General features: G+C 45.6%; 5 protein-coding genes across 7 annotated transcripts in view; 3 read left to right on the top strand and 2 right to left on the bottom strand.

Annotated features, from left to right (window-relative positions):
* LOC147966656 (uncharacterized) overlaps positions 1–3,553 on the bottom strand; it is a 12,070-nt gene extending 8,517 nt beyond the window's left edge. Inside the window, exon 1 of the mRNA XM_087530908.1 lies at positions 2,722–3,553. Within this exon, the coding sequence (XP_087387034.1) occupies positions 2,722–3,553 (832 nt within the window). The remainder of the gene's footprint in view (positions 1–2,721) is intronic.
* A 26,654-nt stretch (positions 3,554–30,207) lies between these two features.
* LOC125515435 (disease resistance protein Pik-2) lies at positions 30,208–35,241 on the top strand. The gene is made up of 3 exons (XM_048680903.2): positions 30,208–31,206; positions 32,713–34,779; positions 34,899–35,241. Exons 1-2 carry the CDS (start codon positions 30,386–30,388, stop codon positions 34,730–34,732), a joined length of 2,841 nt encoding a protein of 946 aa, XP_048536860.1. The 5' UTR covers positions 30,208–30,385; the 3' UTR covers positions 34,733–34,779; positions 34,899–35,241.
* Positions 35,242–35,792: 551 nt separating this feature from the next.
* On the bottom strand, positions 35,793–44,619 carry LOC125515434 (CLIP-associated protein). Of its 2 annotated transcripts, none has more exons than XM_048680901.2 (17): positions 44,244–44,619; positions 43,700–43,865; positions 42,889–43,050; positions 42,685–42,782; positions 42,384–42,458; positions 42,220–42,288; positions 42,052–42,137; positions 41,860–41,977; positions 39,873–39,971; positions 39,474–39,792; positions 37,823–39,387; positions 37,512–37,616; positions 37,316–37,390; positions 37,157–37,225; positions 36,966–37,034; positions 36,513–36,614; positions 35,793–36,194 (listed from the first exon to the last, which is right to left on the bottom strand). In XM_048680901.2, exons 1-17 carry the CDS (start codon positions 44,526–44,528, stop codon positions 36,054–36,056), a joined length of 3,603 nt encoding a protein of 1,200 aa, XP_048536858.1. In that variant the 5' UTR covers positions 44,529–44,619; the 3' UTR covers positions 35,793–36,053. The 2 variants fall into 2 exon arrangements, with proteins under 2 accessions (XP_048536858.1, XP_048536859.1); XM_048680902.2 differs by having other exon boundaries at positions 37,823–39,375.
* A 17,959-nt stretch (positions 44,620–62,578) lies between these two features.
* Positions 62,579–63,341, top strand: LOC125517023 (protein DMP10-like). The gene has a single exon (XM_048682253.2). It carries the CDS (start codon positions 62,612–62,614, stop codon positions 63,305–63,307), a length of 696 nt encoding a protein of 231 aa, XP_048538210.1. The 5' UTR covers positions 62,579–62,611; the 3' UTR covers positions 63,308–63,341.
* A 4,654-nt stretch (positions 63,342–67,995) lies between these two features.
* Positions 67,996–68,973, top strand: LOC125513006 (protein DMP10-like). 2 transcript variants are annotated; one of them, XM_087527341.1, is made up of 2 exons: positions 67,996–68,700; positions 68,792–68,973. In XM_087527341.1, exons 1-2 carry the CDS (start codon positions 68,032–68,034, stop codon positions 68,849–68,851), a joined length of 729 nt encoding a protein of 242 aa, XP_087383467.1. In that variant the 5' UTR covers positions 67,996–68,031; the 3' UTR covers positions 68,852–68,973. The 2 variants fall into 2 exon arrangements, with proteins under 2 accessions (XP_087383467.1, XP_048534011.1); XM_048678054.2 differs by having other exon boundaries at positions 67,996–68,973.
* Positions 68,974–71,173: the final 2,200 nt, after the last annotated feature.

Raw genomic sequence — 71,173 nt, 5'->3', positions numbered from 1 at the left:
ACTACTATGGCTAACGAGTTTAGCAATAAAGTAAAGTAATTTACATGGCGTTTCTCAATGACACGCAGGTCATACAAAAATAAAGACAACTCCTATGGCTCCTGCCGGTTGTCATACTCATCGACATGCAAGTCGCGATTCCTATTACAATAGCATGAACAACTCATACATCATATATATAGATCATTCATCATTCATCACAACTTTGGCCATATCATATCACAAAGCACTTGCTGCAAAAACAAGTTAGACGTCCTCTAATTGTTGTCGCAAGTTTTACATGGCTGAATTAGGGTTCTATCAAGAACGTTTTCTTACCTACGTGAAAGCCACAACGTGATTTGTCAACTTCTATTTACCCTTCATAAGGACCCTTTTCATCGAATCCGCTCCAACTAAAGTAGGAGAGACAGACACCCGCCAGCCACCTTATGCATCTAGTGCATGTTAGTCGGTGGAACCGGTCTCACGTAAGCATACGTGTAAGGTTGGTCCGGGCCGCTTCATCCCACAATACCGTTGAAGCAAGATAAGACTAGTAGCGGCAAGAAAGTTGACAACATCTACGCCCACAACAAATTGTGTTCTACTCGGGCAAGAGAACTACGCATAGACCTAGCTCTGAAACCACTGTTGGAAAACGTTGCAGAAAACAAAAAATTTCCTACGGTTTCACCAAGATCCATCTAGGAGTTCATCTAGCAACGAGTGATTAGATGCATCTACGTACCTTGTAGATCGCGAGCGGAAGCGTTCAAAGAACGTGGATGAGGGAGTCGTACTCGACGTGATTCGAATCACCGAAGATCTTAGCACCGAACGGACGGCACCTCCGCGTTCAACACACGTACGGAACAGCCACGTCTCCTCCTTCTTGATCCAGCAAGGACAGAGGAGAGGTTGAGGGAGATGGCACCAGCAGCAACACGACGGCGTGGTGTTGATGGAGCTGCAGTACTCCGGCAGGGCTTCGCCAAGCGCTATGGATGAGGAGGAGGTGTTGGAGAGGGAGAAGGAGGCAACCAAAGGCTTGGAATGAAAGCCCTCCTTCCCCCACTATATATAGGAGGGCCAAGGGGGGGCGCCGGCCCTAGGAGATCCAATCTCCTAGGGGGGTGTGGCCAAGGGGGAGGAATCCCTCCTCCCCAAGGCACCTAGGAGGTGCCTTCCCCTCCTAGGACTCTTCCTCCCTTGAAACCCTAGGCGCATGGGCCTCTTGGGGCTGGTGCCCTTGGCCCATGTAGGCCAAGGCGCACCCCCTACAGCCCATGTGGCCCCCCGGGACAGGTGGCCCCACCCGGTGGACCCCCGGGACCCTTCCGGTGGTCCCGGTACAATACCGATAACCCCGAAACTTGTCCCGATGCCCGAAACAGGACTTCCCATATATAAATCTTTACCTCCGGACCATTCCGGAACTCCTCGTGACGTCCGGGATCTCATCTGGGACTCCGAACAACATTCGGGTTACTGCATATACATATCCCTACAACCCTAGCGTCACCGAACCTTAAGTGTGTAGACCCTACGGGTTCGGGAGACATGTAGACATGACCGAGATCGCTCTCCGGTCAATAACCAACAGCGGGATCTGGATACCCATGTTGGCTCCCACATGCTCCACGATGATCTCATCGGATGAACCATGATGTCGAGGATTCAAGCAACCCCGTATACAATTCCCTTTGTCAATCGGTATGTTACTTGCCCGAGACTCGATCGTCGATATCCCAATACCTTGTTCAGTCTCGTTACCGGCAAGTCACTTTACTCGTACTGTAATGCATGATCCCGTGATCAACCACTTGGTCACCTTGAGCTCATAATGATGATGCATTACCGAGTGGGCCCAGTGATACCTCTCCGTTATATGGAGTGACAAATCCCAGCCTCGATCCGTGTCAACCCAATAGACACTTTCAGAAATACCTGTAGTGCACCTTTATAGTCACCCAGTTACGTTGTGACGTTTGATACACCCAAAGCACTCTTACGGTATCCGGGAGTTACACGATCTCATGGTCAAAGGAAAAGATACTTGACATTGGAAAAGCTCTAGCAAACGAACTACACGATCTTGTGCTATGCTTAGGATTAGGTCTTGTCCATCACATCATTCTCCTAATGATGTGATCCCGTTATCAATGACATCCAATGTCGATAGCCAGGAAACCATGACTATCTGTTGATCAACGAGCTAGTCAACTAGAGGCTTACTAGGGACATATTATGGTCTATGTATTCACACGTGTATTACGATTTCCGGATAATACAGTTATAGCATGAATAAAGACAATTATCATGAACAAAGAAATATAATAATAATACTTTTATTATTGCCTCTAGGGCATATTTCCAACAGTCTCCCACTTGCACTAGAGTCAATAATCTAGTTACATTGTGATGAATCGAACGCCCATGGAATTTTGGTGTTGATCATGTTTTTCCCTAGGGAGAGGTTTAGTCAACGGATCTGCTATATTCAGGTCCGTATGTACTTTACAAATATCTATGTCTCCATCTTGAACATTTTCACGAATGGAGTTGAAGCGACGCTTGATGTGCCTTGTCTTCTTGTGAAACCTGGGCTCCTGGGCTCCATTTTCTTAATGATATCCAAGTTTTTATCTAGCATGTCAATAGAACATCCTAAGTCAATCCCTACCAAAGAACTGATATGTAATAGAGAGGAATCTTCAAATTCTGATTCAAGGTTCTTACCATAATTGTCTCTTTCTTCTGCTCTGATTTTTGCCATCTCCTCCACTCTCTGATCCTCTCTTCCTTTGTTTCCGAGACTTCTTTTTAGTTCCACCTCTTTCCCTTCTCCATCCTTGTCTAGCCCCTCAACCCCATGAATATTAGCCAACTTTTCACCAAAAGTGCCTACTGATTCTTGACTAGCATTATAGTCAGTTGGTTCATAGTATTTTCCAGATCCAGTTTCCTCCCTTCTTGTTTGATTTTCCTTCTCAAATTCCTCCACATCCATATTAGTTAGCTCCATTTCATATTGTTCTCTGTTAGCTGCCTCTTGTACTACCTTCTGGATTTCTTCCTGTTGTTGGTCCACCAGTTCTTGCATTTTTTGATGTGTAGTTTCCAGCTCCTTAATTCTTTTCTCCGCTTTTGCCCATAATGTATTGTGTCTAGCTTTATCTTCTTCTAGTGCTTTGATCTTATTGAACATGATGTCACTTTCTTTCTGCCATTTCCTTCTCTCTGTGTTCATTTCATTCTGCCACTGCCCCATAGTCTCTTCTACTTGTGTTCTCATCTTATCAGTTCTTCCATCTATTTCCTCACTTTGTTTAAGAGACAAACACCCTAGTGCCATACCTCTGTTGTCCTTGTCCTCCATCTTTGTTCTTTTCCTTTTGTCATCCTCATCCTCTCTATCTTCTAAGTCATTGATCTCTTCATTTTTCCTTTTCTCCTGTTTGTACCACCCAATTTCCACCACTTTCTCAACCTCTGTCCCAATCCAGAACATGAGCAAATCAAGGGAAGTCTTTCCATTATTTCTATGATTCAAGTGTACAAAGTTGCACATTTGGGCATATATCTCGGTTTTCACAGCTCCCAGCCACGTGTAACTGCTGGTTTTCTAGGTGAGTTGCACATTGGGCATGTCTCAGTTGCACAGCTCACAACCATGGCTGCACAGGCGGCAGTGTTGAGTGTTGACTGTCGAATATGCAACTACAACAACGTAGAAAATAATAAACATACCTCAACACCCATAGGTTTCTGTGCATCTAGGTGTAGTTTCAACAAATGCCTTGTATATGTTCTTGCTAGTAAAAATATCTTACACTTCTGATCAGTAATAACTACAAGCAATTAACAGATCTCGAGTTCAGTATACTGTCGGGGGACTAATCCACGAACACCTATGGGACCGGCGGACCGAGTCCCTTTCGGTTCGGCGAGGGCGGAGGTCGTGCAAAGAGCGGATCGAGGCGAAGCACGCGAGCAGTTTACCCAGGTTCGGGCCGCACGGATGCGTAAAACCCTACTCCTGCTTTGTGGTTTGTATTGATTTCTTGCTCGGGAGCGCGAAGTGCTATAGTACACTTCAGCAGCTAACGAGACCGAGCGTGAGTGTTCGAACCAGCTAACCCCCCTCTATGTTACGCACGGGCCTCCTTTTATATGCTCAAGGGGTCACCAACAGGTGGCAACGTAGACAAGGGCAAAAAGGGAAAGGTGCTGCGGTGGGTACAGCCACCTGCTACAGTGTATCATACCTAACCCTGACGGCAGGGGACAAGGGCCTTAAATGCCCGTCTGCGTCGCCTAAACAGTGTAAAAGGGACCGTCAGGGACGCCACCGCTCGCCACGGCGGCAATCTTGTCAGCGCCGCTTGCCACCGCTCACCGCTGGCTGCACAGCCTCCCGCCACGTACGCTGGGAAGGGTCCCAGAGCGACACTTTGGTGGATGTGCTGGAGCGCGGGCACGGAGTGGTGGCTTGCCGCGGCAAGCGCCTTGCCGCGGTCGTTGTCTTGTCGCGTCCGGGAGCTTGTCGCTCACCGGGCCTTGCCGGGACGTGTGGCGCGCCGCGGCAAGTTCTTTAAGATGCCTTGGGCGGCCTTCCCGGCAAACTCCTCTTGCCGGGGTCTTGAGGTGCCTTAGTTGGCCTTCCCGGCAAGCTCCTCTTGCCGGGGTCTTGTCTCCTTAAATGGCTCTAGGGAAACCACGGAGGACCTTGGCGGTCACCCGGCAAGCCTTGCCACGGGATGCTGCGACTGCCCGTGCACAAGTTCGGGATACTAGGGTACCCCTATTCTAGTACACCGACAGGAGCCCCCGGGCCTGGGCCATACACGGTGCCGAGCGCTGTTGGGCCAGGCCCAAAACAGGGCACGGGCACGCGCGGCCTAGGTTACGCCGTATCTCACTCCGTATCCACCGCGCCCTCCCCGAACGGCACGCGTTGAATGCGGCGTCGTGGGAGAGATCGTGGGTGGTTATTTTATTCGGAAATGCGGAACGTCCGCCCCCTCCCTCTTTATAAGCAGGGGAAACAAGGGCAGTTCGCACATTCGCCCGTTGCTGCTTCCAATCTCAGAAATCTCCGCCGCTCCCTCGTCTTCCCAAAGCCGAAAGAGAGCAGCGCTCCGCCCCCCATCGCCACCAGCGCCACCAACGCCATCAATCTCCTCCACTACTTCCGCCATGGCTCCAAAAGCCGACAAGGGGAAGGTCGTGAAGTCGACCGAGGTGCAGCGGCTCGCGGCGCTGCAGAAGGAGCGCGCAGTTTTCGCCCCCAAGCTTGCCGCGAAGGAGCTGAGGGAGAACTACTACCTCTTCTGGTCGGCGGAGACGCGAGCGCATCCACGCACAAAGGTACTCCCCGCCGCCGCTTGGAAGAAGGCCCCAAATGGATACCCCTTCTTCGCTCTATTCTTCTACTGCGGGCTCTGCCCGCCTTTCTCTGAATTCTTCTGTGACATCATGAATACCTATGGATTCCACCTCCTTGACTTCACCCCCAATGTCGTTCTGACCATGGCAGTTTTCGCACATCTCTGCGAAAACTTTGTCGGAGTCCATCCCAACGTAGCCCTCTTTCGCCACTTCTTCATACCTAGAGTAGAGAGAGGAGAGCCTCTATCCGGCGGAATCGCCTGGATCTCGAGGGCCGGCAAGAAAGAAAGGAGGGAGAATTCCACGGCAAGTGGGAGGAGTGGAGGGCAAATTGGTGCTGGATTGACGAGGAGAATCTGCAGCCATTCACCACCCGACGCCAAACCCCAGTAGCACGCGGCAGCGATTGGAGTGACGTGGCCCCGGAAGACGACAGGCTGAAGATTGCCGTCACCAGGATCCTGCGCCTCAGGCTTGCCGGACTCACCGTAGGCGCTGTTGGCGCGGACTTTCTTCACCGCCGCATCGCCCCCCTGCAGGAACGGGGGAGACCCACTTGGGAGTTCAAGAACGCGGCGGACATCATGAGGCTGCGGCCGGGCCTCAACTACAACTTCACAGTTCTGGAGCTCAACGCGATGCTGCAGGAGCTCTTCAAGTATGACCCCCAACATCCCGAAGTTTTTAGGTTGCCGGGGGGCGTCGTTCCGTTGTGCAACAATTCCTCGCTCGACCGCATCCGTGCAATGATGCCGGAGTGTGACTCGCATGGAATTGTGCCAACTTGGCAGGAGCCTGCAGACAACGTCGTGCAACAATTCTTTGATGACTTGGTAGAAGTGGCGATCCGCGCCGACGAGAAGGACGGCCTCACCCGCGACACCACCGATGCGGAGATGGCACTTATTGCCACTAGGCTGGAGGAGGCGGCGGCAGCCGCGGCCGCGGGCGAGTTTGGATTCACCATGAAGGAGGCAGATGCAGCAGAGGCGGGAAGCCGTGCCGAGCGACAAGAGCCTGCCGGCGAGAAAGAGCTTGCCGGGCAGAACGTAGAGTCGAGCGAGCCCGCCAAGGATACGAGCGGCTCGCTGGAGATCAACTCATCTTCTACTTCGTCTTCGGGTAGCTCGCCGCAAGCAGAGCCTCCATCCCCGCCAAGAAGGCGTCTCCGCAAGGCCGGTGATGTAGCGGAGCGGCAAGCGGGTCAACAGTCGCCGCGCCGCGTGACACGCTCCACCGCGGCAAACACCGTTGCCGCGGGAGCGCCTCATGCTGCGACGACAACTGGAGCGGGACCCTCCCGGACCACCGCTTCTGCTCCTGCCGCTTCTCACGCCGCGACGACAGCTGGAGCTTGGTCGTCTCAGACCGCCGCCGCTGCTCCCGCCAAGCGGCCAAGGGAAGCTTCTCCTCCGCCTCCTCGCGCCGGGCACGCGCCGGACTTCGACTTCTCCGCGTTCAGCTCTGACGAGGAAGAAGAAGAAGAGTAAGCTTCTCTTGCTGTACTTGCTGTTCTTCAATCCTTGCTGCTTGTCTTGTATCTCACTTGCTTTACTCTGAACTTGTTGCTTTTCAGGACTCTGGCCCAGAGAGCAGCGAAGAGGGCCAAGGCCCCGGTGATTATCATCGAGGATGAACCCACGGCGACAGCGGGGGGCGCACCCGAGACAATCTTGCCGGACCCGGCAACTTTTCTCCAGAGCAGCCCCCAGCGTAAGTATCTGATTTGCTTTCCGCTGTGAGGTGCGCATGGATACTCTGTCTTTGCTGATATTTGATTGCTGACTTGTGTAGGAGCAGAGCAGCCTCACCAGGAGCCAAGGGAGAATTCCCCGACAAGAGAGAATTCTCCGGCAAGGGAGGGCTTCCTGGTAAGGGAGAGGTCTCCGGCAAGGGAGAGCGCCAGCGGCCCCCCGACGGTGGTGACCGCGACTGCAGAACCCAGCACAGGTAATCCTTTTGCTTCAAAACTTCCCTTGGGTTCTTCTTCTTTTGATCTTCTTTTTGTTGGATTTTTGCTTGACTCTTCCCCCCTTCCCGGCTGTCAGACCCATCAGCTACAGAGCCGATGGAGACCGAGGTTGCCGCCGAAGAAGCAGCCGGTGCTGGTGATCCCGCCGACGCAGAGGCCGCCAAGGCTGCCGCTGCAGCATCTGGCGAGGGGTCCGGCGATCGCACTGACGGCCTTGAGGCCGCAGGAGCGCCAGGCGCTACACCGACCGCCGACCCGTCCGCCGCTGCCGCAGCACCAGGCTCCGGAGAGCCCCAGCCAGGCGTCTGCCTGAAGGCCGGCGAAGGTATCTTCATCAACCTCCCGTGGGCGTCGAGCTCCAGGGCGCCGGTCGAGGGAGAGATCTTCGACGGGGAAGTGCTCGCCTCCGCCGGGCTGACGCTGGTTGACGCGCCAAGCAGCAGCAGCAACGAGCCCGAAGAAGAGCGGCTGCTGCGGAAGTTGATGTCGCTCTACCGCGCGCGGCAAGCCAAGCTGGAATCCCGCGAGGCGCTCGTCGCGAAGGCGGGAGCAGATATCGAGAAGCGCGCGGAAGAGCTCGGGGGTCTCCACCGGGAAGCCCTCCGATCCTTGGCGGAGGAGCGGGAGCAACTTGCCGAAGCGCAGAAGGCCTTCCTCCTCGGGAAGGCTGAAGTCGAAGAGCAACAGCGGCTTGCCACTGTGAAGCTATCCGCGGAGGAGGGCGAGCTGGCGCAGTGGAAGGTCAACCTTGACGCCCACGAGGAGGAGCTTGCCGCGCGCGAGGAGAAACTCGGCGGAGCCCTCAAGCAAGCAGAGGACGCTGCCGCCGCCGCCGAGGCCGCCAAGAAGGAGTTGGAGACGAAGGTGGCGCAGCTGGAGGTCAATCTTGCCGAGAAGGGCAAAGAGCTCAGCGCCGCCAAGGACTCCAATGCAGGTCTTGAGTCAAAGTTGACTGCTTTGACCAAGACGCTGGACGGCGCCAAGAAGCAGGAGGTGGCCTTGAAGGAGGAGATCAAGACCGACAAGGCGCTGCTAGAGAGTGTTGCCGCCACCCAAAACGCCTTCAGGGAGACTGTGGAGCATTGGACGGAGAGTCTTGTGGTTGCCGCCACAGACATTGACAAGGAGTTGGCGCAGCTGGGGATGGAGGATCTCGGATATCCCTCCAACGAGAACCTCCAACCCAGCGCCAAACTCGTCTTGTTCTTCAAGCGCGTGGCGACGGCCCTCCAGCGACTCCGGGAGAGGATTCCGAAGCAGCTGGCCGACGAGTCGGGCAACATCTGCGCGGGAGCTCTTCAGAAAGTGTTGGTGAAGGTGGCCTTCCGCAATCTGGGCCTCAACTTCACCAACGTCCTCAAGACCCTGTCGCCGGATGCCGATCTGGAGGCGCTCAATGCCCTTGTCGCACCCATTGTGCACAAGGTGAGCGGGATCAAGAGGATCGAGGGCGATCGCGTAGATTAGGCCGCCCATTTCCTATTTCCTTGTCGCTGTTTGTCATGTTATGAAAACAATCTATTAGAGCTGCGACAAGCTATCTTTGTAATATAACTTTATTCTGGGTAGTGATTGCAATGTTATTCCCTTTACTTGATTCCTCCCTTTGTATGTCTTTTTACCCTACGCTTTTAGGGAACTTACCGGTGCAGGCACCTGAGCCGCGAGCGCTGAGTGCGGGACGTCAGCAGCCTGCTGGCGGTGCCGCTACCGACAAGAAACCTTGTCACAACTAGTTGCAGCTCACTTAAGTTGTTGAGCGGACTCGAAACAAAGTAAGGGCGCAACCAGCTACGAGTTGGTTCCTCCGCGCACAGGTTTTCCATACAAAGTGCGGTCGTTCAAGGGAGATAACTTAAAAATTTAAAAAATCTGATTGCTCAAACTTTGGCAACTTAGCTTTTCTGTTGTTTGCTTCCCGGCAAGGCGAAACTTTCTTGAACGACGCCTGGTCCATACCATTATCTTCTCCTTTCCCCCCCGGTAAACTTGTGGGCGAGGGAACCTTCCTTTCCTTGGAAAAAAGAAAGAAGAGAAAATAAAGATATGGAGCCTTGCGGCTCGTTACTGCTTACCGGGGAGTAGGTGCTGCACAAAATGCCAGATAACACATGCAAAAAATAGAAAGCATGAAATTGACAAGATGTGCGAAGCACATGAGCTTTACTTATGCACGGGGTCTGCGCCCGGCTTTGTACAAATGATTACATGCAACAGCGGCAAGACTTGTACAAAAAGTGGTTGCCGGAACAGGTTCCGGCAACCGCGCCTTACGTGTAAAACTTACGAAGATGCTCAATATTCCAGGAGTTGCTCACCGGAAAGCCATTTTCGGTCTCAAGGCGGACAGCGCCAGGCCTAGTGACTCGTTTCACCCGGTAAGGGCCTTCCCACTTCGGCGTCAACTTGTTGGAATTCTTGGCGGACTGAACACGCCGAAGAACAAGGTCGCCTTCCTCGAAACTTCTGGCATTAACTTTGCGGCTATGGTAGCAGTGCAAAGCTTGCTGGTATCGAGCAGCTCGCACAGCAGCCTGAAGACGGTCTTCCTCAAGGAGCAGCGCGTCATCTTGTCGCAGCTGCTCTTGCTCAAGCTCATCATAAGCGAGCACTCGAGGTGACCCGTATATGAGTTCCGTGGGGAGAACTGCCTCTGCTCCATAGACTAGAGCGAAAGGTGTCTGGCCAGTGGCTCGATTTGGCGTCGTTCTGATCGACCAAAGAACCACCGGCAGCTCCTCGATCCAGTTTTTCCCGCACTTGTGCAGCCTGTCGAAAGTTCTGGTCTTGAGCCCGCGCAGCACTTCAGCATTTGCCCTCTCCGCTTGACCGTTGCTTCTCGGGTGAGCAACAGAAGCGAAGCAGACCTTGGCGCCAAGATCTTGGACGTATTGCATGAAGGTGCGGCTCGTGAATTGCGTACCGTTGTCGGTGATTATCCTGTTAGGGGTCCCGAAGCGGCAAACAACCGACCTGAAGAACTTGACTGCTGACTGTGCTGTCACCTTCCTCACTGGCTCCACTTCCGGCCACTTTGTGAACTTGTCGATTGCAACGTACAAGTACTCAAAGCCCCCTATTGCTCAGGGAAAGGGGCCGAGAATGTCGAGCCCCCAGACCGAAAATGGCCAGGATAAAGGGATCGTCTGGAGAGCTTGAGCTAGTTGGTGTATCTGCTTGAAATGGAACTGGCACGCTTCACACTTGGTTACTTGTGCAGTTGCATCCTGGAGGGCTGTCGGCCAAAAGAAACCTTGCCGGAACGCTTTGCCGACAAGTGCTCTTGCGCCAATGTGGTGACCACATATGCCTCCATGTATCTCTGCCAACAGTTTTTGTCCGTCTTCCCGATGAATACACTTCAATTTCACACCGTTGAGTCTTCTTCTGTACAATGTCTTGTCAACAAACTAGTACATACTTGACTGCCGGGCTACTCTTTCCACTTCTTCTTGTTCTTCGGGAAGTTCTCCTGTCTGAAGGAAATGGACAATGTGCTGCGCCCATGCTGGAGCTTGTGGCTCGACAACAAGGACTAAAGGCAAATCTGCTGCTGCGGGAACATCCGCTTCTACGGCAAGAACCTGCGGCTCTGCCGGAGCTTGACATTCCCCGACAAGCTTGCCGGAGCAAAACTTGTTGGGAGCTTCTGCTTCAACGGAACAAACCCTAGGGCTTGCCGGAGCATCTTGCTCCTCAGCGCTCTTGGTGTTGGTCTCAGCTGCTGCGGGAACATCCGCTTCTACGGCGAGAAGCTGCGTCTCTGCCGGAGCTTGACGTTCCCCGACAAGCTTGCCGGAGCAAAACTTATCGGGAGCTTCTGCTTCAACGGAACAAACCCTAGGGCTTGCCGGAGCAGACTGCTCCTCAGCGCCTTCGGCGTTGATCTTAGGGACCTTCTTGGCGGCGGCTTCGGGAAGCTCTGCCGGCAAGTAGTCACCAGAAATCAACTTCCTCTTCTTGCTCTGTCCAGTTGATGGCGTTACAGACGGTTGAGTCAGCTTGAGCACAAAGATCCCTGGTTCCACAGGTAATTTAAGTGCGGCGCACTTTGACAGGCCATCAGCAATGGCGTTCTGAGCCCTTGGAACATGCTCCATTTGTAGGCCGTCAAAGTGCTCTTCTAGCTTTCTCACTTCGTCGACGTAAGCTTCCATCAACGGACTCTGATAACTCTTGTTTACTTGGCGGACGACAAGCTGTGAGTCACCCCCGACAATGAGCTTCTTGATCCCAAGGTCTACCGCGATCCTGAGACCGGCAAGCAATCCTTCATACTCTGCAGTATTGTTTGTTGCTTGCTCCTTGGGAAAGTGCATCTGGACTACGTACTTGAGGTGCTCTCCGGTGGGTGCGACAAGCAGCACACCAGCGCCGGCGCCTTGCAGCGAAAAGGCACCATCAAAGTACATCAGCCATTCTTTGCTTGCTTCCTTGACGGGGATGCTCATTTCTGGAATTTCTTCATCTGGTGTTGGCGTCCATTCTGCTATAAATTCTGCCAATGCTCTGCTTTGGATAGTTGAAGTACTCTCAAACTTGAGGCCAAAGCTTGACAGTTCCAGTGCCCACTCAACAATCCTGCCTGTCGCTTCTGGATTCTGTAGTATCCTCTTCAGCGGAAAGCGAGTGACAACTGTGATCTCATGTGCTTGGAAGTAATGGCGCAGCTTTCTCGAGGCCATGAGAAGGCCAAAAAGCAATTTCTGCACACCAGAGTACCTTGACCTAGCCCCCTGCAGAAGGGAACTGACAAAGTAAACTGGGCGCTGCACCATTTTCTTCTGTGTCTCCTCGTGCATCTGCGCAGATCCATCTTTGTCGGGACCAGAGCTTGCCGGGGAAGCCCCTTGCTTGTCGCTGGATGCGCTTGCCGTGGTTTCTGGCTCGTCATCTGCCTCCCTCTCTGCTACTAACGCAGCACTAACCACTTGATTGGTTGCCGCTATGTACAGCAGCAACTTCTCTTGTGGCTTAGGTGCGACAAGTATTGGAGGGGAGGACAGGTATCTCTTCAAGTCTTGCAGCGCAGCCTCCGCTTCCAGAGTCCATTTCATTGGACCTGCCTTTTTCAATAATTTGAAAAACGGCAGGGCGCGCTCAGCAGACCTAGAGATAAACCTGCTGAGAGCAGCCACACAACCGGCAAGTCTTTGTACATCCTTGACGCGCTTTGGTGCTTCAATCTGCTCAATGGCCTTGATCTTGTCGGGATTGGCTTCAATTCCCCGTTGAGACACAAAGAACCCGAGAAGCTTGCCGGAAGGGACTCCAAACACACACTTCTCGGGGTTGAGCTTGAGGCTGATCTTGCGCAGATTTGCAAAGGTCTCGTCTAAATCTTGGATCAGAGTTGCTTTGTCTTTGCTCTTGACCACTATGTCATCCATGTAGGCTTCCACATTTCTGTGTATTTGTAGCTCCAAAGCGACATGGACTACTCTTGCAAATGTTGAACCAGCATTTTTTAAACCAAAAGGCATCCGTACGAAACAGTACGTGCCACATGGAGTAATAAATGCGGTCTTCTCCTCATCCTCTTCTGCCATGAAGGTATCCTGAGTATGCGTCAAGAAATGAAAGCAAATCACATCCGGCTGTGGAGTCAACAATCTGGTCAATGCGCGGCAAAGGAAATGGGTCTTTGGGACAAGCTTTGTTAACATCGGTAAAATCGATACAAAGTCTCCATTTCCCGCTTGCTTTGCGCACGACTACAGGATTGGCCAACCACGTAGGATGGAGCACTCCTCTGACAAGGCCTGCTGCTTCCAACTTCTTGATCTCTTCTGCAATAAACTCTTGGCGCTCCACTGCTTGCTTCCTGACCTTCTGCTTGACGGGCCGCGCATGAGGACAAATGGCAAGCTGGTGCTCAATTACTTTCCTGGGAACACCGGGGATGTCAGACGGTTGCCACGCAAACACGTCGACATTCGCCCGCAGGAAAGCAATGAGCGCGCTTTCCTATTTAGGGTTGAGACTGGCACTGATGGTGAAGGTACCACCAGTGCCGTCCTCCTTGGCGGACACCTTCTTCGTCTCTGGTGGGGCTGCCATTGTCTTCTTACACTTGCCGGTGGAGCTCGATGGTGCGTCCTCGACGGCAGGACCGGCGGACCGAGTCCCTTTCGGTTCGGCGGGGGCGGAGGTCATGCAAAGAGCGGATCGAGGCGAAGCACGCGAGCAGTTTACCCAGGTTCGAGCCGCACGGATGCGTAAAACCCTACTCCTGCTTTGTGGTTTGTATTGATTTCTTGCTCTGGAGCGCGAAGTGCTACAGTACACTTCAGCAGCTAACGAGACCGAGCGTGAGTGTTCGAACCAGCTAACCCCCCTCTATGTTGCGCACGGGCCTCCTTTTTTATGCTCAAGGGGTCACCGACAGGTGGCAACGTAGACAAGGGCAAAAAGGGAAATGTGTTGCGGTGGGTACAGCCACCTGCTACAGTGTATCATACCTAACCCTGACGGCAGGGGACAAGGGCCTTAAATGCCCGTCTGCGTCGCCTAAATAGTGTAAAAGGGACCGTCAGGGACGCCACCGCTCGCCACGGCGGCAATCTTGTCAGCGCCGCTTGCCACCGCTCACCGCTGGCTGCACAGCCTCCCGCCACGTATGCTGGGAAGGGTCCCAGAGCGACACGTTGGTGGATGTGCTGGAGCGCGGGCACGAAGTGGTGGCTTGCCGCGGCAAGCGCCTTGCCGCGGTCGTTGTCTTGTCGCGTCCGGGAGCTTGTCGCTCACCGGGCCTTGCCGGGACGTGTGGCGCGCCGCGACAAGTTCTTTAAGATGCCTTGGGCGGCCTTTCCGGCAAACTCCTCTTGCCGGGGTCTTGAGGTGCCTTAGTTGGCCTTCCCGGCAAGCTCCTCTTGCCGGGGTCTTGTCTCCTTAAATGGCTCCAGGGAAACCACGGAGGACCTTGGCGGTCACCCGGCAAGCCTTGCCGCGGGATGCTGCGACTGCCCGTGCATAAGTTCGGGATACTAGGGTACCCCTATTCTGGTACACCGACATATACGGGTTACTCCGAAGCATCATTTGGGTGTATGCCATGGCCGTGTCATGCGGAATGTTCACCTATTTTTTTTTCTCATAGGGACCAAGTTATAATATAATTTGTTATTTGCATTTTATTCACATGTGAAATGCCTTGTCGTTGTTGTACTTACAGCGTACTCGTCATGTGCAATGTGCTGAGGAGGATCTGCTATAATGCTGTTGTCATCTGCACGGAGAGAGAAATAAATCTCTGTAAGGCCAGTTTACAAAACAAAATTAAAATTCTGTTAATAGATGCTGAACTAAGGTGCATGGGGTGTGTTTTGACATGCTTGAGTGTGTAAGGAAATTGTGTCCCAGCATGATCTTGATTTTGCAAGTCAACGTAGGGTTGTTACTGAAACTTACCTTGGTGAGTACTTGTTCCTCCATAAAATCCAATCTGCTAATAGATTTTGTATGTCATGTGAAAACCATACAGTTCAGGCATTTTTTTTGTCTCCTTAGAGAAAATGATTGACTTGTACAGTTGCACTATGACAATTAGTCAAGCAGCAGCCAAAATGTTTTACTTTTCTTGATATACGGGGTTGTAAAAACCTATGCTGATAGTGGCAATGCCCATTCCAGCTGCCGCAAATTGACTGGCACCTCGAAGTAGCTACCTGTGTATTAAAATGTGAATTGCTGATATTCTTTTCTCATTAACTTTGTCCCGATCTAATAGCCTCCATACAAATCCAGAATTCCTTCACAAGACATCAGACGAAACTCAAAACACTAAGTGGAATCAGCTTAGCTCTTAGCAACAGAAAGCGAACTGTCCTGCCTTTTGCTTGTGTCTGAACATATTCCCTAGGACATCTTGTTATTTTTGCAGGCATATAAAAAAGCTGGATCAAAGGAGCATACAACAACAAATACAGGAGCGGGTGGGGGATATGAGAGATATGCTAACCTTGGTGAGTACTTGTTCCTCCATCCATTTTATATATATGCTTGATTTCTTGCAAAATTCCTAAATTTAATATATGCGAGGTTTTAGGGAGGGGTGAAGCAATTCTCCTGTGAAGGGTAAGAGGGAGAGGGAGAAGGCAGGAAAAGTGGGGAGGAGTGTTTAATAGGGGAAAGAGGCGGGGTTTTGGATTTCTACCTTGTGTTTCTCTCTTTTTTTGTGTGTGATTTTTGTGTTGACTTGTGGGTTTGGAGACCAACTCCAAAGGTCAGGAGCCGAACAGAAGAAACTAAGAAAAAACAAGTAAAAAGCCCAGTAAAAATAAACAACAAACCACATGAAGCAGGGGAGGGAAGTATTTGCAATACAAGTCCATCTGTAGTCGGTCGGCTGAGAATTAGTATAGGCGCACCCTTATTATAGCAATCGTACATATTCAGCTGCTTAACAAGGCGGCTTCATGTGGCTACACATTGAGACCAACGTTTTTGTACTTGGATTGAACTTAGCCCAATAGATTCCATCTTGAAAGGATAGGCGAGACACAATAGATATTACAACACTTTGAAAAGGCTGACAGCTACAGAATACAAACAAATACAAAATGAAAGTCACGAGACGATACATGTGAATGCTACATTAGCTTTGGTCCAAGCTTGTGTTTACATCGAGGACACGGGAAATAAAAAGGGACAAGTCGGCACATGAACCTAAGTAACCCAAGTGCTCCTTCGCGTGCGTATATGCTTTTGCTTCGTAGGGCCACGCACGGTGCATGTGAGACCGTGTGTGGGTAGTTTCCTTGTTAGTTCGTACGTTCAGATGGGTTGTCCTTTTTGCCCACTTGTTTTCTAATCTCAAGCCACTTATCAAACCTTGGAGCCGTTGGTTGCATGTTGTAGATTAGCCACGGTACATTTTTATTCTCGTGCAGTTACATGTAAGTTATGTATACGAGTTAGAGGCTAATCACCCCAGCTAATCTTTTCTCCTAGCAAAGCTTGTCGTTGACCTGTATGCTGCGATCAGCGCCAAGTCATGCAAGCGCATTATTTTTCCTTTCATATTATGCATGTAGATGATGTCTTCGCCCGAGTTGGGGCTTGAGGGAGGGGAGTCGGGGCAGGTGGCCTCGACAACTCCCATCTCTCTACCGTCGCCGGTGATCCAGATCTTAGAGGCGTCGGCGGGTGCTGCGACAGGTAGTCCGAGGCAGGTGGCCTCGGCTATTTCGTCCCCGGTGGCGGCGACGGCGCCCGCGACCTCTGTGGCGCGGGGGGGGGGGGGGGGGGGGGAGGGTTCGGGGCAGGTGGCCCTGACTCCTCCTTCTTCTGCGGCGGTCAGGAGGACCGTCTCGCCGACGACGCCGGCGCGCCACTTGGCGCCGAGGGATGGGGCAGGAGGAGGGAGCGAGCAGGTGGCCCCAGCTGTCCCGTCTCTTATCCTACCCGTGGGGCACTTGTCCGAGGGGCTTGGGAGCCCGCAGCCGCCTCCTCTGTTTACTAGAGAGGAGGTTGTGGCCTTTGGCGGGATCCCGGACCCGGTCTCGACGGGGAGACGGATGAGTGCTCGCGTTCAGGAGCTTCCGGAGGTGGATGATATGCAGCAGCGGTGCGCTATGAGGGCGGCCAAGCTTCACGATGCTGCGATATCTTCTGGTATGTCCGTCAACATATCTAATTCTTTATTGCATTTTTCTCATGAGGAGATTATTAATAATGCAAACCAATTAGGAGTCACACTAGGAGTTACTGATAGTGAGATCTCCAATTCGGTGAATAATATGTTAGATTTGGAGGCGCAGCGTGCCTTAGAGACTATTCGTAATCTTGCAGCGGTTAAACCCATGAATGATGAGGAGATTGATGCGTTAGGGGTTAGAGTGCTAGATAATCTGTGTGCGGATCTAGCACCTTCTAATCATGAGTCTGAGGACGATGAGGTGCCCCTAGATGTTGCAGCTGTTAGTTCCGTTGAGTCCGGTTATGAGGACCGGGCGACAGAGCCCACTAAGCCAAAGCGTAAGTGGAAACGGAAGATTTATCCCGACTCTGCAGTTCGTAGGAGTGCTAGGATTCGGACTACTAAAAAATTCCATGACGAAATATGAAAGGAATCTTTTGGAATAGCAGAGGTCTGAAAGACTTAGCTAAAAGAAGGTTTCTTGCTGAGGCTTCTCTGGAACATTGGTTAGATTTTATTGCTCTATCGGAAACCGGCAGAGATAATTTTGCGCCGCAGTTTCTATCCTCTCTTGCGGGTGGTATTGATTTCGATTGGCATTGCCTCCCTCCACGAGGAAGATCGGGAGGTATCTTACTGGGTGTGAGATGCGATTCCCTTGAAGTCCGGAGTGTAGTAATGGGCGACTTCGCGGTAAAGTTTCGCGTTAGGTCTAAAGTTGATGGGTTGAACTAGGCTTTGGTGGCGGTTTATGGTGCCGCACAGCCCGAGCTTAAACCGAAGTTTCTGGCGGACCTTGTTCGAATCTGTGGGTCCGAGCAGCTTCCGATTTTGGTCGGGGTGATTTCAATATCATTAGGAGGAGAGAGGAGAAAAATAATGATAACTTTGATGGCAGGTGGTCGTTTATGTTCAATACCATCATTGAACGCTTGGATCTGAGGGAGATAGAGCTTTCTGGTAGAAAGTTTACCTGGGCTAATGCTCTGCCAAACCCGACATATGAAAAGCTTGATCGAGTTCTCGCGAGCGTGGAGTGGGAACAAAAGTTCCCTCTTGTTACGGTGCAAGCTCTCACGCGGGGAGTTTCCGATCACACACCATTGTTCGTCGACTCAGGGGAGCCAAACCATATGGGAAACAAAAACACCTTCTCATTCGAGATGGCCTGGTTCGAACGCGAGGGGTTCTTGGACCTCATAGCCAGGGAATGGGCTAAGGGTGTAGGAGGTAGGACGGCGGTCGAGCGTTGGCAGAATAAAATTAGGCATTTGAGAAGTTTCTTACGGGGTTGGGCTAAGAACCTCAGTGGGGTGTATAAGATCGAGAAGGATAGGCTCCTTTCTCTTGTACAGGCCCTGGACATAAAAGCCGAATCCGCGATTTTGCTGCCTCCTGAGCTCCAGGTTAAAAATGAGGCGGAGAAGAGGTTGAAAGAACTTCTCCGCGAAGAAGAATTGAAGTGGGCTTTGCGAGCTAAGGTCCGCAAAGTGGTCCAAGGGGACGCGAATACTCAATTCTTTCACCTCATTGCTAATGGCAAGCACAGAAAGAAGCGGATCTTTCAACTTGAACAGGATGAGGGTACTATTTTAGGTCAGGATAATCTCAAAACCTATATTACCGATTATTATAGACAGTTATTTGGACCTCCGGAGGATAATTGTGCGTCCCTCGATGAGTCCAGGACTGAGGATGTGCCTCAATTGTCTGATGCCGATAATGATATCCTGGTTGCCCCGTTCTCAGAGAAGGAGGTGTTTGATGCTATTGCACAAATGAAAAACAATAAGGCTCCCGGACCGGATGGGTTCCCGGTCGAGTTCTATAAAAAGTGCTGGCACATTATTAAGGGGGATTTACTACCTATGTTTCATGATCAATTCTCTGGACAGCTTCAATTATTTCACTTGAATTTTGGAACTATCACATTGCTCCCTAAGAAAACATTGTTGGGTTTCGTAGTAATTTCAAAAAATTTCCTACGCACACGCAAGATCATGTGATGCATAGCAACGAGAGGGGAGAGTGCTGTCTACGTAACCACGCAGACCGACTGCGGAAGCGTTGACGCAACGTAGAGGAAGTAGTCGTACGTCTTCACGATCCAACCGATCAAGCACCGAAACTACGGCACCTCCGAGTTCGAGCACACGTTCAGCTCGATGATGATCCCCGGACTCCGATGCAGCAAAGTGTCGGGGAAGAGTACCGTCAGCACGACGGCGTGGTGACGATCTTGATGCACTACAGCAGCAGGGCTACGCCTAAACTCCGCTACAGTATTATCAAGGACTATGGTGGCTGGGGGCACCGCACACGGCTAAGGAATAGATCACGTGGATCAACTTCTGCCTTTCTGGGGTGCCTCTGCCTTAGTATATAAAGGAGCCAAGGGGGAGGGGGCCGCCGGCCAGGAGGTGGGCGCAGGAGGAGTCCTACTCCTTCGAGGAGTAGGACTCCCCCCCCCAATCCTAGTTGGACTAGGATTCCCCGAGGGGGAAAGAGGGAGAGGGGGGCCGGCCACCTCTCCTAGTCCTAATAGGACTAGGGGAGGGGGGAGGCGCGCGGCCACCTTGGGCTGCCCCTTTCTCCTTTCCACTAAAGCCCATTAAGGCCCATATGGCTCCCGGGGGGTTCCGGTAACCCCCCGGTACTCCGGTAAAATCCCGATTTCACCCGGAACACTTCCGATGTCCAAATATAGGCTTCCAATATATCAATCTTTATGTCTCGACCATTTCGAGACTCCCCGTCATGTCCGTGATCACATCCGGGACTCCGAACAACCTTCGGTACATCAAAATGCATAAACTCATAATATAACTGTCATCGTAACCTTAAGCGTGCGGACCCTACGGGTTCGAGAACAATGTAGACATGACCGAGACACGTCTCCGGTCAATAACCAATAGCGGGACCTAGATGCCCATATTGGCTCCAACATATTCTACGAAGATCTTTATCGGTCAGACCGCATAACAACATAGGTTGTTCCCTTTGTCATCGATATGTTACTTGCCCGAGATTCGATCGTCGGTATTCCAATACCTAGTTCAATCTCATTACCGGCAAGTCTCTTTACTCGTTCTGTAATACATCATCCCGCAACTAACTCATTTAGTTGCAATGCTTGCAAGGCTTAAGTGATGTGTATTACCGAGAGGGCCCAGAGATACCTCTCCGACAATTGGAGTGACAAAACCTAATCTCGAAATACGCCAACCCAACATGTACCTTTGGAGACACCTGTAGTACTCCTTTATAATCACCCAGTTACGTTGTGACGTTTGGTAGTACCCAAAGTGTTCCTCCGGTAAACGGGAGTTGCATAATCTCATAGTTATAGGAACATGTATAAGTCATGAAGAAAGCAATAGCAACATACTAAACGATCGGGTGCTAAGCTAATGGAATGGGTCATGTCAATCAGATCATTCTCTTAATGATGTGATCCCGTTAATCAAATAACAACTCATTGTTCATGGTTAGGAAACATAACCATCTTTGATTAACGAGATAGTCAAGTAGAGGCATACTAGTGACACTTTGTTTGTCTATGTATTCACACGTGTATTATGTTTCCAGTTAATACAATTCTAGCATGAATAATAAACCTTTATCATGATTATAAGGAAATAAATAATAACTTTATTATTGCCTCTAGGGCATATTTCTTCAGTCTCCCACTTGCACTACAGTCAATAATCTAGATTACACCGTAATGATTCTAACACCCATGGAGCCTTGGTGCTGATCATGTTTTGCTCGTGGAAGAGGCTTAGTCAACGGGTCTGCAACATTTAGATCCGTATGTATCTTGCAAATCTCTATGTCTCCCACCTGGACTAGATCCCGGATGGAATTGAAGCGTCTCTTGATGTGCTTGGTTCTCTTGTGAAATCTGGATTCCTTTGCCAAGGCAATTGCACCAGTATTGTCACAAAAGATTTTCATTGGACCCGATGCACTAGGTATGACACCTAGATCGGATATGAACTCCTTCATCCAGACTCCTTCATTTGCTGCTTCCGAAGCAGCTATGTACTCCGCTTCACATGTAGATCCCGCTACGACGCTTTGTTTAGAACTGCACCAACTGACAGCTCCACCGTTTAATGTAAACACGTATCCGGTTTGCGATTTAGAATCGTCCGGATCAGTGTCAAAGCTTGCATCAACGTAACCTTTTACGGTGAGCTCTTTGTCACCTCCATATACGAGAAACATATCCTTAGTCCTTTTCAGGTATTTCAGGATGTTCTTGACCGCTGTCCAGTGATCCACTCCTGGATTACTTTGGTACCTCCCTGCTAGACTTATAGCAAGGCAGACATCAGGTCTGGTACACAGCATTGCATACATGATAGATCCTATCGCTGATGCATAGGGAACATCTTTCATATTCTCTCTATCTTCTGCAGTGGTCGGGCATTGAGTCTTACTCAACTTCACACCTTGTAACACAGGCAAGAATCCTTTCTTTGCTTGATCCATTTTGAACTTCTTCAAAATCTTGTCAAGGTATGTGCTTTGTGAAAGTCCAATTAAGCGTCTTGATCTATCTCTATAGATCTTTATGCCTAATATGTAAGTAGCTTCATCGAGGTCTTTCATTGAAAAACTCTTATTCAAGTATCCCTTTATGCTATCCAGAAATTCTATATCATTTCCAATTAGTAATATGTCATCTACATATAATATCAGAAATGCTACAGAGCTCCCACTCACTTTCTTGTAAATACAGGCTTCTCTGAAAGTCTGTATAAAACCAAATGCTTTGATTACACTATCAAAACGTTTATTCCAACTCCGAGAGGCTTGCACCAGTCTATAAATGGATCGCTGGAGCTTGCACACTTTGTTAGCTCCCTTTGGATCGACAAAACCTTCCGGTTGCATCATATACAACTCTTCTTCCAGAAATCCATCCAGGAATGCAGTTTTGACATCCATCTGCCAAATTTCATAATCATAAAATGCGGCAATTGCTAACATGATTCGGACAGACTTAAGCATCGCTACGGGTGAGAAGGTCTCATCGTAGTCAATCCCTTGAACTTGCCGAAAACCTTTCGCGACAAGTCGAGCTTTGTAGACAGTGATATTACCGTCAGCGTCAGTCTTCTTCTTGAAGATCCATTTATTCTCAATTGCTTGCCGATCATTGGGCAAGTCAACCAAAGTCCACACTTTGTTCTCATACATGGATCCCATCTCAGATTTCATGGCTTCAAGCCACTTTGCGGAATCTGGGCTCACCATCGCTTCTTCATAGTTCGTAGGTTCATCATGATCTAGTAGCATGACTTCCAGAACGGGATTACTGTACCACTCTGGTGCGGATCTTGCTCTGGTTGATCTACGAGGTTCAGTATTATATGTTCTGAAGTTTCATGATCATTATCATTAGCTTCCTCACTAACTGGTGTAGGTGTCATAGAAACAGTTTTCTGTGATGTACTACTTTCCAATAAGGGAGCAGGTACAGTTACCTCGTCAAGTTCTACTTTCCTCCCACTCACTTCTTTCGAGAGAAACTCCTCCAGAAAGTTTCCGAATTTAGCAAAAAAAGTCTTGCCTTCGGATCTGTGATAGAAGGTGTATCCAATAGTTTCCTTTGGATATCCTATGAAGACACATTTCTCCGATTTGGGTTCGAGCTTATCAGGTTGAAGCTTTTTCACATAAGCATCGCAGCCCCAAACTTTCAGAAATGACAACTTTGGTTTCTTGCCAAACCACAGTTCATAAGGCGTCGTCTCAACGGATTTTGATGGTGCCCTATTTAATGTGAATGCGGTCGTCTCTAGAGCGTATCCCCAAAACGATAGCGGTAAATCAGTAAGAGACATCATAGATCGCACCATATCCAGTAAAGTACGATTACGACGTTCGGACACACCATTACGCTGAGGTGTTCCGGGTGGCGTGAGTTGCTAAGCTATTCCACAAATTTTTCAAATGTACACCAAACTCGTAACTCAAATATTCTCCTCCACGATCAGATCGTAGAAACTTTATTTTCTTGTTACGATGATTTTCAACTTCACTCTGAAATTCTTTGAACTTTTCAAATGTTTCAGACTTGTGTTTCATTAAGTAAATATACCCATATCTGCTTAAATCATCTGTGAAGGTGAGAAAATAACGATATCCGCCACGAGCCTCAATATTCATCGGACCACATACATCTGTATGTATGATTTCCAACAAATCTGTTGCTCTCTCCATAGTACCAGAGAACGGCGTTTTGGTCATCTTGCCCATGAGGCACGGTTCGCAAGTACCAAGTGATTCATAATCAAGTGGTTCCAAAAGTCCATCAGAATGGAGTTTCTTCATGCGCTTTACACCGATATGACCTAAACGGCAGTGCCATAAATAAGTTGCACTATCATTATCAACTCTGCATCTTTTGGCTTCAACATTATGAATATGTGTGTTACTACTATCGAGATTCAACAAGAATAGACCACTCTTCAAGGGTGCATGACCATAAAAGATATTACTCATATAAATAGAACAACCATTATTCTCTAATTTAAATGAATAACCGTCTCGCATCAAACAAGATCCAGAAATAATGTTCATGCTTAACGCTGGCACCAAATGACAATTATTTAGGTCTAATACTAATCCCGAAGGTAGATGTAGAGGTAGCGTGCCGACTGCAATCACATCGACTTTGGAACCGTTTCCCACGCGCATCGTCACCTCGTCCTTAACCAATCTTTGCTTGATTCGTAGTCCCTGTTTCGAGTTGCAAATATTAGCAACAGAACCAGTATCAAATACCCAGGTGCTACTGCGAGCATTAGTAAGGTACACATCAATAACATGTATATCACATATACCTTTGTTCACCTTGCCATCCTTCTTATCCGCCAAATACTTGGGGCAGTTCCGCTTCCAGTGACTAGTCTGCTTGCAATAGAAGCACTCAGTTTCAGGCTTAGGTCCAGGTTTGGGTTTCTTCTCTTGAGTAGCAACTTGTTTGCCGTTCTTTTTGAAGCTCCCCTTCTTCTTCCCTTTGCCCTTTTTCTTGAAACTAGTGGTCTTGTTGACCATCAACACTTGATGCTCCTTCTTGATTTCTACCTCCGCAGCTTTCAGCATCGCGAAGAGCTCGGGAATAGTCTTGTTCATCCCTTGCATATTATAGTTCATCACGAAGCTCTTGTAGCTTGGTGGCAGTGATTGAAGAATTCTGTCAATGACGCAATCATCTGGAAGATTAACTCCCAATTGAATCAAGTGATTATTATACCCAGACATTTTGAGTATATGCTCACTGACAGAACTGTTCTCTTTCATCTTGCAGCTATAGAATTTATTGGAGACTTCATATCTCTCAATCCGGGCATTTGCTTGAAATATTAACTTCAACTCCTGGAACATCTCATATGCTCCATGATGTTCAAAACGTCGTTGAAGTCCCGATTCTAAGCCGTAAAGCATGGCACGCTGAACTATCGAGTAGTCATCAGCTTTGCTCTGCCAGACGTTCATAACATCCGGCGTTGCTCCTGCAGCAGGCCTGGCACCCAGCGGTGCTTCCAGGACGTAATTCTTCTGTGCAGCAATGAGGATAATCCTCAAGTTACGGACCTAGTCCGTGTAATTGCTACCATCATCTTTCAACTTTGCTTTCTCAAGGAACGCATTAAAATTCAACGGAACAACAGCACGAGCCATCTATCTACAATCAAACATAAACAAGCAAGATACTAATCAGGTACTAAGTTTCATGATAAATTTAAGTTCAGTTAATCAAATTAATTAAAGAACTCCCACTTAGATAGACATCCCTCTAATCCTCTAAGTGATTACGTGATCCAAATCAACTAAACCATAACCGATCATCACGTGAGATGGAGTAGTTTTCAATGGTGAACATCGTTATGTTGATCATATCTACTATATGATTCACGCTCGACCTTTCGGTCTCCGTGTTCCGAGGCCATATCTGTATATGCTTGGCTCGTCAAGTATAACCTGAGTATTCCGGGTGTGCAACTGTTTTGCACCCGTTGTATTTGAACGTAGAACCTATCACACCCGATCATCACGTGGTGTCTCAGCACGAAGAACTTTCGCAATGGTGCATACTCAGGGAGAACACTTCTTGATAATTTAGTGAGAGATCATCTTATAATGCTACCGTCAATCAAAGCAAGATAAGATGCATAAAAGGATAAACATCACATGCAATCAATATTAGTGATATGATATGGCCATCATTATCTCGTGCTTGTGATCTCCATCTCTGAAGCACCGTCGCGATCACCATCGTCACCGGCGTGACACCTTGATCTCCATCGTAGCATCGTTGTCGTCTCGCCAAGCTTGTGCTTCCACGACTATCACTACCGCTTAGTAATAAAGTAAAGAATTACATCGCGATTTCATTGCATACAATAAAACGACAACCATAAGGCTCCTGCCAGTTGCCGATAACTCGGTTACAAAACATAATCATCTCATACAATTAAATTCAGCATCATGTCTTGACCATATCACATCACAACATGCCCTGCAAAAACAAGTTAGACGTCTTCTACTTTGTTGTTGCAAGTTTTACGTGGCTGCTACGGGCTTAAGCAAGAACCAATCTCACCTACGCATCAAAACCACAACGATAGTTTGTCAAATAAACTCTGTTTTAACCTTCGCAAGGACCGGGCATAGCCATACTTTGTTCAACTAAAGTTGGAGAGACAGTCGCCCGCAAGCCACCTATGTGCAAAGCACGTCGGGGAAACCGGTCTCGCGTAATCGTACGCGTAATGTTGGTCCGGGTCGTCTCGTCCAACAATGACGCCGAACCAAAGTGTGACATGCTGGTAGGCAGTATGACTTATATCGCCCACAACTCACTTGTGTTCTACTCCCGTGCAAATAACATCAACATAAATAACCTAGGCTCGGATGCCACTGTTGGGTTTCGTAGTAATTTCAAAAAAATTCCTACGCACACGCAAGATCATGTGATGCATAGCAACGAGAGGGGAGAGTGATGTCTACGTACCCACGCAGACCGACTGCGGAAGCGTTGACGCAACGTAGAGGAAGTAGTCGTACGTCTTCACGATCCAACCGATCAAGCACCGAAACTACGGCACCTCCGAGTTCGAGCACACGTTCAGCTCGATGACGATCCCCGGACTCCGATGCAGCAAAGTGTCGGGGAAGAGTACCGTCAGCACGACGGCGTGGTGACGATCTTGATGCACTACAGCAGCACGGCTACGCCTAAACTCTGCTACAGTATTATCGAGGACTATGGTGGCTGGGGGCACCGCACACGGCTAAGGAATAGATCACGTGGATCAACTTGTGCCTTTCTGGGGTGCCTCTGCCTCAGTATATAAAGGAGCCAAGGGGGAGGGGCCGCCGGCCAGGAGGTGGGCGCAGGAGGAGTCCTACTCCTTCCGGGATTAGGACTCCCCCCCCAATCCTAGTTGGACTAGGATTCCCCGAGGGGGAAAGAGGGAGAGGGGGCCGGCCACCTCTCCTAGTCCTAATAGGACTAGGGGAGGGGGGAGGCGCGCAGCCACCTTGGGCTGCCCCTTTCTCCTTTCCACTAAAGCCCATTAAGGCCCATATGGCTCCCGGGGGGTTCCGGTAACCTCCCGGTACTCCGGTAAAATCCCGATTTCACCCGGAACACTTCCGATGTCCAAATATAGGCTTCCAATATATCAATCTTTATGTCTCGACCATTTCGAGACTCCCCGTCATGTCCGTGATCACATCCGGGACTCCGAACAACCTTCGGTACATCAAAATGCATAAACTCATAATATAACTGTCATCGTAACCTTAAGCATGCGGACCCTACGCGTTCGAGAACAATGTAGACATGACCGAGACACGTCTCCGGTCAATAACCAATAGCGGGACCTAGATGCCCATATTGGCTCCTACATATTCTACGAAGATCTTTATCGGTCAGACCGCATAACAACATACGTTGTTCCCTTTGTCATCGGTATGTTACTTGCCCGAGATTCGATCGTCGGTATTCCAATACCTAGTTCAATCTCGTTACCGGCAAGTCTCTTTACTCGTTCTGTAATACATCATCCCGCAACTAACTCATTTAGTTGCAATGCTTGCAAGGCTTAAGTGATGTGTATTACCGAGAGGGCCCAGAGATACCTCTCCGACAATTGGAGTGACAAAACCTAATCTCGAAATACGCCAACCCAACATGTACCTTTGGAGACACCTGTAGTACTCCTTTATAATCACCCAGTTACGTTGTGACGTTTGGTAGTACCCAAAGTATTCCTTCGGTAAACGGGAGTTGTATAATCTCATAGTTATAGGAACATGTAAAAGTCATGAAGAAAGCAATAGCAACATACTAAACGATCGGGTGCTAAGCTAATGGAATGGGTCATGTCAATCAGATCATTCTCTTAATGATGTGATCCCGTTAATCAAATAACAACTCATTGTTCATGGTTAGGAAACATAACCATCTTTGATTAACGAGCTAGTCAAGTAGAGGCATACTAGTGACACTTTGTTTGTCTATGTATTCACACATGTATTATGTTTTCGGTTAATACAATTCTAGCATGAATAATAAACCTTTATCATGATTATAAGGAAATAAATAATAACTTTATTATTGCCTCTAGGGCATATTTCCTTCAAACATATGCTGTGAGAATTGAGCAGTTCAGGCCGATCTGCCTCCTCAATGTTAGTTTCAAAATCTTCACCAAGGTCGGGACCAATAGGCTCACACAGATTACGCATTCTGTGGTGCAACAATCCCAAACTGCTCATCCCGGACAGGAACATCCTTGAAGGGGTGGTTGTTCTTCATGAAACGCTCCATGAAATCCACTCCAAAAAATTAGATGGAGTAATTTTTAAGGTGGATTTCGAAAAAGCGTACGATAAGGTCAAGTGGCCATTCCTCCAACAGGCATTGCGTATGAAAGGTTTTGATGAAGCCTGGCGCCGACAGGTCGAATCCTTTACGCAAAAAGGGAGTGTGGGAATTAAAGTGAATGACGATATGGGTCATTACTTCCAGACACATAAAGGCCTCAGACAAGGAGATCCTATGTCCCCTATCCTGTTTAACATTGTGATGGATATGTTAGCAATTTTGATAGGAAGGGCTAAGGAGAATGGTCAAGTGGGTGGTTTGGTACCTCATCTTGTTGATGGAGGTGTATCCATCCTTCAATACGCTGATGATACAATCATCTTTATGGAGCATGATTTGGCCAAGGCGAGAAATATGAAGCTGGTGTTATGCCTTTTTGAACAATTGATCGGGTTAAAGATTAACTTTCATAAGAGCGAGTTATTTTGCTTTGGTAGAGCCAAAGACGAACAGGAGTCTTATAGGCAATTGTTTGGGTGCGAGTTGGGGAGTTTACCTTTCTCATACCTTGGTATTCCGATACACCATCGTAGGCTGACAAACAGAGAATGGAAGTGCATCGAGGATCGATTTGAGAAGAAACTGAGATGCTGGAAGGGTAAGCTCATGTCATACGGAGGCCGTTTGATCTTGATTAATTCGGTGCTCACGAGTATGCCTATGTTCCTCTTATCGTTCTTTGAGGTCCCAGTTGGTGTTGGGAAAAGACTGGACTTCTATCGGTCGCGCTTCTTTTGGCAGGGTGATGAACTCAAAAGAAAATACCGGCTTGCTAAATGGGACATCATCTGTCGACCGAAAGACCAAGGGGGTCTTGGTATTGAAAATCTTGAAGTTAAGAACAGATGCCTTCTTAGTAAGTGGTTGTGGAAGCTTTCTTCCGGGACTGAGGCCATGTGGGCGCAGATCCTCCGCAGCATGTACCTCCAGACTAAAACATTGTCCCAGGTCACAGTCAGGCCGTCTGATTCGCCTTTCTGGAAAGGACTAATGAAAGTCAAACAATCAATGTTTAATAGGACGAGGTTTGTTATTGGAAACGGTGCAAGTACACGTTTCTGGGAGGATACTTGGCTTGGTGACTCACCTTTAGCCATTCAATATCCGTCTTTATATCGGATTGCTCAACGACGTGAGGTGTTCATGGCAACAGTATTTCAATCTATCCCCCTTAATATTCAGTTTAGACGGTCGCTAGCGGGCAATCGTTGGGAAGAATGGCTCCATCTAGTTAGGAAACTAATGGAGGTTCAACTTTCTCACCAACCCGATGGATTACGCTGGAAGTTGACTAGTTCTGGAGTATTTACAGTTAAATCAATGTATATTGATGTTATTAATTCGAACTCCATTCCAACTTCCAAGTATGTCTGGGTTGTCAAAGTTCCTTTAAAAATTAAAGTGTTTATGTGGTTTGTCCATAAACTATTTTAACAAAGGACAACTTGATAAAGCGTAATTGGATAGGACCTACTAGGTGTAGTTTCTGTGATCAGGATGAGACGATTTAGCATCTATTCTTTGATTGCCCGTTGGCCAAAGTTCTTTGGCGGACGGTCCATATTGCTTTTAATATTACTCCACCGACTTCTGTCAACGCATTATTTGGGACATGGCTTAATGGAGTTGAGCCTGACTTAGCAAGACATTTTCGGGTTGGAGTTTGTGCCTTGTTGTGGACTATCTGAAATTGTAGAAATGATTTGGTTTTTAACAGAACATCACGGATTCATTTTTTGCAGGTTATTTTCCGAGCTACAGCAGTGATCCGTTCGTGGTCGCTACTCACTCCGATGGAGGCCAGGGAGCATTTGGTTACTGGATCTATCCGTTGGGAGATGGTAACTCGGGATATCTTCAACCGGTTTGGATGGCGGTCATGTAATAGGATAGGCAATTAGTTTACCTATCTATTTTTAGCCAGTCGGTTGTGGCGTCTTTTCCTGGCTAGTTTGTGTATCTAGCCTTTTAGGCTCTGTGTGAGCTGCCTTTTTCTTTTTTTTCAGTTGGAGACTTTGGAACCTTGTTGCCACTTTTTGTTATTTGATTAATAAGATGGCTGTATGCATCACTCTAATGCAGGGGCCGGGGAACCCCCTTTTTGAAAAAAAAAATTATGCATGTAGATAGATGCTAATCAAGTGCATATATCTAAATCTAGCTGATTAAAATGCTGCTTGGCTTGTCATTATCTCTGGCTGGCATAGATTAAAATGCGGTAGGAGACTTCCGGTAAACGCGGGCTTCGCACGATGCATGTGCACCATTTCCCTGTTTTAACGGACAAGGATGGCCTAGGGAGCTGTAACCCACGCTTGTCCCTTTACTCTCAAATGGTCATGCTTAGGCTGAACTGAAACAAAAACCCATAAGAATCTTGCAGCTACCACACACCCATTTGTCGGTCCTCTTTCTGCACTCCTCTCCACTCTGAGCAAACCCCAAGCACGAACTAAGAGATGGGTTCGAGAGAAGAATAGAGAGAACAATGGCGGTGGTGAGTTCTTCTCTGGGCGTGTTGGGTCCCCTGCTGGGGAAGCTCACTGGTTTGCTTGCCGATGAGTGTGCCCGCCTGAAAGGCGTCCGCCGCGAGATCCGCTCGCTCAGATCCGAGCTGACCTGCATGCATGGCGCGGTCCAGAAGTGCACGACGCTGCAAGATCCTGATGTTCAGGTGAAGGCGTGGATATCGCTGCTGAGGGAGCTGACCTATGACATTGAGGATGTCATCGACAAGTTCATCCACCAGCTCAGTAATGAGGGCCACCAACACCAGGGTGGCTTTAAGGAGTTCTTCCGCAAGACTGCTCGCTGGCTCAAGACTCTGGGCTCTCGCCGTGGAATCGCCAACCAAATCAATGATCTGAAGATTCGTCTCGAGCAGGTAAAAGAGTTGAAAAGTAGTTACAAGCTGGATGATATTCCCTGTGTACATTCAGTTGTGGATCCCCGCTTGTCTGCTCTTTTTGTTGAGGAAACACACCTTGTGGGAATTGATGGTCCAAGAGATGATCTTGTCAAGTGGATGCTGGAGGATGAAAGTAGGTCGACGAAGGATCGCAAGGTGTTGTCCATTGTTGGCTTTGGTGGGTTGGGAAAAACAACACTGGCCAAGGAGGTCTACCGCAAGATCCAGGGGGAGTTTCATTGTCATGCTTTTGTCTCGGTCTCGCAAAAGCCCAACGTAAAGAAAATTATGAAGGATTTGATCTCTCGGGTGCCTTGCAAGGAAGATTTTAAGGAAGGTATCGAAACTTGGGATGAAGCGGAATGTATTGCGAAGCTAAAAGAACTCTTACAGGATAAGAGGTAATTTCAACCCCCCCCCCCCCCCCGAACCCGTTTTAAGCAAATATATTAAGAATAATTTATTTATACTATCCTGTCTATATGCAGCAGTGAAAAAGAATCTCTACTATTTAAATCGAATCGTAAAATAAATATGTATATGGGTTAAAGATTAGTGATGCACTCAAATGATTCAAAATATTTCTCGTGAACCTTTAAAGCATGAATAACATAGTGAATCATTCTAAGGGCCATTTTGTCCAAAGAACCCCATTAGCTTTATCTTTCCCTTCCAGAGAAACGATCTCCAGAGTTTGTCAATCTCATCAACTACTCACTTGGTAATTTGATGCAAGACATAAGATAAGCAGGGATAGCCGACAAAACCTATTTAGTAAGAGAGAGGTGACCACCCTTCGTTGGGAAACTCAAGGAGAACCCGATAAAACATTTAGCATCAGAAGAGATTACTGGCAGAAAAGCCTCTCTTGGCAACTTGGAGTCAGACAAGGGCATCCCCAGGTAGTTTTGAGGAAAAGATTAGATCGGGCAGCCCACCACCCTAGAAATATCTGCAGTTTCCCCATCGTATTGCCCAAGGCATCAAGAATTTCCTTAAGAAGTTTAGCCTGATGAACATCACCTTACAAAACAATAAGACTGTCGTCTGCATACTGTAGCACTGGAAAAGGCAGCGTGTTGACAAATGGGTGTCGAAGAGCTCCACTGGATGCAAAAAATTTAATGACTTGCCACGGCACATCAACCACAGTAATGAACAAAAGGGGTGACAGAGATTCCATTCAACAAAATAGCAATTTTAGCGGTTGTAAGGAGGGAGTCAATCCACATAATCCATTTACCATCGAAACCTCTAGCTTTCATAATAGCAAAGAGAGCATCCCAAGAAACTGTATCAAAGGCCTTGGTTAAGTCTAGTTTTTGCACAATGGCCTTTCTTTTCCAATTTTCTGTTTTCTGCCTGTCTGAACAAGATCATTTGTGCATATAAGAAGTTATAAGCGATGCACCTGTTTTTGACAATTCTAGATTGATCATTATCAACCAGTACAGTAATAAGAGCTTGAAGCCTAGCCGCCAAAACTTTCATGATTCATTTCACTGGGCAGTTAAGATGCGAAATATGCCTGAATTTACGGGGGGAGCAGCTATTTCTTTTTTCCGAAACATAATCAAGTAGGATCTGTTGATTGTTTCTAACCATATTAGTTGGTTAGTTTTGAGTTCCAACTATGGCTAAAGTCTCCGTTAAGTAAGCAAAACATAACGAATAAGCACACGGAAGACCCTAAATAACTTGTTGAGTACTTGCAGCTTGTATGATTCTCAGGCAATCATGGTTTACTTATTGTTTTCCTTCTGGATTTTTTATTATCGTCCTCTTAGAAATCGTAGATTTTTTGGGGTATTATGGTTGAAGTCTTTATAAATGACATTGGTATCTTTATGTTCTGTACTTGAACTACTTTTCAAAGTTGGTTAACAATATCTACTTATATGCATCAGGTATCTCATTGTTATTGATGACATATGGTCCACATCAGCATGGGACGCTATTAAGTATGCTTTCCCGGAGAATGAATTTTCTAGCAGGATTATAGCTACCACACGAGTTGTTGATGTAGCAAGATCATGTTCTCATGGTGGTAATGGCCGCATGTATGAAATGGAAGCCCTAAATGATCTCCACTCCAAACGATTGTTCTTCAAAAGAATATTTGGTTCTGAGTGCTGCTGCCCTGATATGCTAAAACAAGTTTCAAATAAAATACTGAAGAAATGTGGAGGCCTCCCATTGGCAATTATCAGTATAGCAAGTTTATTGGCAAACAGACCGCTGGTCAAAGATGAGTGGGAGAGGGTCAGAAGGTCTATTGGTTCTGCATTGGACAAAAACCGAAGCTTAGATGGAATGAATAACATATTATCCCTTAGTTACAATGATCTTTCACCCAATCTCAAGACCTGCTTGTTATATTTATGTATATATCCTGAGGATTATGTGATTGAAAGAGATATTTTAGTGAGGCGATGGATAGCAGAAGGCTTCATCTCTGAAGAGCGCGGACAAAGCAAGCAAGAGGTTGCCGAGAACCACTTCTATGAGCTAATAAACAAAAGTATGGTCCAGCCAGTTGAAGTTGGCTATGATGGAAAGGCTCGTGCTTGTCAAGTCCATGACATGATGCTCGAGCTCATTATTTCAAAATCGGTTGAAGATAATTTCATCTCTTTGGCAGGCCATGGTCAAACTGATTTGGCAAAGGGTGATGGTCTTATTCGGCGACTATCGGTCCAGCATATTGACCAAGAGCTTGCATCCATATTGGCAAATGAAGATCTAAGCCATGTACGATCTCTGACAGTGATAGCATCAACTTGCATCAAACATTTGCCTAGGCTTGTTGAGTTTGAAGCTTTGCGTGTATTAGAATTTAGAAATTGTGAGAATCTGCACATGTATGATATGGATGGTATAGATAAACTATTTCAACTGAAGTACCTGAGCTTTAGGGGTACTCGGATGTCGAAGCTACCATCAGGAATTGTGAGGCTATATGGTCTAGAGACGCTAGATCTTATAAATACACATATAGAAGAATTGCCTACTGGAATTATTCAGCTCGTAAAACTACAACATCTACTCATTACAAGATGCTTTTTCCGTGATCCTTACGGTGAAGCAAAGATACCAAATGGTATTGGAAATATGAGGAATTTACATGTGATCTCGGGCTTTAATATTATGAAGAGTTCACTATGTGCAGTCAAGGAATTGGGGAATCTGGCCTGTCTGAAAGAAGTGCATCTACAGTTGGATGGTCGAGGATCTCAGGAATACAAGAGGCATGAAGAGATGTTGCTCTTCTCACTATGCAAGCTTGGCACATGCAAACTTCAGTCTTTACGGATATCCTGTCCTGATTCAGCACCCACCCAGTTCTTAGATTCTTGGTCCCCTCTGCCATATAATCTCCAAATATTTTGGGTGACCACTGGCTACAATTTACCAAAGATGCCAAAGTGGATTGTACCAGCACTCACCAATCTTGCATACCTGAACATTAATTTGATTGAAGCAACAAAGGAGGATCTGTGGCTACTTGGAGAGATGCCTGCTTTACTTCGACTGAGTATAACATTCAGGACTGTCCAAAAAGAAAGGCTTACCGTACAAGGTGCTGCATTCCCGTGTTTGAAGGAATTCAACCTTATCCGTACTTTCCGTTGTGCAAGTGCAATTTACTTGACATTTGAAGAAGGGGCACTGCCAAAGCTGGAGAAGCTTGAGCTGCCGTTGTTTGTTTCAGTGGCAGAAGCCTATGGGTTCTACTTGGGTCTTGGCCACCTCCCATGTCTGAGAGATGCCCAAGTTACTCTTTGCAATGATGTTGCCACATCTTCCGAAATCAAGTCTGCTGCAGCCGCCTCTATAAGGAATGAGGCAAATGGGCATCCCAATCATCCTAGGTTATCTATCCAGGACAGAACGGAAGATACCTACTTTGACGAGGAATGGACCTAGCTGTCAGGGAATTGTTATATCATGACATTTCACAACCAATGCAAGAGGTACTAATCGTAATTAACAATTTAATTTCGTACATTACTTTCTGTGTGCAATATATCATGACATTTCATCAACAATTTCTCATACCCATACATGACATGTTCGCCCTTCATCTATTCAGGGGATCTTCTGTTGAATGCAAGCGTCTGATGGTGTGCTGCTGGTTTGATTGGAATGTTGTGGTGATGCGTGAACCATGAAGCTGGACTGATTAGTTGTGTGTGGAAGCTGAAATAAAGGTGTCCGAGAAGAAGTGGTTTTTACTTGCTCTGCTATGTTACTATTTTGTTTTCAGGGACTGTTGTGCTACCAGATTTTGTTGCCTTGATTTACTATTGCTAAGAACTTAAGTTCGCCTCTAGGTGAAGTTTCGCTGTTGTTTATATGTACTCGAGTACTTGTGTGTGTAACTTAATTTGATGGACTGCTGTGTTGAGATATGTGTACATTCAGTTGAGTTGAAACAGCTGGATTGAGACTTGAGAGATATATATGCTGTCAGGTTTCAGAACTGTAGTAACGCTTTTGTCACTCGTATACTCTGAACCAGTGGCGGGCGGAGGATTTGCACAATGGGTATCCATCCAAGAAAAGCAAATTCACCAATCATAGACTGAAGATCCGATTGATGGTTTGCTAAAAAGTGCATAGACTGAAGAAAATTAGTCGAAGGAGTATCCATGATCCTCACCTTTATGTCGCCGCTTCCGGCCTGGACGTTGCTGGTGTCTCACCTCTGCAGTGCCGCCCGCCGCCACCGGGCGGGAGCGCTGAGCCCCCGAATCGCCGGGACCGAGAGCGAAGGCGGCTGCGGCTGTGTCTCCCATGATTATTTCTCACCAACAGCGGGCGTGATTGGTGGACTGGCTGCTGGGAAATTAATTGGGCCATGAGCAATCCCATCGGAAGCCTATGGCCCACGTGTGACCTCCCTCTTTCTTTCTTCTCTAAAAAAAAACGTGTGACCTCTCTTCCCTTTCGTTCTGAAGGACGAAACGCTGCCATGGCGGCCAAAAACAGGGGATCCTTTTTTACTTTCGAACCCGTTCAGCAAGAGCTTTATTATTACTGTTGTCTTCAACTCTTCATCGACTGAATTACAGGAGACGTAGCTGCTTGCTGGTACGCACCAATGGATACATGGTCCTAAACGTACACGTAAAGGGATCATGGCTAGAGCTGCCTTCCGTCCCGCCTTAACCATCGACGCATCAGTCCTCGCCGGCATCATCGATCTTCAGAGCATTAGACGCCAAAATAATACTAAAAGAGAGCATCAGACGCCCGCCCTGGACAGTCTGCTCGCCGATGTGGTGACCACGAGCTGCAGCAGCTGCGGGCCGCCCAGCCGCTCCAGGTGCGGCGCCACCGCCGGCCCCAGCTTCAGGAACGTATCCACCAGGCACAACAAAATAGCCTGCAATGCAATGCAATGCATCACAGGGTTAATTCAAAACGTAAGACAAGTGCTGTTAAACTTTCCATGAACAGATTCTGAGTCGGTTTCAGACAGGTTTAAATTCTAGCACAGTGTTCAGATGGAAGGCCCGCACGGTCACAAGACGAAATGAAATTGCTTATCATGTTAAGTCTTGATCTTCTGGAGGGTTCCATGAAATTTTACTTTCAGAATTCATGAATTTCTGGGAGATGGAAGGCAAGAGCAGTGTTTCCCAGAAAATAGAAGATGATCCTAAACACAATCTAAAAAAAGGGAAAGTGGTGATGGATGAACCTTGCGAACATATGGACTGTGGTTTTCGAAGGCGTCCAAGACCGCAGGTAGGAATGTTGACAGATGAGTCATGAGGTCGTCGTGTGACAGCCGCATCACAAGCTGCAAAAAATCGGAGACAGTAAGGAAAAGGTCCACAGTAAGGAAAACGGAAGTAAACTATTATCACTTGCTTGACTAATAGCAAAGTGAAAAAGAAAGCAACAGTGATGCTGCTAATGAAATGGGCTAAAATCAAACACAAGCTTATCTGCAATGTAATCTGACGGCATAAAACAGTAGAACTGTTGATGCTAACAATACTTGTGTGCATCCTACTATTCATAGGCCGGAGATGTACTCTGAAGTATTATCCAAATTTTCTTTTTCATTCCAATACCGAGAATCCGAGATCAAATCATGTGACCGCACACAATATTACATACACCAACTGTATGACTTGGAGGGATTTACCTTGCTCAGACTGTTGATGCTGACAATAAGGATTTTCTCATCGTGGGAGACCAATTGAGAAGCAATTGCCTGTATTTATATGACAAAGATAAGATGCCAACTACTGTGAAAAGGGAAAGGAACAATATATTTTCCAAGGCATCTATCTAATTACAGTTCTAACTGAGAACATAATATAAAAAGAACCTTACCCGAAGGCATCGCAGTGGATCAAATTGAGTAACCACGGTTGTCAGACAGATATGTGCCAGATTTACTACCTGCAATCACAATGACATAAAGGCTTGAGAAGGTAACTTTATGGTTGAGCCAATGCAAACCAAAGAAGAATGCCCCCAATGTAGCAGTACCTTCAAGGCAGCATCTTTGGTTGCATGCAGCAATTTAACTACAAGAGTCTCGAAACAATTCTCCAGGGCCCTTTCCTGGAACATATGACCATAGTAGAGGTCATTTTCATGGAAGGCCCATCAATGGCACAATTGCTTGCTATTAAGTAGTTTCATCAGAAATACTTGTGTTCCCATAAGAAAATAGAACTCTTACTTGTTTTTCAAGAATTCCAACCAATAGAGAAAGTGCAAGCTCTCTGGTGGATTCATCCGGGTCATCAAGCATCACAAGAATAGAAGAGGACATCTGATGTGAATTCTGAAAGAGGAATAAGTATGAGGTGACATCAGAACCAACAAACCTAGGACTGGAATACCCCTTATTAAGATAAAATAAATAAATAAGGTGATACAAATAGATCAACCTAAACGAAAATACATGTTAATCCCTATGTCAAGATGGAAAGAACCTTAAAAATAATGATACGAAATAACACCAAACATGTCAATAAAATAGTTACAAACCTGATGATGCATCTTGGAAATGCTTGGCTCGTGGCTCTGACTACCATTCATCATCATATCCTTGCTTCGCCTTGCAGGACTAAACTTTTTACCCATCGTTTCAGCTCTGTGACCATAAGATTCACTACCCAATTCAGATTGAACCTTCGTGGTACGACGCCCAAAGACTTCCAAGTGAGTGCTCGGGAGATACTGAAATGCCGAGCTAAATACTTGATCACCTCTGACATCACTGGATTGATATGTGTCATGCTCCTGGGATTTATGTTGCCTTCCGACATAACTTCTGGGATGAGGATCTGTAGCAGCAAAGCGATCAAAAGACGACACTTTCTGTTTATGTCTCCTTTGCTGCAAGAACTCTTCCAGGTCGCTCCCTATCATAGGGATTAACTGCTTTATTGCCCGCGTAAGTTGCTTCTGTTCTTCCATTGACAAGGTAACTATAAAGCTTAACATGGTTTCCGGATCATAATGACAATAGACTGAAGATAAACCAACCACGGCAGCCTCTTTTAGCTTCTTGTTTCTATCCTTAAACAGAAGAGTTAGCTTCCCAAGCCACGGCTTAAGAAAACTGCTACCAGAATAGATGTCAGAATTAACTGTGCATTTCACAAAAGAGGCCTTTGCAAAGTCAAGAATTGCAAGCTTTGACTTGGGGGATTTTTGCTCGTCTAGCGAACGAAGCAGAGCAGGTAAGAGAGAATCAATGGAGTAACTCTCACCTGCAAGTTTCAAAACTGCTAAGCACTGCTGCTTGGTTGACTCCTTTGGATCATTTAATCGAGAGAAAACATGGGGCAACATCTTGTCCAGATAATGTTCAAAAGGCTTCTTGAAAACCGGCATGATCTCAGCAAGTGATGAGAGAGCAGCATGTGCCACTTTATGGTGTGGATCATCCAAATACTGACTAACAAGCCTCATAACCTTCTCAAAATTTTGTGCAACCTCCTGAATGCCTTTTGGTCCTCGCTCTTGCAAGTGTTGGCGCAAGAAATTGAATGCATATACCCTCATCATCCAATCTGACTTGGGGTTAAGGCCTAAAGAAAGTGCCCCAGTGAGAGATGAGGGCACATCCATGCTATTGGCCATTTCACCAATAATTAGCTGTTTACCATCTAAATCACCTCTTGTACTGGCATAGAACCAGTTTGTCATCACCTTACTCAGGAGAGGTCGCCGGAAGTTAGGAGTGTGGTTATTCGGTGACTGCTTCGGAACTACACTCTTACGAGGAGTTCTGACACAAGGCCTCTCTTCTTGTTGGGTCCTTAATGTTCCACCTGATATTCCATTAGAGCTGGATTTAGTGGACCTTTGGTTTAGCAAGTTTCCTGACTCTTCCGGACTAGCAGGAGTGCGGCTCAACATCTCAGAAGGATCCCCTGGTGCTTGAACTTTACAAGAGGTTGTATGTTCAACCTCCGGCCTGCACTCGGCCTTGTCTTGGAAAGTTGCTATGACAGTTGCTTCTGACAATAAAATGTCTGGAGTTGGTTCAAATGGAGTGGCAGAAGGAAAATCACGGGATGATGAACTGATACCTGCATTTTGGTCTGAATTCAACAAGTTGGCCAATGAAGCAGAGTGGTCCAAACCGAGAAAAAGAAGAAATAGCAAGGTATTTTTCAATGACATATACCTGAAACGCGTTCATCAGGGTCTGGAACTGGAATTCTTTCTTCTTCTAATGTGCTCATATCCTCAAATGAGCTTCCAACAGCTAAACCATCTTTACTATCTTCCGCTGGAACTTGAGGGGTCATATGAGAATGATGAAGAGATATTTTCACCAGTGCTGATTGCAGGTCTCCAGAAGAAAGTGATGTCTGAGAATCAACCATGACAACCTTGTCCATTGCAGTTGGAATGCAAGGAACAAACTGAGGTTGCCCGAGCTTAATTCCTTCTATTGGAGACAACTGCTTTTGATGTGTCTCAGCATCATCATCAATTATCATCTACAGAATTTAATATATAGAGTCAAAAACTGTATGAGCAAATAGGCAAATATGCAAGATAAATTTGAGGATATATATACTTTCTGCCTGGATGGTTCAAATGATGAGAAGAGCTGATGAGAACGTTCCGGCCAAATTCTGGAGAATATCCTGTAGCATGCCCTAGCACCCGATCGAACCTTCAAATAAAGAAAGTTGCTTAAAATCTAGAACCAAATCACCATGCAGGATAGTTTCGAAAAGGGCATCCACATAAAGAACATAGCTCAGAGTGCAATGCCAATTGCCAAGTTGTAAAATAGAAGTCCTAGGAGAAATACAGGACCCATTCCAGAAAGGTTAAAAGAACTGTATTGATGAATGTAGAACCATTCCAGAAAGGTTAAAAGAGCTGTACTAATTAATTTCTGTAAGAGATTCACAACCATGTTTCAGATAATGACTAGCGTAGCCAAGGGTGTTTTGTAGCCTACAGGTTACATACTGATCATGGTTTTTCTTTGAGAAAAAGCCTAGATAACCCCAAGTAAAAAACCAGGATCTTAATCCCCTCAACTACCACAAATCAAATAAATCAGCTCCTGAGTCCTGTTTAGCAGTTTCTCATGGCGGTTTACCTAAGCGACGAGACGGAAAAGTCCCCAATGGGCTGGACATTCTGCCCAACACTTTGCATGCGCCGAGAAGAGGCCGGCGACTCAACCCAGGACTTGGTGGTCGCAGCAGCCGGACGCGATGACAAGGCAGGTGTGAGCATGCTGAGATCTCACAGGAGGCGCGACAGGAGGTGAAGACGGCGTGCCATGTCCACACAAGGAGCCGCGCGCTGACGGCGGAGACCATCCAGAGCGGGACGCCTTCCCCGGCTCCACCTGCCCTGCCATCCATGCCGCGTCGTCCGCGCCGGAGGCCACTATCCTTGTCAGAGACCGTCGAATTGGCTGCACCACAGCTCAATGGACATGGAGTCCTCGCGGCTCACGATTGCGTCACTCGTGGAGGCTTTGCACGGCGTCCAGCGGCTACCGCGCGAGCGCATCGCCGCCCTCGTCGTAGAGGGAGGGGTCGATGTGACGCTGCAGCGTGGGAAGTGCGCCCAGAGGAAGCTCGACGGCGAGGTCCATGCCTTGGCTCGGCGCGCCGTGGCAGAGGGAGAGGAGAGATGATCGAGGAGTATTAGGCTAACATGTCGTAACCGCCTAGGCATCTCCTCGGACTCCGCGATGACATGGTGAGACCCAGAAGATACCTATCGAGCACGTCGAGAAAGAACCGACAACCAAAGCACTGCCGCAGCCTTTCACCGCTGGCCATCATGATCGTCGCCAAACTGGATGCCACAACACCATATTGTGGGCCGCGCACATGTTGACTGCAATGCCGCGTGAGCGTCGAGCATAGAGAGTGCAAACGAGATCAGTAGGTCTTCAAGACGACGCCCAAAGGGAGAACCGACGATGCCGACGCCGACGCCCAGCCCAGCTGGGCCTTTTTTTACCCAAAGAACTAGATCTAGGGGTGTGTAGGGGATCGTTTCCACACCGACATCTCCAAGGAAGTAAGCCGACGTCCACAGACGCCATCACTGATGGCCGGCAAGAGCCCGACAAGCATTTTTTCCCGAAGCACCTCACGACCAACACCCCCCCCCCCCCCCGGGCGCGCGCGCTAGACCCCTACCGTGGAGTGATAGTTGAGGGGTTTTAGATCCTGATTTTTGAAATTTGGGGGTGAAGTGGCTAAAACGGAGTACTGATGGGGGTTGTCTATAATTACTTTTCTTTTCTTTTTTTCTTTTATTCATTTCAGCAAGTGCATGTTTTCTACATATAATATCAAAGCTACTAAGGGCAGAACTGATGATACTAAGGGTAACTAACACAAAAAATTATTCAACTAGGTAACCAAAAATTATTGGCAAAAGATTTGCTTGTAGCCAGTGTCAAACTTGTCCTAGATACATTGCCAGGAAACAATTAAAAGGCAAAGATAAGAAAGAAATTTAAATATTCATCTCACACTCCTCAAAAAATAAATATGAATGGAGAGTTGAAGACATGCAAATACCTCACTAGTTGCATCTCCTATGCAACACTTTATGAGTTCTTCATACAGATTCGCTAATCTCTGTAGTTCGGGAGTATCAACCCAATACTCTAGCATCAGTATTGCATACTCACAACACCTACAACAGCAACACATTCTTAAGCATTCATCCAAGATCAATGTATATCACCCGTCTTGGTGCCTTTCTGTTACCTGCCACGAAGAACTGCGCTTCTGTCATTTTTTGCGAATTCAATAATTCTTGGTAGAATGCGAGCTACTTTGCAGTTTCGTAGCATCTGTAGAGTCGTAGAGACAACATTGTACATCAAGCATGTTACAATCAAATGTAAAAAAACACTTGTGTATGACTGTATGTACCTCTTTTATACAATTATCAGCAGACTCGGCAATTACAAGAACGGTGATCACGACATTCTTAAGAAGGGCCTAGAGATATCAGATGGCAACGTGGTCTCTTCAGATACAACAAGATAGTCATAGATATAGGATGCACAAACTAAAAGAAATCAACAACAACATACCGGAATAAGCAATTCAGCACATGGTTCGAAGTCACGCAGTAGCTCCTTTGATAGGAAAATTAGCAAATGGCATGCCTAGAAATATCAAAAATAAGTGCTTCAGTGGGTGTGCAAACAAATGGTACAAAATGTGACGAGTTCCATAGCTCATAAGGGCATAGAAGCTAGATGATTACACATAATATATCCTTTTTTGTCACACTACTTTACTGTTTGCTCTGCTAATTTTGTGGCAACTATGTTTGATCTGCAGTACACACTTGTTGCATTCACTTCAACAGAATAGTGAAATAAGTCAAACCTGCTTTACAACACTAGATCTCCTGTCCAGAAGCTGGGTTATAAGAGGGGCCACGAGTTGCTTTAGAAGCGTGGGGAAGGCTGAATAATCCGCGGCACCTGTAATAGAGGCAAAAGAAATGCCCTCAGAAGATCTGGCTTACTTCAGAAAGTTAACTGTCTAATGTGCACAGTGAAGCCAACATAAACAAGAAGGAATTAGCACCTCCAAGAACTATGCCTTCAACTCTTTGCATCGCAGTTATCCGGATTGACCACTCATTATCTGGCTGTAAAGTAGACATTACTTTTCCCATTTCCTTTATCAGATCTTTTTCAGAGAATACTTTTATAGGTTCAACTGATTTCCTTGTAATATCTTCTTCCCCTGCATAGAGTACGACGGATAGATCAAATACCATAAGATATAGATACCGTAAGATTAAAAATAGTGTAAACAAAGCATAGCACAAGAGGAAAGACATTCATAATTAACGAACAATAAGTCATCAAACATCATATTCTTGGCCTTAAAATTTCCAATACCAACATTGCTTGCTACTGAGTACTGCCAGTTAGTTGGATGTTAGTTATTTGTTGTAGTAGTATAGTAATCAGGTTGACCCGCTGCGAATACAGATCTATGAGCATTGGCCAGTAAGTATCATACAATGGTCAACCGGTATGAATAGACAGATGGTCAACCGGCCTTAACATTAAACTTCATTGTAGATTATTCCATAACATACTTCATTATAAACTGAGGCATCTCTTCAGAAACAGTCTCTGATTCAAATATGATGTCATGAACATTTTTGTTATCTACCTCAGTGGTATCGAATTATGTAGGTTAAATTATTACGGAAATGGTAAATTAAATAGTATAATGTTTAACAAAATGAGCATGTTTTAGTTTTTTATAATGGGTTTGGTATGAAAGGTTCTTGTTGGATAAAAACACAATAATCCTACTATATACACGCTCTACAATTCTGGACCTGGTTAATTGGGTGCTTGACGAGAAGTAAAGTCTATACCTGCTAGAAGGGACATATCTCTTGTGCTGATCCTTTGTTTCGAACTTTTCTTTACTTGATTGGTACCAAAAGATTCAGCTTCGGTTGTTGTACAACTAGTGCGGTGGACATCTGGTATGCTAGAACCTGTTTCTATATTTTCTGACCTTGCATTCATCTCCTTCATCTGCAACATCACAAGCAAACTAGTCAGGTTTTTTGTTTTGAAGTTACTATAGTATAAGTGATATTGCTTCCGACTCCGCATCTAATTAGTCTCGGAACCACACACAGCTTTCTATAAAATTGGGATAAATTGGATAAGTATTCTTTTATTCAATTATGCAGGCATTTGGCCCAGACCTTTGATTGGAGATATGTTAATTAAGTACTCGAGCTACATATGGCCCCACATCCATGTGTGCTCCTTTTAAATTAGCTGAAAGCCTGAAACTCAACTACTACTGACGCGAAATACCCCGATAATAATCGTGCAATAACACGGCGACAAGAGCTAAACCCTGGAGGAGAAGGAATGGAAATCAGAACCCCGATAGGCCAATACCTCCATGAGCAGCACGAGGAACCTCCTGGAGGCCTCCCGCACGGCCGCGTCGCCGTCCCCGAGCCGCCCGACGACCAGCGGCGTGAGCTCGTCGACGTGGCGCCGCATCGCGTCCCCTCCAGCGGCGCACAACGCGTCGAGCGCCGAGCACGCTGCCCCGGCGTCTCCGCAGCCGAGGAGGCCCGCGCAGCACTCGGCGAGGGCGGCGGCTTCGGTTGCTGAGATCCCCGCACCCGGCCCGGGCGCTAGCTCCCGCAGCCTCGCCGCCGCGGCGGAGGACGCCATCCCACCGGCGCGTGGGTTTGGTGCCTGCTGGGTGTGCGAGGCGATGGAAATGGTGGGAACGAACTGAGGCGAGAGAGAGAACTGAACGAGGTTTGACATGGGAGTGATGATGGTTTTGTAGGCGCTGGTTTCGCGGTCTAAACTGTGATTTTGACCAGGTTGCGTCTGTTGGGTTGGAGGTTGACACTTCAAAATATTCATATTCTGTCGATCAATGTTTAGAATGAAGTCCCAGTGATTCTTTTGCACTGCATTTTGAATAAAACCTCATTTCTATTCAAAACCTAGCTAAAATGTTTTTTCGCGTCCAATCGAGCAAATACAGGTACAGATTCAATTACAGCGGATTCGAGTGGGCATGCCATTGCGACCCGTGTTCTTTATACAAGCATAGAGGCTCTATTTTTTGTTCATCTCAATGGCGCCTCCCAATGACATACTACTTCATTTTCGGTTTAAAAGGGCCATGTGTACGGAAATCCATTTCGGCTCTCGGGAGCACGTGCTCCTGCGCGCAAAAATAATTTTTGAATTGTCAAAAAAAAACCCAACAGTTTTTTTATGTATTCATAGATACATACAAATGCTACCTACAAAGTTTTAGGCAAAAAGGTAAAACATTTTGTCCTGTGCAAAAGAAAAAACAAATTAAACATCAAATGTTACCCAAAATGTCACCCCCAATTTTTTTCGCCCAAGAAAAACTACTGCTCTGTTTTTGCATGAAAATTGTCAAACATTCTTGCAACACTAACACGAACATCCACAAAAAAATCATATTTTTTTAACATTTTACTTTTTTTTGAGTTACTGTTCATTGGGAGCAAACTTACATTGGTTGAATTGTGGATCTAAGGATACACGTGAGCCTTTTAAACTAGACTAGAAAGGAGGGAGAACTACATTATCCAAGAATTAGCACATCCTCAGCGTGCCACACCTTTCGATCGTCTCTAGTCCTCCTCCATCCACCACAAAAGATTGAGAAGTTATCACCGCCCAACACACTTGCCTCGATACCCAAATGACCAATCTATGCTCAACAGCCTTCTCTCTTGTCCTACATTCATCGTCGATGTTTTTTATGTATGATTCTTCTATATTTATCCCAAAAGGATGTTTCCTTTGTCGTTGATGCTGCTAGCCCCTTCCTCCTTCATTTCCTTCTCCAGTGACTAAACGGGTTGGGGACCCCAACAGTTCAGCTCCGACCTGTAGATAGGGTAGGCCTCGTCCGTGGGACGGCGTTGCTTCTGGCGGTGATAGCGGCGGCACATCCAAGAAAAATTACCAGGCTCCTGTCCTGTCTTGATGGCATCGATGGTAGTGTCAGACCCAGTGGGCTTGGTCTCCCATCAACCCTTCTAGTCGGAGGTTTTAGGTCTGGTTTACTGGTTGTTATCATCTTGGTAGTGCCACAAGTGGGTGAGAGAGGGGCCGGAGGTTCCAAATCCTTGCTTGAGGATTGACGGCGACGGATGGCGCTCTATGTTGACAGTTGAAGGTGGCTATGGCCTCCAGGACACGAGGAGTGTCGAATGATCTCCATTCGACGCCCCACATCGACAAAGACCTTGCCGGTGACGGGCTTTTTCCTCAACTCAAAACGCCCTTTTGGGATATAGCTCTCCTCCGAATCCGAAGAAGGTTAGTGGCGGCGATGACACTTTTATGATTACCTCCATACTCCCTTCTCATTTATTATCTTGGAGGGGTTTAGGCAAAGTTCTATGGACATATTTATCATCCTTCTCGCCAACTCCACATGCGTGCATTATATTTACAGCATTTGGGATTAATGATACACGTGGTTATCTTAAAAACTAAAGTATGATCATAAAACTATTTTTTAGTATTGGACAACCTAACTTTTTTTTAAGAAAACATACCCAACGAGCATATTAGATCTGATAAATATCAAGGAAAACAATAGCCAGTACAAGTGACAAGCAACTGGACGCACAACGACCAATACAAAATAAAATTGCATTAAAAATCATATTAGCCTTCTTCATCCTTCAATTGTACACCGCCCGTTGGAGATTCAAAATTACAATGATCTAATAGTAAAGGAAAGGGACATCTACAAGCGTCCTCACCATACCAGACTTCAAAGACCGCAAGAGCTATCCCCCTTTACGATGAGATCTAGAAATCGTTGAAGCAACATTAGTTGGAGTATCACCCCATGCCATACATGCTTGCAATCCATCACCATCAATTCAGAGGGTTTGGAAAACCGGACCAAAGCACAGAACAACATGAAGAAGATGTTATAGTGGCCGCGCCATTAGTCAACACCAAAGACACACCAACTGCCAAGATCTGAAGGGAGCCAACATATCTGAAGACACAAACTCTCATAGGCCCTTCGTCGGTGCTGGATTGAACGACGCCGAGGTAGGAAATGACCGAAGAGACCTATGGCAGACTTACTTTATACTCCACTACCTCTCTCCTACTACTACCTATACGTTATATATGAAATGCCGGTCAAAATGAATGTCAATTCGACCAACCCCTGGCTGTTGCAGCATCGTTGTTGTGACAAGACGAACTCATGTCCTCGAGACTATTCTTAGTTATCTACGGACCAATATGTACGTCATTTCAACAACGCGTGTACGCTGGGTTGTTCGTTCTTTGTCTTGTTGTGCGAAGTTTGTTTGTAATGGAAACGTGTCATACGTTCGCGACTGAATAAACAACAGGAGGTTTAATTAGCTACAACAAATTTCGCCGGGGAAACATATAGGTTGCACTCTATGCATGATTGCTTCACTGTTTCTTTCAGAGAGGACGTGTCTTATCGTACGTCCTTCGTGCAGAATGGCGTTTTGCATTAGTTCGCCCGTCACAAGCAGTGAGACTAACCATTTTTACTCTCTTATTTGTTACTCTCCTTTCTAAATATAAGCCCTTTTAGAGATTTCAACACGGACTACATATAAATGTATATAGACATATTTTAGATTGTATATTCACTTATTTTGCTCTGTACATAGTCCATATTGAAATCTCCAAAAGGGCTTATATTTAGAAATGGAGGGAGTATATTACTTAGAGGGGAGGTGCATTGTAGTTTTAAAACTTTGTGAGTGCAGACTGCAGTGTAGTATTATATATTTTTGGCGACTTAAAAATAGTACAATATTCCCTGAAAATAATGTGCTAGGTTAATTAGCTGGCTCCACGTGACTTGAAGGCATCAATTAATCTAGCTAGATATTTTCAGAAGTAACCCTAATTAGGAAGCTTTAATCACCAGTGGTAGAAGTAGAACTGAATGCATGTATACCATCTCTGAAAGAGCCGGGCACACAGCGCTACATGCCAGAGATTAGAGAACAGACAGACTCCATGTCTGTATGAAGTATGAACCATCAAACCACACACGGCAAGAGAGCCAGCTAGATTGCTTGGTAAGATTGCCATGCATGATTACAAATGCATGGAGAGATTTCTCTTGACTCTTATGCGGTGGACGGTGGTTAGAAGCCAACGAACGATCGGGTCAGTGAAGGCCGGTTATGAAACAAGTAGTAGAAACAACGACGACGACGACCGCTCGGAACGTCGTCGTCTAACAAAATGCAAAGCCAGCAGCGTTGATCTTGACTCTCTCACGCACCCCTAAGATCCGAAAATCTTTCCCCCTGTCTCGATACAAGCCAGGCTCAGCTGCCCTCAATAAAAATGGCTCGACGGAGTAGACCAACCGGCCCCCAACGGGAACAGGCTGCGGTATTCGTACCGTACTCGGAGGTAGCCATACGACCGAACGGACGGTGCAGAGCTTAAACAAGAATGAGGGAGTCCAAATCAAACCACGACTACATATGTTATGCTTTGTTTAAGTTGTATTCTCGAGATGCGGTGTACATACTGTGGCAGGATTAGGACATGCACTGGACGAACGACGCGCCAACTGATCACGAACTAACTTTCTCTGCGACTGTGTTAGGTGGGCTATACGTACACGCCTGGGCATTTAGGCTTTACAACCATTTGGTGTGTACGTACATGGCTGTAGAATACTCATAGCATCCATCATACCACGTACGCAACGCAGTCATGTATACGTATATAGTATTAGTTTCCCCGCCTCTCATCAAGTCTCGTCCACGCATACATGTAGAGGCATAAGTGTGTTTCTTCCTCGCTAATAATTAAAACGCACTGCTACTGCATGATGATGGCTTACCAACCTTCAACGTCTTGTGCTCATAGATCCCTCGGAGGGCAGGGCAGGGGACTGTTAGCCTGGGATACTGAGTGTTAGGACTCTAACTAACAAGCCCGTCCGAAAATCAAATGCGACCGCCACTTCATGTTGTATTTTTATTTTTGAAATGCAATGTACATTTTACCAGTCGGTTGCTATAGCCACTATTAGGTCACTGACCGAAGCAGTGACACCAACGCGTGAACTGATGTTAGCTATCCTAAGAGCATCTACCGTCAGACTTTGCAAATCCGACCTCTCAAACGTCCGTAGCCGTGGACACTGACCGGCCTCAAATTTCCATTCTCATAACTGGACACCTCAGTTAGCATATCTCAAATTCATACAAACTCATGCAACTACGTAAACGATGCTACATCATCCGGATACTACAACATTGCCATCGGACTACCAAAATTTGGTATGTTTGGCTATGATAGAGAAGATCATTCACGGCTGCCCCTGCCCTTCCCGGCGCCCTTGTCGTCCTTCTCGCGAAAGTACCGGTCGAAGACGCAGTAGGGATTGAGCCGGATCTGCCCATCGCTGGAGCTGTCCTCACCGTAGTTGTCCTCCTCCTCCTTCTTTGGCGGCAGTCCGGCCATGGCACGTATCGCCCGATTCTACTCTCGAGCGAGGGCGCGCGTGTTCCTCCGCTGCTGCTTCTTCAGAATGCGGGCGCGGATGGCTTCCTCCTTTGCGGCCGTTCGCGCCACTGCATCAGCCACCGCCGCCGCCATGTCGGCAGCGAGACGGGCCTCAGCTGCCCTTATCCTCTCATTCTCATGGCGGGCAGACCGGTCCTGATGGGACTCATAGTCCACCCCGACCAGTGATGAGGAAGGAAACATTTTCCGACTGCCGGGACCGCGATGATCCAACCCCAGAGGATCCGAGCGCCTGTTCAGCCGACACTATGGAGTCGCGCCGGACAGATCCTGCCGTAGGCCAGGCGCCGTCCTCCCGGGTGCTGCGGAGTGCAATGCGGACGTCCATTGCCTCCTCCAACCCGCATGGGATGACACCCCAGTCAACGGATCTGGACTGATCGGAGTCAGATCCACTGCTCGCCATGCCGGAGGCGGCCGGAGATCGCCAGATAGAAGCTTGGGTGCCGAAGGGGAGTGGAGTGAAGTACTAGAGTTTGGTCCGACGAGCAGATGGGGAGGAATATATGTGGGTTCAGGTGGGCTAGCGTGGGCTGATCAATCCATATCAGTCCCATATTTGATTGGATATGAGGGGTGCCGGTCATGCCGGGCGTTTGAGATGCACGTATGGGTTGAAATTTCGTGACCGGGCGTCCCGCGTGGGCGTATGAGGCGGATTTGGGGCGCCCCGCTATAGATGACATGCGTGAATTGGATTTATAGGGGGTTTCTTTTTTACCCTTTTCCTCTCTATAGTCCATGCCTCTATGGTTGTGTGAATGTACAACCCTCATCGATGCGTATGCATGAGGAGAAAGTATGTATACTGCTTGTTCTCGTTGAAAGGCCGAAGCAACCAGGGTCCAGGAAACGATCTTACCGCGTTGTTTTGTCTTTTTGCGGGGGATCTTACCGTGTATTAACCAATATTGAAGAATTAACTGGATACACTTTGTGAACCAGAGGCAAGGTCATTGATTATCTCACGTATGGAAAAACCGAAAAAACACCTACTAACGCGTCAACAGATAGATATGGCTATTGTACTAACTAATTGCCGTTCGTTGCAACGGAGACATACATACATATTCTAATAGTTCGACAGTAATCATGTCCGACATAAGTATACCTTACACTCACCTTATTCTTATTCTAGATTTTAGAAAGATTTTGATTTGATTTGAGTATGTGTAACGGAATGCAAGGAAAGTTGTTGATTTAGTTGAGATTTGATAAGATTTGATTTGAAAGAGCACATGGTTTGCATCTTCTCCAAGACCACACACCAAACAGGATCCATCAGCCGGGCCGTTGCGTTTAGCTACATTGTCGGAAGTTGGCAGCCTATTTCTTTGTCACATGAAGATTTTTATCTTGAGTGGCAAACCCGTCTTCCATAAGCCCCTTGCTATGTCCAGCGCACTCCCCTCTGTGAGTTTGCTATAGAGTGATTTAACCGAAAACTTTTTGGAGGCGGTCAGGCTCCATTCCACGAGTCAGCTCCAAGCCAAGACGATAGTCACCAATTTTTTGAACCAAGTCGTCCCATGACTCTTGTTCGATACCGGTGAGGGCCCGTAAGAAATGGATCGCGGGTGGTGAGGAGTTTAGAGCCTCCCCCCACCATTATATTAGCATTTGTGGCCACCCGATAAATAGAGGTATGGCTCTGCCAAAGGGGGACATGTCCCAACCAACAGTCGAGCCAGAACCGAGTGGATTGACTGTTGTTGATACGAAACTTGGCCCCGACCGCAAAGGCGGGTCGCACCGCTTGGATCCCATTCCAAAACGTGGATCCGGACGAGGATGCCGTGAAAGGGTTCCTGTTAGGGAAATATTTTGCTTTTATAAGCTTTGCCCAGAGTCCCGACTTGTTTTGGGCAAGGCGTCACCACCATTTGGTAAGTAGCGCCACGTTCACCAGTTTTGAGTTAGTGATACCCAAGCCGCCAAATTTTCTTGGCCTACACACCGCAGATCATTTGACAAGGTGGTATTTGCGCTTGATGCCGGTTCCTTCCCAAAAGAGCCTAGATCAAGGTGTATCAAGCCTAGCGTGCACGCCATCTGCTAGTAGTAACATCCCCATAGTAAATAGGGGAAGACAAGAAAACCGAAAGAAAAGGAAGAAAAAGGACAAACGGCTAAGGAAGTTCACAACGTGTGTGAAAGAAATGTAAACACGAGTGAACGAGCATTGGAAAGAGAAAAATGCGAGCAAGCGAGAGTTGTACCAGTCCAAGTACCGACGCTGAGCTCGCTCACCCTACGTGATTGCTCGATTTTCAGCATCCCAGTCACTAAATAGGTGGTCCTTGCTGTCGTTCTTTTTTAGGATTCCTTGCTATCGGCTATGCGTCGAGGAGCGACCACGTGTCCAACCACCAGCACAGTTTGGACCGGACTAAAGCGGGGGCACATGCATAGTTCTAAAAACCGGACCAGATCGGTGGTCCGACCGGAAAAACCGCGCCTTGTTCGGATTGTTACGATGTAGCGATCTTTTAGTAAAAACCAAAAAATATTCAAAAACAGTTGCATCAACAAGGAATTGAACACCTAGTCCTTGAGGCAAGGCATGTTAAAGGCCCAATAACCAACTAGGCCAATACCACTTTGTGATTTATTAATGGTTTACATACAATATGATGTGTATTCATTTGATGTAAGGTCAATTTTTTAGAAAATAACTTAAACATTTCATATTTTTTGCAAATAAACCGATAAACCGGCGGCCTGACTAGTAAAAACCTAAACCGACACCCTACCTGTTTGTTTGCCGGGTCAGTGTTTTAAACTGTGGCCGCAAGGTCACATTTGCTTCTGCGGCTCGGTGATCGACCGAACTGGGCCTCGGCCCATACAATAATGAAAAACTGAAAAAAGCGAGAAAATGAAACCAAACAAAAAAGTATTAAAAAATTGAATCAATGAAAAAATCTTGATAATGAGATTTCTTCAAAATATCCAAAATAAATTACGAATTTCCGAAATGTTCCCAAATTTGAAATTCAAAAAAGTTTATGAATTCATAAAATGCCCACGAATTTCAATAATTTCCATAATTCAAAAAATGTAAGCAAAGTTGAAAAAGGATCCATTTAAAAAATAATGTTCTTAGTTTAAAAAGTCAATTTAGAAATGTACTTGAATTTGAAATAATATTACAAAATTTGAAAAATATCAGCAAATTTTATAAACTTGAATGAATTTCAAAAATTATTCGTGAATACCAGAAATGGTTACAATTTTCAATAAAATGTTCGTGGTTTGAAAATTTATTTGTGAATTTAGAAAATGTCCGTGGAGTCAGAAAATGTTCCCAAATTTAGAAAATGAAAGAAAAGTAAGATTGAAAAAAAATAAAATGAAAAGGCAAAATTTGACATGAGAAAGAATAAATAAAAAGCATGATTAGAACATGAAGAAAACCACTAGAAAGAGACACAGAAATCAGCTCAGGAAAGGTTCTAGAACTTTTCTAGAATGGGCTGGCTAATATGCGTGGAATAGAATGGTCATGCGAGTACCGCACAGGATATCTAGCAAACGTGTATGCCGGGCGTGTGCGTCAAAAGGAGCAAGCTTCGTTGAAGCCCGGGGGCTTGGGCTGACACACTATGCCCCCAAATATTTTCTTTTATTTCATTACTTCGAAGTATACAATCAACACTGTAGCAGCTGGTACCGTAGCACCCAGTTCACTGTAGCGCCCGGTATTGCTTGGTTTTTATTTCAATTTTCTTTGAAAATATGAATATATACGATGAACAATCTTCATATACACATTAAATATTTTGTAATGTACGTTGGACATGTTTTGTAATGTCCGTTGAATAATTCGCGAATACATATTGAACAGTTTGTGTAATATATGCTGAACAAATATCAAATACCTACTGAACATTTGTAGTATTTTATTAAACTTACTCTTAATATACATTGACCATTTTATAATGCATGCTTAAATATTTTATAATATACTGTGAACATTTTCTTAAATATACGAAGAACATTTTTGTAATACACATAGAACTTTTGTATAATACCAAAAATATATAAAAATAAAACAAATAATAAAATAAATAAACTAAAAATAAACAGAAAAATAAAACAGAAAACAGAAAACAGAAAAATAAAACAGAAAAAGAAAAGAAACAGAAAAAAATGAGGAAACAGTGAACCTCGATCAAGGGCCGGGCCAAACTGGGCGTCGGGGCAGCAGGCGTACAATAGCTCCGGTTTATAATCGGGTTTTGCCCCCAAAAGCCAGAGACCATCGCTATTTTAAGAAATTTAATATATTTTCTTATATATTCTTGCTATTTCAAAATGCTTAATATTTTCTTTAAATATTTGTGTGTGTTTCATGAATTCAAAACATGTTTAAGAATTAAACAAATGTTCGTGAAGTTAAAAACTGGTCAAGGCTTCAAAAAATATATTTTTAAACATAGTACAGATGCAGACGTTCATACACATGCACATGCATATGTACTACTCCCTCCGTTCCTAAATATTTGTCTTTCTAGACATTTCAAATGGTTACAACATACGGATATATGTAGACATATTTTAGAGTGTAGATTCATTCATTTTGCTTTGTATGTAGTCACTTGTTGAAATCTCTAGAAAGACAAATATTTGGGAACGGAGGGAGTATGTGCAATTATTTTTGGGGAAATGGTAATGAATTTTAAAAAATGCTTGGGAATTCTAAAACTATTACTATTTTATTAAAAAAAGTTTACAAATTTGGAAGTTCTTTGAAAAATCAATAAATGTTCACTAATTTGGAAAACATTTAGGAAATTGAAAATAAGCTTGAAAATTTAGAAAATTGTGAAAAACTTCAAAAAATATTTGGAAATTCGAAAAAGAATGTTCATGAATTTTAAAAATATTAGTGGATTTCAAAAATGCTTGCTACTTTGTTTTTTGTTGTTTGCCAATTCAAAAAATATCAGCGGATTTAAAAATATACACAAATTCGAATAATGTTAGCGGGTACAAACAGTATCCAAAGAATTGACAATATATTTGCGGATTCTGTATTTGAAAAGATGTTCAACAATTTAAAATAAGGAAAAAGAATAAATATTAAAGAAAAAGGAAAAAGAAAACAAAAACCAACAGAAAGAAACACTTGAAAAAGCAGGGGGGCAACCCGGGAAAAATCGTAAGATGGTCAGCCCTTTGTAAGAGCTAGTGTTCTGTCGATGTTGTGCGTTTGCTACTATCCGCAGCGTTACATTGCAAATAGAATTTTTGAAGCAGGCATGTGCTCGAACACATGGTAGGGTAAGTTTGATTGTGCATGATAAATCAAATCCCCAAAGCATTAGATGGATACCTCTAGCGAAGGTTACTTCTACATTCCTCTAATCACGACAAGTCGCACAACGCATCTGTGTCACCTGTCATCACCAGGAAGTATTGATGGTTTTTTTCCACATGTGTTAGGGATGGGAGGGTCTATATGCGGTTTTCCTTTTGGCCAGATCCATTTTTCCAAAAAGATATATCTCATGAATCAGTCCAAATCACAAATCATTTTCACCTCTTTGCCCCTCGCGTCAGGATCTTCCAATCTAGATTGCATACTGGTAGGTTTTGACAAACATTTTTTATACAAATTGTACTCATTGTAGTAAACTTGTACTCATCCGTGTGGTATACTTGTAATCCATATGGTAGTGTAGGTTGTGCTCCCAATGCATGGTGTTTCGCGTGTATAGCACACCTCCAACACCACATTTCCACGCGCTACGCATCACATCTACTTTGCACCGGGGAGCGAAACTATGTTGCACCATAGACCACAACTGTAATGCGTTGCGGTGTACATGTTCTTGAAGGATATATATGATGATTCGTGCGACACAGGTGTAAATACACAACATGCAAAGAAAAAAACAGACAAAAACTAAAGAAAACAGCCAGGAAGAAAAATCACCTATGCGCTCTTCTCTTTGCTCAACTGGCCCCTCGGGCTCCACTTCACTTACGTGCGTGTGTCACACATCGGCCCACTAGGTCTCCGTAAGTGACCTCTGGGGAAGGTTACTCACATGCTTAAAAAAACCACTAATTAAGGGTACTCTTTGCAAAGGTTATTCTAGAACTCCTCTGATGGTGACAAGTGGCGTAATGCATGCGCATCACTTGTCGCCATCAGAGAGTTTTGTTGGGTTTTTCACCCGCACGTAAGGGATATGTTGTTGGATGTGTGTGCTTTTTTCGCAGATTTGTTTTTTGAGAATGAAATATCTCACGCACTGTTCGTCTAAACTATAAATCGGTTTGCCCATTGCATTATTTGCATCAAGGTCTTCAACACTAGATCTTCATGTTGACAGCTTCCAATGAACTTTTTTCCGGGTGGAATTTTTGCTCCCAATGTGAACTAGCATGTACTCCCAAAATGTACCGGCATATGCTTCCAAGTGAATTAACATGTCTTCCCGCATGGATGAAGCACAAATATACTAACCTATGGTCCCAAATTGTACTAGCCCGTGCTCCAAATTGCACTAAACTGTGGTTTTAGAACTGCACTAACATGTGTGCTCCTGGGTGCACTAATCTGGCTCCAGAACATTATTAACATGTGCTGAAGCACTCATGTGTTGCTCTTCCCACATGGGAATGAAAAGAACCGGAACAATAAAAAAACATAACTAATCTGAAAACCAAGAAAAAACACAGAGAAAACCCCTAAAAAATTGTCTTGGTTGGGGAAGCATTCGGCGAGCGACGCACGATGACGTTGGAGCTCATCCAAAGGATACACGGACTAGTTGCTCCCCTGTTTCAATGTAATCTCTCATCACCAATGGACCCTCTCCAGAAGTTCATTTAAATTTGCTTGCAATTCACGCAACTGTTTTCTAGGCCTTTTAGCACCTCAGAGTCCTAGCCATTGAAGATCTATGGGCGTATTTTGTTCTCTGGTCCAAACTCTTGTCCTTCTAGTCCCCAAGCTCGTTCCCAGTCCCCGAGCTTAGCTACATCTCACCTATTGCAAGATGGTAGCCTCAAGGGAACACTTTAGTGGGCCAACCCAGTATGGTACACCACCTTTTCTATTTTAGTTACCTTCATTCCTTATACTTTTTTAGGTAACCTTCATTCCTTATTCGTTTGGTTCATTATTTTTTTCGTTTTCGTTTTCTTTTTTCATATTTTTCTTTTTTTTATATGTTAGAAATAAAGTACATATATTCCAAAAATTAAGGTACTTAAATTTATAAAAGTGCTCACCACACATTTAAAAATTGTTCATGGAGTGTAAAATATATGTATGCAACTTTTTAAAACTACTCCATTTATAGCATTAAACAAATGTTTTCGTACATTCATAAAATGTTCACATGTTTGAAAAATATATTCATGAATTTCTTTAAAAATTTATTCAATGTAAGAAATGTCTGTGTAAATTAAATTAATGTTTCTTACCATTCAAAAAAGGAAGTTCACCATGTATTTGAAAATTTTAAACATGCATTAAAAATGTTTAAACATGTATTTGGAAATTTTCCTTATTTATTTGAAAAGTTCAACATGTATAAAAAATGTTCCGTGTGTATACAGAAAATGTATAACATGTATTAAAAAAGTCGACATGTATTTGAAAAATAAAATGAAAAGTAAACAACCAAAAGGAAACCGATAAAAAACACATAGAAACAAAGAAGAAAAAACTCGCACAAAACCTTCTAAAACCTGTCCAAACCGGTCCATAGAAGATTCGCAAAACCGCTCCAGAAAGCTACAGTACTAGGCCAGCCGGATAGGCTCGAGCCAGAGGCGAGACGAGCTACCATCTCTTTGTTGTAAATTATAGCTCCCCCGGACTACATAGGCTGAATTCACACAAGTGGGCCTGCAGTCAAATTTGAAAAAAGCACTCATTGGTGACAGACCCAAATTTGCATTATTAGGGCATCTCCAATGCGGACCTTAAAACAAAAATTGTATCCATTCACGGCAATGATACGGGAGCCAGCTATCCAATCGTATCTGCATACATTTCAAAAGGGAATTTGAACAAACCAAACGATTTTTATGTAAACTGGATGAAATTTTCACTTAAACTGAAACACATATTCATCATTAAACAAAAGTGTTTGGAAGTTAACCTAGTCTAAATCATCACCAGTGGCTGTCCTACAAGTCCTCCTTGTTCCACATGTCTGGCATCTTCTATCCGTTAGCCCTAGGAAGTGAAGCCGCTGGTCGCCGACGAGGAAGAGTAAGACATAGGACATGAACTGGCCCAAATGGGACATGAGGCCCTGCCGTCTCCCATGTCCTACTCTTCCTCGTCGGATTCCGCGGCCCGGATGTCACCGGTGGAGGTGAGGTCCACGATGGACATGGATGGGCTAGCCTTGTGGTCATATCGGTGCAGAAGAGGGCCCACCGCTACCGACGTTCCGGTCTGCGATCACCTGCACAGTCTGCGCATTCGACTCTCCCATGCGCGCTGCCTCATAGAGCGCTCACTTTTCATCGACGAAGTTCGGGTCCTCCACGGCCATCGCCACCATTGCATCCTCGTTCGTGAACTCGGTGTAGATTAGGCCCTCAACGATCCGATGACGTGCAAGGACGACGAGGTTGTAGTGCTGCTCCTCCTGGACTAGCCGGAATGTCGACACCAGCAGCGGGAGGGCCTACTCCGCCATTATGGCGTCGAAGTGCGCTTGTGCCTGCTCCGTGGTGAAGCCAACATGGAATCGATGTGGGCAGGGGCGCCATCTCATCGTTGGAGGTGTCCTCCATTATTGGGTCATTGTTGGAGACCTCCGGTGAGCTCACTAGCATGCCGAATTTTATCCACCATGCATGGTGGCCCTGCCAGCCGGCTGCAAGGGCGGTTAGCTCATGCGTTTGCTCCATCTTGAGGCTATCCCACATCGCTTTGGAGCTCACGATCATGGCAGAGCTATTATAGCGAGGAGGATCGGGAGCGGAGGTGGAGCAGTGTGGATCGTGCCGGGCATGGGAAGGTATAAATATGGAGCACCGGCCAGGGCAAGCGGCTAGTGTTTGAATGCGGGTGCCAGGTGGGTTTGTCGGCCACCATGTCTGTTTAGTGTCGGCAGGAGGATGGACGGGCAGCCGGTGTGAATGCGGTAGATAGCCGTCTCCTGTCACGTTCAGACACGTCTTTCTGGCAATGAAAATGCGCAAAGACCAGGAAGCGACTTGTGTGGCCTCTTGGCCGGCGTGCCGCTTCAATGTCGGATCCAGTGAACGGCTGCATTCGTTCTAGGCCAGCATAAATGCGCCGCGGAGAACGGAGGTGCATTACGCTGGACAGAGCGCATGCATGAGAGAAGATTTTGGGTGAGGCTAGGGTGTCTAACACATACATGACAGCGGGTTCGGACGTCGCAAAGTATACCTGGTTTGTGAGATTTCAGGCACTCGGACTGATCTGTGGACCGAGGAGGTACCATGTTGAATGGTAAACTATGTGAGAATCATTTGGTCCGAACGGCTACGGACGGTTTGAGATCTGGAGATGGCCTTTACATCCAAGGAAAAAGACTTCCATAGCCAATGAAAGTGCTAGCTGGCAGCTGCAAAGTACAGTACAAACTACACATGATGGTTGGCTTAAACTATACATGCATCCAGTGGCGGAGGTAGAGGGTGGCCAGGATGGGCCATGGCCCACCCTAAGAATTGGAAATAGCTTTTATACCATAGGAGAAAGGCTAAAAAGATAAAATAAAAATAAATGTATATGTACACTAGCACTATCGGCCCACCCTGGCCTAGTGGGCTAGGTCCGCCACTGCATGCATCACGTAATGCACCGAGAGATTCCTCTGCACCCCGGATGTCCTGCTGCCGTTCTAGCAGCCGTGACGAGATCGCGGGGTATTATGAGCTCAAATGCTCCTTTTTTTTATCTATACTCTACATGCTATACATAAGTATAGATTTTTCCTCGTTCAAGATCCAGTGCTCGCAGAGTTGTCCATGTACCATGTACGAATGCACGTACGCACTTATATATACACGCCGGCGGCTAAAATATGCTAGTACGAGCTAGCCGCAGTTTTATTTCCATTGGATTCGTGGGTCCATGCATGCATGCACAAGGGGTAGACATCTCTTTCGGCCTTGAATGTGTCTTTCACTTCTCCGGCGACGTTTAGAAGACATATATCTACTGCGGCGAGGTCGCACCTAGCTTGGTTCGTCGATCAGCTGCTCGTGCTGCAAGGTCTACTTCTTCACCGTGTCAACGCACATGTACTCCTCCCGTAAAAAAACGCACATGTTTCTCATGCCATGTTGCGAATGACATGCATGTGTGCTCAGCACGAGTGGCTTCAACAAAAATCAACGTGGCAGAACTTTTTTATTTTTTTTTAAAAAGGAGAGTTCGCCCCAGTCTCTGCATCAGAACGATGCATACGGCCAAACGTGGCAGAATACATGGTGTTATCTAGATGTTTTTTTGTTGATCTCAATGAATACATACAAGGAACAAACATATTATTTCAACTTTTCAAGTGTTGTTATTGGAGAAAATGCATGAGCATGCTATGTAGCTTTGTTGTATTTGTTTGTCTTGCGGCGAAATAACAGTGAACAAAGTGTAGTTATTTCCTTCCACCTCTTCTCTATTCTTCGTGCAAATGAATTTTACTTTGTGATAGGAAAACTATATTATTCATTGGATAAAGAAGTTATCAAGTATCTGCCCATGCATGCCTCGCATGGAGCCTGCGCAAGAAGGGCAAGACGTCTATCATCCTGGTCCCTGTACTACTCACACTGAATAGACGGCTCCTGGACAGGAAGAGTATATATTCCCATAAAGGCTGGCCGACACTATTTTCCATACAACAATAAAATGGGATTGTAGTACGAAAAAATGGAAGAGTTGTATTTACGTATACGACGCAGCTAGCAATACAGCATGCAGTCCGCACAGACTTCTGTGACTCCGAGAAGGATAAAAAAAACGGTCGATGTCCGGCCGTCGTCACTCTAGCAGCAGCCGTGAGAACGAAGCTGCTACCTACTATGCTTGTTGCGGATTGCTTTTCTCCAAGTTGGTAATTATACGTTCAAGTCCATATCATGCAGAGCTGTTCACGTACATACGTACGTACATGCCGGCTGCGACCATATTTCGAGCCTCATGCAGCTGATTTCTTTGCCATTAATTTAATTCGTCCCTGGTCCATGCATATGCATATGGACCTTGAACGTTTCTTTCCTTCTCCGGCGACCTTGAAGAGATAGAAGATATCGATGCCTCGTCAATCAGCCGCTCGTATTGTGTGAGATCGTTTTCTTTACCGTGCCAAACTGCCAATGCATACGTCTCTCACTTGTCATGCTCATGTATGTCTAATTGGCACGAGTGGTGTGCCAAGTTGCTTTACGTACGAGGTTTTTGTTCTTATAAATATATAATTCACATGTCTTGGTTCAACCAGTCAATATTCATCTGTTTTTTATGGATGATGCACTCAGAAGGCTGATGATGAAGAGGTTTTTTCTCTCTCTAAAATACACAGTTTCAGATTATATCAATCAGGGTGGATAACATACGAAATTGAGGAAGAGTTAGTCCAACGCACCATCAAGAAACCACTCACAATTGGCGCACACACACACACACACCATGGGACCAAAACCTAATAGCAGTACAAAACTGACCTAACAACCACAGTTGCCAAAAGTCCCCTAGAGATATCCATACACTCAACAGGAAAAACAAAAAGGCCAACCATGATAGCTCAACCAATGCTTTTGTTGAAAAGGACGATGCCTACGAGGCTCTTAGGCGTCAGGCGACGGCCAAACACCTCTCCTATGGCATCATCAGAATTCTAGAAGGACGGGAAATAAACTTTTAGGTCCAACAAAAAATCATGCCATATTGCACAAATGGGTAATATTGCAATGGATAGTTGCTGGTAGTTTACTCATTTACATGCTAATAAATTTATGTCTATACACATATATAATACCTCAAATACTTACCTAATAGTCAAAATTGATTGTTTGAAGACAAAATCGAGAGGTAGCATTCCTCCATGAATTGGTGTCATTTGGTCAGTGTGTTTTATGGCTCGGACTATATTATTGATTAGCAACATATACTATGTGTATGAAATAATAATAAAACCATCATAATAATATGAAAGTCAGTATAATGGAACAAACACATGCAGTAGCATGCACACCGATTATTTCCTTCACGCATAAATTAACAGGGAGGAAAGATATACAAATAAATGTGTATGAGAAATAAATAGGAAAATCCAACAGGGGTGCTCCGCAGGTGGCACGTGGGCTCCTATAGCCTTGTGGAAGGGTTGCCTTCCCCAAGGAGGAGTGGTTTTTCTGGCATGCACGCCAGATGCATCCACCTCCAATATTCAAGATTCATGCCAAGTTTTCTAATTTGGTTGAAGTTTATCTTGTTTCAAAGTACTACTGAATGTTTCGTTGTGTTATCTCCTTGTTTTGAAGTTCGTCATAATGTTACATTGTGTACCAACAAAACGAGAGTGCACCCGTCGGGTTTTATCTAGCTTTATGAGATTGTGTGTGTGTGTGTGTGTGTGTGTGTGTGTGTGTGTGTGTGTGTGTGTGTGTGTGTGTTTCAAAGCCCATGTTAATGCTTCGTCGTATATGAACAGAATCCGAAATCATGAATCTCCAACACATTCAATGCTTAGTCAATGCACACTTTATAGTGTATCGTGGCCTTCCAATTGGCTCCCATATTCATTTTGGTGCAAGCACGCAGTAACCATTGTCACTTTCGGACATGGCCACGAAAATAAACTAGCCTGGCGAGACATCTAGGAAATTCACGTGAGTAAAAAATTATACACTTATGCACAAGCCGATGCTTAGCTAGTTCTCTTTCCTCGCCTTCCCGGAAGAAGACTTCCATAGCGTATTAGTACCAATGGACTTAACGTGCTGGCTTAACTAGTCATGGTTATAATTAATTACAAGTTACACCAGCTTTTAATTAAATATAGCTAGCTAGAGAGTTGAAGCCCTGGTAGATGCATGCATGTATATCTTGATAGGGCTTTGGACTTTGGAATCATTCGCATAGGATTAGTTTGCCTATATAACGGCAACTTGAACATTCCTAGCTAGCTAGGACACGCGCCCACCCAAATCGAGCACAGTACGTAGTAGGTACAATGGCATCTTCTTCTTCTCCGTCGTCCATGGTGACCCAGATATCTCCACTGACCAACGACGTCGACGACGGTAAGATAACAGCCGCTGGCGCGGCACTGCCAACGCCAACCACAGACAGGGTCATGTTTGGCATCGCAAACCTTGCGCAACTCCTGCCAACGGGCACGGTGCTGACGTACCAGGCATTGTCCCCGTCCTTCACCAACCACGGCAAATGCGAGACCTCCGGCTCCAACCAGTGGCTCACCGCGGCGCTGGTCGCTGTCCTCGCCGCAGTGTGCATCTTCTTTTCCTTCACGGACAGCGTCATTGGCCACCATGATGGAAAGCTGTACTACGGTGTGGCCACGACGCACGGCTTCAATGTGTTCAACTTCTCCGACGAGGATGAGAGGCGGGAGTGGTCCGGTCTGGACGAGTTTCGGAGGCTCCGCCTCCAGACGCTGGACTTCGTGCACGGCTTCTTCACGGCGGTGGTTTTCCTCACGGTGGCGTTCAGCGATGTGGGACTGCAGAACTGCTTCTTCCCGGACTCCGGTAGGAACAACCAAGAGCTTCTCAAGAACCTACCTCTAGGAATGGCGTTCCTTTCCAGCATTGTGTTCATCATCTTCCCCACCAAACGGAAGGGCATCGGATTTAGTGACACGACTCCTCGCCAAAAGTTCGTCCATCCCAGCTTGAATAAAGTTTGATTCCCATAAGTGTAAGAACAAAACACCAACAAACATATACGTAGTTGCCATCCATGTTGATTAAGTGTTTAATAAATTTTGTGCTGGCTTGTAATATGATGGGGTGGATGTTGCTATCCTTCGTTTTTGTCCTTGCATTGTAGGGTTTACTAGTTATAGTGCTATCAGGTTTGCTGTGTGCTGATTGCTGAGTTAGATGATGGGTTTCTTAATACTGCATGAATTCACTCTTTTCTTCCCGTATCCTGTTTGCTATAAACAGATAATGTAGTTCCGTTATGTGAAAGTGATGAAAATGGGAGTAACCCAGTTCAAAAGAAAAGTTTGATTGAAAGTAATGGAACTAATGTGCAACAGAAGGTGCTTAACTGTGTATCACCGGAGAAAAACATAAAGTTTTTCAAGTATATACTCCCTCTGTTCCATAATGTAGTGCGTACAGATTTTTTGAAAATCAAACTTTGCAAGCTTTTTCCAATCAAGCTTTTTCCAATTAAGTTTTTGAAAATCAAACTTTGCAAGCTTTTTCCAATTAAGTACCAAATATATAAAATATGAAATTACTTCTTACAATGAATCTAATGATATATGCTTGACATTCTAGATGTAAATGTTTTTCTCCAAAAACATAGTCAAAGTTTGCGAGGTTTGACTTTTTCAAAAATATATATGCACTACATTATGGAACGGAGTGCGTATATAGTATGTCATAGTTGTCACATAAACAAAGTGTTTTCTACCATTTTTTCGAAAAGGGGGTTCGCCCCAGCCTCTGCATCAGAACAATGCATACGGCCAAGATTATTAATAAGTGAAAGGTCCAACACAAGTCTCCATGTCTCGAACAAAAACCAAAAAAAGGCTCACGAAGAGCAAAAACAAAGGTAGAAAAGCCACAACCGACTGGCAAAAAAAGATAGAAACACTAAATGCCTATCCTATTACATGACCGTCATCCAAACCGGTTAAAAATATCCCATGCTACCATCTCCCATTGGGTAGATCTAGTAACCAAACGCTCCCTGGCCTTCGTCGGAGTGAGTAGCGACCACACACAGATCAACGCAGTGGCTCGGAAGATAACCTGCAAAAAATGAATTTTTGTTGTTCTGTTAAAGACCAAATCATTTCTGCAATTTCAGATTGCCCATAATAACGCACAAACTCCTACACGAATGTGTTTCGCCGTGTCAAAATCTATCCTATCAAGCCACGTCCCAAATAACATGGTGATGAAATTCGGAGGAGTAATGTTAAATGTTATGTGAACCGTTCGCCACATAATTTTTGCCAGAGGGCAATCGAGAAAGAGGTGTTTGATTGATTCATGTTGGTCACAAAAGCTACATCTCATAGACCCTGTCCAATTGCGTTTTGCCAAATTGTCCTTTGTTAAGATAATTTGTTTATGTACGAACCACATAAACACTTTGATTTTCAAAGGAACTTTGACTTTTCAAACATGTTTCGATCGGGGAATCGTGCTAGAGTTGATAACGTCCAAGTACATGGATTTAACCGAAAGCTCTCCATTCTTAGTTAGTTTCCAGCAGAGCTTATCGGGCTGTTGAGACAACTGGACATCCATCAATCTTCTCATGAGATTGAGCCAGGCTTCCCAACGGCTCCCTACTAGCGTCCTCCTAAATTGAATGTTGAGCGGAGTAGAGTGCAACACTGTTGCAATGTAAGCGTCTCTACGCTGAGCAATGTTATACAAAGACGGATATTGGAGTGCTAGGGGTGTCTCCCCTAGCCATGTATCCTCCCAGAATCTCGTAGCGGTATCATTTTCAACTATGAATCTTGTTCTATTGAAAAAGAGCGATCTAACTCTCATCAACCCTTTCCAAAAAGGCGAGTCAGTCGGCCTCACTGTCACCTGGGACAAGGTTCTAGAGTGGAGATACTTGTTACGTAAGATCTGAGCCCAAGTGGCCTCTGTCTCGACAGAAAGCTTAAACAGCCACTTGCTAAGAAGACATCTGTTCTTCACCTCCAGGTTTTCAATGCCTAGAACCCCTTGGTCTTTCGGCCTACAGATTATATCCCATTTAGCAAGTCTGTACTTTCGATTTAGCTCATCACTCTGCCAGAAGAAACGAGATCGATAGAAGTCTAGTATCTCCCGGACTCCCACAGGAATCTCAAAAAAGAAAAGAAGAAGCATGGGCATACTCGTGAGGACCGAATTAATAAGAATTAGTCGGCCTCTGTATGACATTAGCTTGCCTTTCCAGCAGCACAGTTTCTTCTCAAATCGATCCTCAATACACTTCCATTCTCTGTTGGTCAGCTTACGATGGTGAATTGATATACCTAAATACGTAAAAGGTAAAACCCCCAACTCACACCCGAACAGTTGTTTGTACGCATCTTGGTCATCATTAGCTCTTCCAAAACAGAACAATTCGCTCTTGTGGAAGTTAATCTTTAAACCGGTCAATTGTTCGAATAAGCATAACACCAACTTCATGTTTCGCGCTTTTGCCAAGTCATGCTCCATGAAGATGATAGTATTATCAGCGTACTGCAGGATGGATACACCTCCGTCAACTAAGTGCGGGACCAGGCCTCCTACCTGGCCCACCTCCTTAGCCCTTCCTATAAGGATTGCCAACATATCAACCACTATGTTGAAAAGAATAGGCGACATCGGATCTTCTTGCCTCAGTCCTTTGTGTGTTTGGAAGTAGTGACCTATGCCATCATTCGCTTTAATCCCAACACTCCCTTTTTGCGTGAAAGAGTCTACCTGGCTTCTCCAGGCCTGATCAAAACCTTTCATACGCAAAGCCTATTGAAGGGAAGGCCATTTGACCTTATCGTACGCTTTCTCAAAGTCCACTTTGAAAACAACTCCGTCTAATTTTTTCGTGTGGATTTCATGGAGCGTTTCATGCAGGACCACAACCCCTTCTAGGATGTTTCTGTCCGGCATGAACGTAGTTTGGGACGGGTGCACCACAGAGTGCACAATCTGCGTAAGCCTGTTCGTCCCGACCCTGGTGAGAATTTTGAAACTTACATCAAGAAGACAGATAGGCTTGAACTGCTCGATACGAACAACCTCTGTTTTCTTAGGAAGTAAAGTTATCATTCCAAAATTTAATTAAAACAACTGAAGTTGTCTAGAGAATAAATCATGGAACATCGGGAGCAAATCTCCTTTGATAATATGCCAGCACTTTTTATAAAACTCCGCCGGAAAACCATCCGGCCCTGGAGCCTTATTGTTTTTCATTTGTGCAATGGCCTCAAACACCTCTTTCTCCGTAAATGGGGCGGTCAGAATATCATTCTGATCTGCCGCAAGTTGAGGGACATCCTCAACCCCGGACTCATCTAAGGATACAAAATTATCCTCCGGAGGTCCAAACGACTGCTTATAGTAATTAGTTATATAAACTTTAAGGTTCTCTTGTCCTAGAATCGCCCCCTCATCTTGCTCAAGCTGAAATATCCTCTTCTTTCGGTGATTGCCATTTGCAATAATATAAAAGAATTGAGTGTTGTCATCCCCTTGGGTGATTTTGCGAACTTTAGCTCGCAATGCCCACTTCAATTCCTCTTCTCGAAGGAGTTCTTTCAGTCTCAACTCCGCCTCCGCTTTAGTTTCCAGCTCTCTGGTATCTAAAATAGTGGATTCAGCTTTTATATCGAGGGATTGAATAAGTAGAAGGAGCCTTTCCTTCTCAGCCTTATAAATCCCATGCGTATGCTTTGCCCATCCACGAAGGGTATGAAAACATCACAGCCTCCTGCGATATCAATTATCACAGCCCTCCATTCCCTTGTTTGCTTTACGATCGACGTTGTTATTTTGAAAAGATAATCATGAGCTATAAATCTAGCTTGCCTCAAGAGGTCTCTCCCATTTTGCGAAACAACACTTCTTTCATCTACCCCACCATATTTTACAATGATTAACATACTTGTATAAAATTAATTAGTACAGTAATTTAGGATAATAACTACGTAAATTAACTAGGATAAACAGCTAAATTTAGGATAACTATGCAAAAAAAATATACTGGGCGTTTTACACGTGTGTGCATCTATGTTTACTGGGTGTTTCTAGAGAAATTATATCCTTTTGTCAACTGCTACAGTTTTATAATCTTCATGGGACAGTGCCTCCTCACTTCCAAAATAAATGGCCTCTTTTGTTCAGTTATGCTTTCAGCAATAATAACTTTGTTGGTATTTATTTTATGTGGGATGTAGCTTGGAACGGGGTAGAGCATCAGGAGGATTTTTTTTTTTTTGAAACGGAGATCAGGAGGAAATTAATAACGTGAGTAAAAAGTGGAGTACTTGCGTAAAAGCTGATGACTAGCTACGACTTGTTCTCCTTCCTCGCCTTCCTGGAAGAAGACTTGCATAGCATACATCACCAATTAAATTCACGTGCTTTCTGTAAACTATATACTCCATGTCAGACGAGTTGGTTATAAGTTAACTACAACTTACACTAATTAACCATTCACCAAAACTAGCTAGAGAGCTGGGACCAGGTACATGCAATCGTGTAGTGTAGAGCCCTTCAGCATGCATGCAGCAATACCAAGTAAAGACTAGTCAACGCGCCAACACCAACTTAAATTTGAACTTTGGAATCATTCAGCGATACGTGCCTCTATATAAACTTCAACGTGTCGATCCGTTTGGAGCATTCCAACTTTCAGAGCTAGCACACACATCAAGCACACAGTAGGCGTACAATGGCATCTTCTTCTTCGTCATCGCCCACGGTGATCCAGATACATCCACTGACCAACGAGGACGACGGTAAGATAACAGCCGCCGGCACAGCAGCGCCAACACCTGCCACGGGGCCTGCACCGGCCACGGTCATGTCGAGCGTCTCGAACCTAGCGCAGCTCCTGCCGACGGGCACGGTGCTGGCATACCAGGCACTGTCCCCGTCCTTCACCAACCACGGCAAGTGTGAGAGCTCCAACCAGTGGCTCACCGGGGCGCTGGTCGCCGTCCTCACCGTCTCGTGCCTCTTCTTTGCCTTCACCGACAGCGTTGTCGGTCGCCGCGATGGAAAGCTATACTATGGCTTCGCCACACTACGCGGCTTCAACGTGTTCAACTTCTCCAGCGAGGAAGAAAGGAACGAGTGGAACGATCTTGACCAGTTTCGGAGGCTCCGCCTCCGGCCGCTGGACTTCGTGCACGCCTTCTTCGCAGCGGTGGTTTTCCTCACGGTGGCGTTCAGCGACGTGGGGCTGCAGAACTGCTTCTTCCCGGACGCCAGCAGGAACACCGAGGAGCTGCTCAAGAACCTGCCCATGGGCATGGCGTTTCTCTCCAGTTTTGTGTTCATCATCTTCCCCACTAAAAGGAAGGGCATTGGGTTCACTGACAACGCTCCTCGTCAAAAGGTGGTCCATCCCTTAAATTAATTAAGACTGATTCTCGTAACTTGAAGTTGCCACTTGCCAGAGATTGATTGAAAAAAATTGAATCCTTCAGGAAATTCATACTCAATCGGATTTGACGACACCGCTCCTCGCAGGCGTAGAAGTTGCTTGACTGTATCATGTTGGAGAAAATCATGAAGTTTTTTTTAATTATATATGTTCAATGTGCGTGTGCCATGGTTCTTTTGTAAACAAGGAAATGTTTTCTGTCCAAAGCAAGTGTATAATTATGTAGGTGCCCTGCGTCCCAGCCTCCCAGGCTTATCAGAGCTCTCCATTCCCTTTGTTTGCTTTAAGCTCGATTTTTTTTATTTTATACAAAAAATCCTTAACTAAATCAAGTTTTTATCTAAAGTTCTCTCATATTTGGCGACCCATACCTTACACTTCTTTCTTATCTCGATTCTCAATTCATTTTACTGACTAAATACTTTATACTTGTATGAAACAAAATAGTCCTGAAGTTTAGGATAAACACTTGAATTTATTTCCCCGCAAAAAAAAGACACTTGAATTTATTGGATAAACACCAAATCAATTGGATCTGAGCCATTCCACTAAAAAAAATATTATGTGGACAAATCTAAAACTTGCGGTGTAAGAAGTAGAGTGGGGAGGCCACATATATACATCTAGAGACATTAAAATTGGACGTTAATATCTCCATCTCAACGCACTAGCAATTTCAGCAGTTGGATTTGCTGTTTTGGGCATCCCTAGCCATTAGATGTCCTTGTCAATGTGTGCATCGGCCGTGGATCATCATTCTTTGCAGAGTGGGCTAGGGACTAGGATGACGTTGCTAGGGCCACTATTCCCATAGCAAAATCAAAAGCCTTTGGTCGATTCAGGTCTGTGGATGGTTAGAAGACCCTCTAGTATGCTACTAGCAAGGCTCGTAACGGCCTAGCCAGAGCATTTACAACAAAAAATGGTTACAACATGTGAATCGAGAATGAGATCCAACAAAAAATTGATTTATAGACGTACCGGTTATAAGAATTTCACAACATCTTAACTAAGTACTCCCTCCGATCTTGAACTAAAACCACCACACTTATTTTGGATGGAAGAGAGTAAATCTTAACATCCTCCTTCAGTCTAACTTGTTTAAGTCGAGGTTTTTAAAATCCGTTAAGCTATTGCAAACACTGGTTCTGTAAACTCGTCTGTGACTTGACCACCCGTGGCATGAACCGAATTTCCAATAATCTTTATGCCACATGATCGTGAAATGTTAACCTACCTCGATGCATGTGCTTATCCCTCACATGGAAGGCCGGATTAGTGGAAGATATGTTGCACCAATATTGCCACAACAAAAAAGTGCAACCGAGCATGCTCATCCCCAAAGCTAATTGTATCCATATCACCTCTGTTGCGGCATTGCTAGAGGTACAACTCATCTTCCATTGTTTTGTTTTGTACGTATGCGATACAGCAGCATGCAATGGGCCGAGATTCCTCTGACTCTGAGAAGGATAAAAAACGGTTGTTACTCTAGCAGCCGTGAGAAGGAAGCTGCTGGCTAGATAGCTACTTGGCTCGTTGCGAATTCTCTTCTCCAAGTTGGTTGTAATATGTTAGTGTGTTGTTTCTTTCAAGTCTGTATGTACGTTGCCGCGTTGTCATCCATGTACCCACGCACGTTCCTTTCCGTTTACTTCGTTGGTCCATGCATGCATTGGACCGTGAATCTTTCATCGTGTTTCTGCTCCGGCGACCTTGAATAGAAGTACTAGATTCTCTCTCTCAAAAAGAACGAATAGTACTAGTAGAAAGTGCTCTCCTGAGCACGAGCTCACATGCACCTGATGTGAACCGTAAAATCCAAAACAGTACTAAAAGAACTTTAAAAAAATAATTTTTTTTGCCAACAAACATTGACGAGTGTTTCACTTGCATGCAAATTGTCGTGATAGAATCACATTCATAGAGGCCTAAGCAACAAAGCAAAATTAATGCTTCCAACAATAGTCTTTTTAAAGACACTGATGTCGTTTTTTTCCAGGACCTGCATGAACGTTATTTCATCCCGAAATATTGCAAGCACGTGAAACACACATCAATGTCTCATATATATATATATATATATTATATATATATATATATATGAATATTTTTTTAGATTTTCCTGTTCGTCCAAGTGCATGTGTGCTCGCTTGCAGAAACTCTGCACGCGTAAGATACTACCAATCGCTTAGCAGCTTCTCTCATGCTCTGCATATTGCCATGATGCCATCGATCCATTAAACCGTGTATGCAGCGGAGTCACTGGAAAACACTTACGAAAGCAGACGCACAGTCCAGCCATGGGGCTTGGGGCTCATGTCCACACCATGCGTCACAACTTCATTAAACATTCAACGATAATACGAAATATGGTTTTGAGATAGCACCGTCCCATCCATCTGCATCAGCCCTAGTTTTTGAT

Source organism: Triticum urartu, chromosome 6A (genome assembly GCF_056163025.1).
Source record: "Triticum urartu cultivar PI428250 chromosome 6A, HENAU_Tu73, whole genome shotgun sequence".
Taxonomy (NCBI): domain Eukaryota; kingdom Viridiplantae; phylum Streptophyta; class Magnoliopsida; order Poales; family Poaceae; genus Triticum; species Triticum urartu.
This window is presented reverse-complemented; position numbering and strand designations above follow the sequence as displayed.

Bases quoted from the DNA above. Each gene is read 5' to 3' on its own strand.
- LOC125515435 (XM_048680903.2), top strand. From the start codon at position 30,386: ATGGCGGTGGTGAGTTCTTCTCTGGGCGTGTTGGGTCCCCTGCTGGGG. The intron at 31,207-32,712 runs GTAATTTCAACC...TATATGCATCAG, and splicing joins GAACTCTTACAGGATAAGAG to GTATCTCATTGTTATTGATG.
- LOC125515434 (XM_048680901.2), bottom strand. From the start codon at position 44,528: ATGGCGTCCTCCGCCGCGGCGGCGAGGCTGCGGGAGCTAGCGCCCGGG. The intron at 42,459-42,684 runs GTTTGACTTATT...TGATATTTCTAG, and splicing joins GATCTAGTGTTGTAAAGCAG to GCATGCCATTTGCTAATTTT. The intron at 39,388-39,473 runs GTATATGTCATT...TGTTGAATTCAG, and splicing joins CCCTGATGAACGCGTTTCAG to ACCAAAATGCAGGTATCAGT.
- LOC125517023 (XM_048682253.2), top strand. From the start codon at position 62,612: ATGGCATCTTCTTCTTCTCCGTCGTCCATGGTGACCCAGATATCTCCA.
- LOC125513006 (XM_087527341.1), top strand. From the start codon at position 68,032: ATGGCATCTTCTTCTTCGTCATCGCCCACGGTGATCCAGATACATCCA. The intron at 68,701-68,791 runs GTGGTCCATCCC...TGAATCCTTCAG, and splicing joins ACAACGCTCCTCGTCAAAAG to GAAATTCATACTCAATCGGA.